This window comes from Aricia agestis, chromosome 14 (genome assembly GCF_905147365.1).
Source record: "Aricia agestis chromosome 14, ilAriAges1.1, whole genome shotgun sequence".
NCBI classification, from domain to species: Eukaryota; Metazoa; Arthropoda; class Insecta; order Lepidoptera; family Lycaenidae; genus Aricia; species Aricia agestis.
The window spans coordinates 98,379-152,086 of NC_056419.1; the positions used below are offsets into that span (position 1 = coordinate 98,379).

General features: G+C 36.4%; 5 protein-coding genes across 7 annotated transcripts in view; 2 read left to right on the forward strand and 3 right to left on the reverse strand.

The window, feature by feature from the left end:
• LOC121733599 (GTP 3',8-cyclase, mitochondrial) overlaps nucleotides 1–10,189 on the forward strand; it is a 15,658-nt gene extending 5,469 nt beyond the window's left edge. The window contains exons 3-8 of one of the 2 annotated variants that reach the window (XM_042123893.1): nucleotides 5,681–5,795; nucleotides 5,999–6,342; nucleotides 6,465–6,537; nucleotides 6,864–6,927; nucleotides 7,144–7,520; nucleotides 9,195–9,313. In XM_042123893.1, the coding sequence (XP_041979827.1) occupies nucleotides 5,681–5,795; nucleotides 5,999–6,342; nucleotides 6,465–6,537; nucleotides 6,864–6,927; nucleotides 7,144–7,520; nucleotides 9,195–9,256 (1,035 nt within the window). In that variant the 3' untranslated portion in view covers nucleotides 9,257–9,313. Of the gene's footprint in view, nucleotides 1–5,680; nucleotides 5,796–5,998; nucleotides 6,343–6,464; nucleotides 6,538–6,863; nucleotides 6,928–7,143; nucleotides 7,521–9,194 lie in introns of both variants that reach the window. The other variant, XM_042123892.1, reaches the window with a different exon arrangement.
• A 683-nt stretch (nucleotides 10,190–10,872) lies between these two features.
• Nucleotides 10,873–12,097, reverse strand: LOC121733600 (prefoldin subunit 2). Its single transcript, XM_042123894.1, has 3 exons — nucleotides 11,886–12,097; nucleotides 11,532–11,673; nucleotides 10,873–11,349 (listed from the first exon to the last, which is right to left on the reverse strand). The coding sequence occupies exons 1-3, from the start codon at nucleotides 12,014–12,016 to the stop codon at nucleotides 11,197–11,199; spliced, it is 426 nt and encodes a 141-aa protein (XP_041979828.1). The 5' UTR covers nucleotides 12,017–12,097; the 3' UTR covers nucleotides 10,873–11,196.
• Nucleotides 12,098–17,372: 5,275 nt separating this feature from the next.
• On the reverse strand, nucleotides 17,373–18,550 carry LOC121733601. The gene is made up of 3 exons (XM_042123896.1): nucleotides 18,388–18,550; nucleotides 17,764–17,921; nucleotides 17,373–17,501 (listed from the first exon to the last, which is right to left on the reverse strand). Exons 1-3 carry the CDS (start codon nucleotides 18,431–18,433, stop codon nucleotides 17,445–17,447), a joined length of 261 nt encoding a protein of 86 aa, XP_041979830.1. The 5' UTR covers nucleotides 18,434–18,550; the 3' UTR covers nucleotides 17,373–17,444.
• Nucleotides 18,551–24,712: 6,162 nt separating this feature from the next.
• Nucleotides 24,713–25,766, forward strand: LOC121733618 (3-oxoacyl-[acyl-carrier-protein] reductase FabG-like). The gene has a single exon (XM_042123918.1). It carries the CDS (start codon nucleotides 24,869–24,871, stop codon nucleotides 25,631–25,633), a length of 765 nt encoding a protein of 254 aa, XP_041979852.1. The 5' UTR covers nucleotides 24,713–24,868; the 3' UTR covers nucleotides 25,634–25,766.
• A 4,534-nt stretch (nucleotides 25,767–30,300) lies between these two features.
• Nucleotides 30,301–42,747, reverse strand: LOC121733619 (circadian clock-controlled protein daywake-like). Of its 2 annotated transcripts, none has more exons than XM_042123920.1 (6): nucleotides 42,661–42,747; nucleotides 38,175–38,403; nucleotides 36,511–36,641; nucleotides 35,891–36,028; nucleotides 33,588–33,740; nucleotides 30,301–31,744 (listed from the first exon to the last, which is right to left on the reverse strand). In XM_042123920.1, exons 1-5 carry the CDS (start codon nucleotides 42,713–42,715, stop codon nucleotides 33,589–33,591), a joined length of 705 nt encoding a protein of 234 aa, XP_041979854.1. In that variant the 5' UTR covers nucleotides 42,716–42,747; the 3' UTR covers nucleotides 30,301–31,744; nucleotide 33,588. The 2 variants fall into 2 exon arrangements, with proteins under 2 accessions (XP_041979854.1, XP_041979855.1); XM_042123921.1 differs by having other exon boundaries at nucleotides 33,553–33,740.
• Between the last annotated feature and the right edge of the window lie 10,961 nt (nucleotides 42,748–53,708).

Genomic DNA, 53,708 nt, shown 5'->3' on the forward strand with positions numbered 1-53,708 from the left:
CCAACTTTTAAAAAAATCTGTTGATTGGCAGTGGACTGCTAATCATGAAGCAGCATTCTGTCATTTGAAGCAATTAATATGTCAAGTTCCAGTATTATCACATTTTAATGTTCATGATCCTATAGTCATACAAAGTGATGCTAGTAACAGAGCTGTTGGAGCAGTGTTGTTACAAAATCAACATCCTGTTTATTATGCTTCAAAAACTTTGACAGATACACAACAAAAAATGGCTCAGATCGAAAAAGAACTTTATTCAATAGTTTTTGCCTGTATAAAGTTCCATCAGTTCATATATGGACAATCTATAACTGTAGAGACAGATCATGCACCTTTAATAACATTGTTTAAAAAATCCCTTGTTGAGGTTCCAACACGTCTCCAACGAATGATGTTAAGAATACAACCCTATAGTTTAAACGTAGTTTACAAAAAAGGTAGTCACATGTACATTGCTGATACCTTATCAAGAGCAGCACTTTCTGATACAAGTTCCGATGAATTGGATGATGATGTTGTTGTTCATGTAAATTTACTGATTAAGTCATTACCTGTATCTTCTGAACGTCTACAGTGGTTAATCACTGGCACAAACCAAGATGAAAGTATGCAAATTTTGAAAAAATACTGTAAAGAAGGATGGCCAACAAGTAAAACACAAATTCACAAAGATTTGCATGAATATTGGCAGCATAGATTTGATTTACATACAGAACATGATTTAATTTTTAGAAGTAGCAGTATTGTCATACCTAAAAAATTAAGGCCAGATATTTTGAAAATAATACACAGCGGCCATTTGGGTATAGAAAGGTCAAAAGCATTTGCTAGAGGACATGTTTTTTGGCCATTTATGTCATCTGATATAAAAAACCTAGTTCAGTCATGTCACATTTGTTTGTCTCATAGAAGTTCGAATGCTCCAGAACCACTTTTGCCTCATGATGTGACATTATTTCCATGGGAAAAAGTTGGTGTTGATTTTATGGATTATAAATCAAAAAAATATATTGTAGTACAAGATTATTACTCCAATTATATTGAAATAATGTCAGTGGCAAGTACTAATGCTAAAACAGTAATTGTCTGTCTCAAGAGCATTTTTAGTAGACATGGTATACCAGTGGAGTTATTCTCTGACAATGGGCCACCATTCAATTCAGCAGAGTTTAGAAAATTTACCTTTGAATGGGGAATAAATCATACTACGTCAAGTCCTTATTTACCTCGATCAAATGGGTTGGTAGAATCTGCAGTAAAGATATGTAAATGTTTTCTTACCAAATCAGAGGAGTCTGGAACTGATCCATATCTTGCTTTGCTTCAATTCAGGAATACACCTAGAGGAAATCTGCCATCTCCAGCACAACTGTTAATGTCACGTTCACTTAGAACACAATTGCCAACAGTCACAAGCAATTTAAAACCAAGAACGGTAAAATTTCACAAATATGTAAAGGCAAAGGAAGAAAATAAACATAAAATGAAAGACTACTATGATAAAAAGACTAAATCATTAACAGAACTACAAGAAGGAGATAAAGTATATTTTAAGAAAATGCCAGACACTCCATGGGTTCCAGGTGCAGTAAAGGCCAAATGCGAGCAGCCGCGATCCTATACTATTGAGGGTTCAGATGGATTTATAGGACGAAGGAACAGACAGCATATACTGAAGCCTCAAACTCAACCTGAAACTGAATTTCAAGAGATATCACAAGAAAGTCCAAATATCAAGACACCTCCAAAATCACCTACTACAACAATATCTACTGAGGAGCATACCACTCCAGTTAATAAGCGCACCAGATGTGGAAGGGTCATAAGGCCACCAAGACGGTTAGACTTATAGGTTTTATGTATTATTTATTGGTTGGTTTGGATAAGTTAATTAGACTAAGTATATAAAATAACTTAAGTACATTGTATAGTTTTATATTCTTCCCTCTCTTTAATAGGGGGGATGTTATGAGTGTGGCACTATTGTCAGGGAACATCACTATTGTCAGGGAACATCACTATTGGGCGACGCGTGCACTGCGAAGATGGCGTCATCAATGTCTTTTGTAAATTAGTGTTAAACATGATTATACATTACATTAAACTACGTTGAGTGTTATTATTTATATTTTATAAACACCTAACAATACAAAAAGTTACTTATTTTGCGTACGCTGCTTAAACTATAAAAGATAGAGGCATAAAATGTTCTAAGTAATTATAGATCTTTTAAATATCTACAAAAAAGTCCGCGACACACTATACCTATCTATGTTGAGTGAGGCACAATAACCATTTTTTTATAAAAAAATCTAGAATTTTTTTTGGACTATATTTAAATGCGTTTATTTAAATCATGCTATTGACCCTTATCAAAATAAATTATTTCATCACTAAGTACAGTTAATGTAGATAATATTTGGTCTTTAAATGATTAAAATTGGACGTTTGGTTTTAATGTTATGGCGAAATTAAAATATTACGATTTCTGCTGCACGTTGCGAATTGGGCGTCAAGGCGCGATGCGCGGGTGTGCGTGCGGTAGGGGAGAGATTTAATTATCAGTGCCACAGACTCGCCCGGAGAGTCCACGTAAATATTACCTCGATCGTGGGAATCGCAGACACAATAGATTTTCAATAGTTATGCGACAGCCGGGTGCTGCTTTATTGATTTGATTTAGACTATCGTGCTTCATTATTATAATCCTAATTTCAAAAAAGCTTTAAAAGTTATGACTACGAAAGTAATATTTTTAGAACTTTTTAAAATAAGTTTTGAATGACTATTATTTTTGATTGCTATTATAATTAATTAATTTCTTTAACTATAAATCTCCAATAGCGGCAGCCGGCTGCCAGCATAACAATTGAAGATCTATTGTGTCTGCGATACCCACGATTCCGATGCACGATGGAAGTATTAATGCATATTTTTTAATCCACACTATTTCTGCTGAATATAGGCTATATTTAATGAGAGAAAAAAGGGAACCGTATTAAGTGTTAATAATTGTGTGAAAAATCTACCAAAATATTCCTTCTTGCTTATCCATACTAATATTATAAATGCGAAAGTATCTCTGTCTGTCTGTCTGTCTGTCTGTCTTGCTTTCACGCCAAAACTACTGAACCGATTGCAATGAAATTTTGTACACAGTTATTCTAGAGTCTGAGAAAGGACATAGGCTACATTTTGATGTGGGAAAATATCTTATTTCCATGAAAATATCGATGAAAATGAATTCGCATTGCGCGTGGCCAGCGCTCATCCCGGGGGTCCTGGGTTCGAGTCCCGCAGGCGGAACAAAAAGTTTTCAATGTTCCTGGGTCTTGGATGTGTATTAAAATAAAATTTCAAAAATCTTAAACATATTTTATGTATAATATTATAAAAAATCCAGAAATATATCGATGCAATGAACATTTTAGTTCTAATACGATTCAGCAGATGGCGTTTTAATTTTTACTTTATTGTAACATAGAACTAATCATACTTATTAGTTAGTATGTTTTTGTTTATCTATACTATAATATTATAAATGCGAAAGTATCTCTGTCTGTCTGTCTGTCTCGCTTTCACGCCAAAACTACTGAACCGATTGTAATGAAATTTTGTACACAGATAGTCTAAAGCCTGAGAAAGGACATAGGCTACTTTTTAACTGGAAAAAGGGGTTGTAAGGGGGTGAAAATTCGTAAATTTGGTCAAATTAAGTTAGTTCCAAAAACTCAAAATAGATGGCGCCAAGAGTCCCCTAGATCGCGCTATCGCTTGCTCATGCGTATTTCTATAAGAGGTGGTACCATGTTGAAATGCGTTTTTCGATTCTTTCGATTGTTATAAGTACACGTTATTAACTAATAACTCACCTACCAACTTAGATATCAAATTCAAAAACAACAGCGCCAAAACTACTGAACCGATTGTAATGAAATTTTGTACACAGATAGTCTAAAGCCTGAGAAAGGACATAGGCTACTTCTTACTGGAAAAAGGGGTTGTAAGGGGGTGTTTATGCGTAAATTTGTTCAAATTAAGTTAGTTCCAAAAACTGGAACAGATGGCGCCAAGAGTCGCCTAGATCGCGCTATCGCTTGCTCATATGTATTTCTATAAGAGGTGGTACCATGTTGAATTAATATTTGCGATTCTTTCGATTGTTGTACATGTTATTAAATAACTCACCTACCAACATAGATATCAGAAACAGTCTACCAATAATAAATAGTTTATGGGCATTGGGCAAAGCTAAGGTTGTGTAATGCATTATGCAGCTAAGTTGTGTAACGCTAAATAAGCTTTAAAATTTGGTATAAAAAAGTTTAATTAAGTAAAAAAAATCATATTATGTGCACACTACACGGCTGTTTTGGGTATTTTGATTTAAGGGGTACCAGGGTTTTAAAAAGCTTTTGACACCAATTTTGTTGACACCGCGCGCTATAAACTGAAGTCCACGCGGACGAAGTCGCGGGCAACAGCTAGTGTATATATAATCTCGGAATTAGCTCCAACGATTTTCATGAAATTTAGTATACTAGAGATCGCCCAATGGTCAAAATTCGACCTTAATTTCAACGATATACAAAATATAGGCAGTAGGCCTATATTTTGTAAAAAATATTGACTTTATCATTTTTTTTTCAACTCTTGTCTCTGGGACTTAGCTGATCTCAGACTGGCCGTGTAAGCATTGTCTAATAGTATCTTAGATTCAATGAAAAAAACTATAATCCATTTTCAATTTGTCAATTTGTTGTCAACAGACTTCAACCATAAATAAAAGCGAATAAATTTGTATACTATACGTATACTTCACATATGTATGTATACTTCAACCATAAATAAGAGTATAAATAAATAAAAGCGTATAAATTCGTATGTATGGGCTTGTCACTCAAAAATCTGTCATTTCTAATGTGTGTAATTCAAATAAATTGAAAAAAAAATGTATGATAAAAGCATAATTTCAAAATAATTCAAGTTCAAGTTTGATGCACTCCTTCACCATATAAACTATAACTGTGCAAAATTTCATGCTAGGTGCATGAAATTTTGCACAGTTATAGTTTATATATTTATTATATAGTTTATATATTTATAGTTTCCCCATTTTTCATAAAAAGGGTTACAAAGTTTTTCATTCGTGTATTAATATTATGATAGGGGGTTTCAGGGGCGATTAATCGATCTAGCTAGGAATCATTTTCAGAAAATGTATTTTTATTTGTGTATTATCGATAATAATAATACTATTTTGTGAGCAACAGCTAATGGCAATGAGTTTCTAAAATACTAGAGTAGCAATGTCTTACCAAAGATTCTCAGAAATGCGTAACCACTTTTTTGTTCAAAAGACAATGTCAAGTCATATATTCCTTATGTCATTATGTATGTGAGATATGCCTGCAGGCATCTTCGAAGTGGCAACGCGTTGCTACCGTAAACTTCCAATCTAGTTACGTTAGTAACATAGAATATCATTGGCTAATGGTATTCCAGCAGATGGTGTTGTTAAGTAGCACAAAGTCAATGAGTGTTTGCTATACCGAGCAAAACTCGGTCATCCAGGTACTTGTCATAAGACATAAAGCATACTTTCTTGGCTAGTGTCACTTAGAGCAATGTTTTTCATACAAAGTCATAAAAAACAATACATTTTTAAATATTTAAACAGAGCAGGGAGTTGGAACCGCCAAATGCAGATGCAACGACGGAAACCCTAATGGACCTGCACGGTCGTCGCCATGACTACTTGCGCATATCTCTCACTGAGCGATGCAACCTGAGGTGTAAGTCCGCTCACTTGTAGTGTTTCCTGTTAGAAATTTTGAAATACCTTCAAAGTACCACCATTTTCCTCCCACATTTCAAAATAGACATTTTGTGATATGTTGCATGCTTCTTTACAAACCATAAATATTAATTAACCAACTGGCATGACACTCGTGTAGTGTATAATAATATGTGAGACGAGAGAGCTTGCGTGTGGCAGGTCAGTACTGCATGCCGGCGGAGGGCGTGTCGCTGAGCCCGCGGGCGCGGCTGCTGTCGTTCGCAGAGCTGATGCGGCTGGCGCGCGTGTTCGCGGCGCTGGGCGTAGGCAAGGTGCGACTAACGGGCGGGGAGCCCACGCTGCGCGCGGACCTCGAGGAGGTGGTGCGGGCGCTGCGGGGGCTGCCGGGCGTGCGCACGGTCGCCATGACCAGCAACGGGCTGGCGCTGGCGCGGCGACTGCCCGCGCTGCAGCGCGCCGGCCTCACACACCTCAACCTGTCGCTGGACACGCTGCGCGCGGACCGCTTCGAGCGCATGACGCGCCGCCCCGGACTCGCCAAGGTGAATAAACTCTATTGCACAGAAACGAACGGAACACAACACAGAAACTAGAATTAAACTATTAATATAATCTAACCTTACTGTATGTTAATACGTACATACTGAAGAATATGAATGCGCAGGTGCTCGCGTGCATCGACGTCGCGCTGCAGATCGGCATACGACCACTCAAGATCAACACTGTGCTCATGAAAGGTAGGATCGTAAAGAATGTTCTGTTTCCACTTTCCTAATTTATGCAAAAAGTTATGAGTTTGAAATCTATATATTTTGGTTTCCACTTTCCTAATTTATGCAAAAAGTTATGAGTTTGAAATCTATATATTTTGTATCCATAATTATTATGGTGTTAACCATTGAGCATTTTTCTGAGGTGTATGTTTATGAGTCACTACTCAATAGTAATGAATCTTTTGGGTAAAAGTATTAAAATTATTCCAACACAAAACGATGTCTCTATGTTGCCGTTACTTGCCACTAGATGGCGTTTTATCGTATTTACAACACGCCGACGGTTTCAGGTTTCAACGACGATGAAGTCGGCGATTTCGTGGAGTTCACGCGCGAGCGGGAGGTGGAAGTGAGGTGAGGAGGGGGGCGGGGGTTGGGGAGCGGCGCGGTGTGTATGCGGGCGTGCTGCCCGAGGAGACGAGCCCACTGTGTATAATGCGACAAGGCTTTAAATGAACGGGGCGAAAAAAGGAACTAACGCCACCACCATACAAAAAAGCCATTTTTGATAGCTCTCCTTTACCAGCAGCGCCCCCGCCCACGTTCATTTAAAGCGTTGTCGCATTGTAGGTTCATCGAGTTCATGCCGTTCGCGGGCAACGAGTGGGCGGCGGCGCGCATGGTGCCTGAGCGGGCGGCGCTGGCAGCGGCGCGGGCGGCGGCGGGGACGGGGCTGCGGCGGGCGGCGAGGGCGGCGCGCGGGGACACAGCCACGCTGTGGGAGGTGGCGGGGCACGCCGGGCGCGTGGGCTTCGTGTCGTCGATGACGCGGCCGTTCTGCGGCGGCTGCAACCGGCTGCGGCTGACGGCGGACGGCAGCCTGAAGGTGTGCCTGTTCGGCGCGGCGGAGGTGTCGCTGCGGGACGCGGTGCGCGCCGGCGCCTCAGACGACGACCTCGCCGCGCTCGTGCGGGCCGCGCTGCGCCGCAAGCACCCCCAGCACGCCGGTCTGTTGTTTGTATAGACTATAGGGCTTCCCCTCCGGCCTCCTTATAATGTCGATTTGATCGACGTGACCTTTCCTGCGACCGCACAATTTTTACTTTGACTTTTTTATTTTTTTTTTTATTTTTTTATTTTACTTTATTATATATTTTTCGTTTTTTACTGCGCATATATAGCGCTTATTCCACTTGTCCTATTTAGAAGTCCTAGCTAGGATCCTACATAGGAGACTAATTAGAAGCTTCTTATTCCACTTGTCCTAATTTAGTGACTAAATCAGTTGTCATTTTGATCAGACGTCTTCTTGATGGCTCCAGTTCTGTCAAAGCAACAAAAAATTGGTCTTCTCATAGGCTTAGCTGTTGGCTTAATGAAAATAAAAATAAATAAAAGGCGAAAAAGATGGTTGAAAGAATTTTTGCTCCACGTAAAGTTATGAATTATGAACTTCCTGAACTACTTGGAACCAGCAGACTTAAGAAATTACCTACGAATGGATTCCAGATCTAATAACATAATATAAATTGACTAATAGATTTAGCAGTTCCCACTACAGATAAAAGGTTGAAACCATCTGGCAACACTGATTTAGTCAGTTAGAAGCCACATTTTTTCCGATTCAGGATCCTAGCTTTCTAAATGTTATCCCACTTGACAATTTTTTTTAGGATCCTAGCTAGGACTTCCTAAATAGGACAAGTGGAATAAGCGCTTTAGCAGCGCTTTGCGCATGCGCAATGGTAAAATTTAGTGTCAGTGTCTGTGCCATGTGTTAAAAAATTTGACAGTATCTGACGTTAACTTCTATTGTTGCGCATGCGCGGAAGCTGCACATGCGCAGTTAAAAACGAAAAGAATACGACTCGTGTTCGTCAAAGTTACATAAACGACTCGAGGTGATCGGTTCCGTGTTCCGGTTACTTTTTCTATGAGTGGCCGGCCCGGCTTCTCATAGAAAACAAGAAATGAAAAGGGCGTAAGCGACAAAATGGTTTTTGACGCGTAATTTAAAAACCATAAATACATTTCATATAAGCTATGGGCAAATTAAAGTGTATGCTTGAACCAATCTATGTACAAATTTTGGAAGCTTAATGCCTGTTTTCACCAACGGTCTCCTACGAATGGATTCACTCTCTGTTGGCAAAATAGGAATCCCTTTTTTTACAGAGGTATTTTTGATTGATTATTCTGTGTTATAAAAGTTGACAAAGACAAAGAGTACAGGCAATGAACTTAAATTTCTTAGCTTTAGTCATTGCTGAGAAAAATCGATATTGCTACAGCCAAATTATCAAGGCATCGCCGTAATGTGTGCTGTTAGCTGTAAGCCTTAATTTCTTTGCTTGTGGAAAAAAAACGAATCGGGAGAAAACTTGTGCATGGTCTCGGTGATAATACGATAAGGAAACTTGACATGATCAATGATGTGGCGCAAGTGAGGTAAAGGGCCTATATTGTAATTTGTATCAGTACTGTATGTAATTATGATTTAAGTATAATATTATTGTTTTTTTTTTTTAATAAAACCTTACACAACAGTTAAACTACAATGTGTTGTCTTCGTAACTGGTCAGAAAACCTTATATCTTTTGGTTGGAAACCTTCTTATCGGTTCTAAATTTATAATTTCCTACTGAGACTATTTTCGTGAACGACTTTTCATTTTGTTTCAGGGATGAAGAGCGGCGACATAGTCCAGGGCTCCAACCGGCCTATGATCCTCATCGGCGGGTAGCGGCGTGCGGGCGGCGCGCGTACTGCACCGCGGCGGGCGGGGGCAGTGACGAGGCGGGGCCGCGGCTGACGCACGTGGACGGGGAGGGCCGCGCGCGCATGGTGGACGTGGGCGGCAAGGCGGAGACGGAGCGCGCGGCGGAGGCGGAGTGCTACGTGCGGGTGAACGCGGCGGTGGCGCGGCTGCTGCGCGCGGGCGGCGGGGGCAAGGGCGACGCGGCGGGCGCGGCGCGGCTGGCGGGCGTGATGGCTGCCAAGCGCACGGCGGACCTCATCCCGCTGTGCCACCAGCTGCCGCTGTCGGCGGTGCGCGTGCGCGTGGAGCTGCCGGGGGAGGAGGGCGGGGCGGTGCGCGTGACGTGCGAGGCGCGGACGCGCGCTCGCACGGGGGTGGAGATGGAGGCGCTGACGGGGTGCGCGGTGGCAGCGCTGACGCTGTACGACATGTGCAAGGCGGCGGACCGGCACATGCGAGTGTCGGGGCTACGCGTCACGCGCAAGTCCGGCGGCAGGAGCGGGGACTGGACCGCGCCCGATCTCGACCCTGACGACGCGTAGCCAATGTAATTTCTTTTGTAGTTCCTCAAAATTATTAAACAGTTTTGTTTATACTATAATTATATTATAGAAAATTGCCAATTTTCGATAAGACTAATGTGAAATTTTACTGACAAGATGACCATGTTGATTATAAAGAAAGCGAAAATGTTACTACACTTACAGAATGAATGACTTAGAAGTCTCATTAACATAATGTAATGCCTCGATTTGTGATATTGCTCTCATTAAGAGATGTATGAATCCAATATATTTTTATAAGCTCATTATTTTACCATAGAATATAGGGAAAAGTGATAATATACACAGGGGTGAAATGAAATTATATATATAAAATGTTATTATAATTTTATTTTTTTGTTAATAAATAACTGTATGCAAAGTATTTCAATTTTATTTATAAATCTTAACTGTTTACTCAAATTTTGGTCTTCTGCCAATGTTAGTTAAAAATGTACTATCAGAGAAGTTGATTCCTATGCAAAAGTTTGCTTGCATTACGTGAAACCCAGCTGACAGATCATAATTAACATTGGCCGTGTTCGTCGGCGTAATTTTTAGCGCATTCGCTGCAAAACCTAGTTATTGCGCATGTCCAAATCATGTCATGCCATGGCAACGACAACTGTTTACGACTTGACATTTAACCCAATTGCAATTTGTTGGTGACGTTGCAATGAACAAACCAGTGGGAGAGCCATGCTTCGGCACGAATGGGCCGGCTCGACCGGAGAAATACCACGCTCTCACAGAAAACCGGCGTGAAACAGCGCTTGCGCTGTGTTTCACCGAGTGAGTGAGTTTACCGGAGGCCCAATCCCCTACCCTATTCCCTTCCCTACCTTCCCCTATTCCCTTCCCTTCCCATCCTTACCCTCCCCTGTTACCCTATTCCCTCTTAAAAGGCCGGCAACGCACCTGCATCTCTTCTGATGCTACGAGTGCCATGGGTGACGGAAGTTGCTTTCCATCAGGTGACCCGTTTGCTCGTTTGCCCTATTATTTTATTAAAAAAGAACAATTAAATTTTTAAATTTTTCAAGTGATCCATATCGCAATAAAAGGTTTGTCTAATAATACGCCAACGAACACGACCATTGAATTGACATATTTGACCAAATAATGTTGGTCTGTCAATTGCATAGGAATCAACTTCCTCGGTGGTACACTCTTTAATAAGCAGTCCCGAGAGCTTCACGTCTAAAACATAATATTGAAGATAATAAACAAAAACCCCGAAGCCCTCAAACACATAATTTTAGATACTCGGATCACATCCTTTTGACACACCACACAGGTGCGAGCTGAGGATACACATTACACATGTTATCTGTGTTAGCTCAGCACCTGCGTAACACCGTGACAGCACTGCTAGTGTGTGAGTTATCCGCTAGCGACGAGTACGTTGGTCTTTGCTGGCTGGTCCTGATCCTGAGCGGGCGGGGCGTCTCGCTCTCCGCGCTGGACGCGAATGTTGTGCTTCTCTATGTACTCATTGATCTCCTGACCTTTCTTTGCCAGCTGCTCTTGCAGAGCCTGCACATACAAAAAACTATTACATAAAGATGTATACCACTACCATAATCAAAAATAATGACCTAATATTTTTATAAAGTGACACTGACATAATATTAAGCTTAATTAATAAGAATTATGATGCTGCTGATTATTTTGAAAGCTTACAAATTGAAATATATGTTAGCGGCGAACATAGTTACCTGCAGGGCTCGCGGAAGGCACTCTCGGTTGCCTTCCAGCTCGGGCAGGACCTCTGCTACGGTTCTCTCAACCAGGACGCTGCCCACCATTCTAAAGCATTTCCGGTCAGCCTCTACCCCTTGAAGTGTCTCAATAACGATTCTGGAAAATCATAACTTTTTAGTGACTACACTTAGATCACACAAAACCGAATTTCTAACATAACCTCATAACCTAGGTTTTTAAGGCTGGTGCTGCATGCTGTAATTTGTAACATTTGTAACTTTCACAAACAGGATTTGATTAGTATTGTTAAATAAGGATAAATGTGAGAAAAAGTGTTTGTATTACATTAAAAAAAAACAGGTGTTTACTTGTGTTCGTTTAGGTCCATTTCTAATTCAGAAATTTTGTTTGCCAGTTGACGTTGCTCGCTGCGTAAATTTTGGAAGCCGGCAAATATTTCTTCATTAGTTTTCTTGCCTTTGCTAGTATTTTTGGACATTTTGTTGGTATTGAATTAAATTATTTACACTAAAGAATAGTATTTTCAACCGAACACTTCAATTCACTTTTTACTATTTTTAAGTTTGATAGGTACCTTATTTAAATAAAAGTAACTAAGTATTTTTTTTTTGGATCTTTTAAATTTTTTATTAAATTAAATTATTTAAGATTTTTATTTTTTGTTCGCAAATCGCAATTTTAGTTTTTCAAAAATCTAAAAATTTTAGGTTATTTCTTGTTGATTTGACAAGTGCTGTCTCTGTCAAAGAGAATGTCATATACTACGTAACAAGAGGTCGGACTTAAAAGAAAAAAAATTAACATTTATTGTTTTCTTAAATTGAAACTAAGGCTAAAATTTTTAAGTGCAAAACCTTTCACTCTAAACATACCAAAAATTAAAAAAAAAAGAAATGAGCTCAAATTAATGTTTTATTTCAATAAAAAATATTGTACATAGCTAAATGAACACAAAACAATAAAACAGATTTAATCCACAAGGTTTAGGCAACAAATCCGTCCGCTGCGTACGCTCCGATTCCGATCCAGTGGACGCACATCTTTATACATACTTACACACATAAATATTATTACTTTGTTTTGTTACATTCTGTACATACGACAGCTGAAATCTATCGCGTGGGCTCAGGCCAGCTGTATACAACCTCACTTGATCAGAGGATTTTCCCTTAGTGGCCGCACCTCTGATAATCCCATACCTTCCTGCTCCTCCTCCTTAAATCTCCTTAACAACCATTGCCTGCAGACTAAAATGTTGCAAACTAGTACAGAGACCTAAAAATCTGAAATTAATGAAAAGTTTTTCATTTACTATTTCCATACATAAATTATTATAGTTAATAAATGCAATTAATTACTACAATAAATCAATAGACACATTTCAACATTTTCGAAATTAACTGCATACATACTGATACATTATAATATTTTCCATGAAATAATAATCTATCTTTTTCATATTATTATAGTTTAAGGCGTGGATAAACCCCAATTTGTTATTCCGTGACTCCCGGTTTACCTAGTTCCAATATTATAATAACGAAGTGTTAAAAAATTGATATAAAGCACAATATTTAAAATACTTTAAACCATAAACATTTTAATAAAACGTAATACTTTGGCTGTAATTAATTTACAAACTCACCTCCGATAAAAATCTATTTCATTGAAATATAAGTATTAATTAGAATCATTATACATTTTATTTGAATAAATTGTCAGTAAATCTATATTAAAATGTCCTTAACCGAACAATTTTGTTCCTAATTAATGTTTATTTCCAAAGATATTTAAAAAAAACATGAAAAATAGAGAAGATCCGCTCGAGTAACTACAGTTTTATGCTAAGCTAAATGAATCTTATAGCGATGCGTATACGCTTGGTTTTTGGTTGTGTGCAAGGTTATCGTTTTGGATTGAGATTAATCCCCGCCTTGAGTTGTAAATTATACAAATATGCAAATAATCACTATGACATACTTTGTATTAGAACACGGTATGACATAGTTATATTTATAATTTATCAATTTACGGTTATATTTTCATTTTACAATGGCTTACCTTTCGTTTTTCAATAATAATTAATCCACTAATTTACAATTTTTGAAAGAGTTGCTATAAAATAATTTTCACTAACTGAAAATCGAACTTTGATTTTTAAACTTCTTCTTCGTCTTTTTTATCAACCAATCACAGTCGATCTTCTTAAAAACTGTACAGATTATCTAACTTAGTTTAGGTGCTACGTTTAAATTTGGAACCCAATTTTTTATGTTCGAAAGTTTCACCCACTTGTCTGAACCATAGATATAGGCTGCGTTCCAGATGCAGGGCTTTATAATGTTATCGGATACCCGAAAAAATATCGTTACGTACCGGTATTTTCATAATGGTAGCCAGATAACGGTATTTTTTATCGATATCTAGTAACATAACCAAAAAATATCGTTATAAAAATACCGGTAAATATAACGATATTTTCCGGTATCAGGTATGGGGTATGCGTAGTGCACCAAATCTCACTCGTAGCTTCCGACTTCCGAGCACCAGTTTTTATAAACGTGGGAGAGCCATGCTTCGGCATGAATGGGCCGGCTTGACCGGAGAAATACCACGTTCTCACAGAAAACCAGCGTGAAACAGCGTTTGCGCTGTGTTTCGCCGAGTGAGTGAGTTTACCAGAGGCCCAATCCCCTCTCTATTCCATTCCCTTCTCTTCCCTACCCTCTCCTATTACCCTATTCTCTCTATATATAACCTCCCACTATCATGAAAATCGTTTGAGCCGTATTCGATACATAATATCCGTGAATACGGGTTAAACGGGGATAAAATAAAAAAAGGATTCTATGTATATTTAATATATTTTATCAATTAAAAAAAAACGTAGTCTGTTTATGCGAAACGCGCCATCTAGCGGAAGGATTTAATAGCTTGACAACCTACACGGTCTACTACCGCTACATTGATTTATAAACAGATGGCGCTTCGTGTCCAAGCAGGCAAGGTCACTATTGGCAGGCCTGTCCCACACACACAAAGTGAGAATTGGCATCGAACTGTAAGTACCACCCGCGGGTGGCCAATCAGTAGGGACTCACAAGCGAGCGGTGACATGGCGGTGACGCACGCGCAAGATTTTTCGTCGCGTATCTACTGTTTACTGATCATAGAGGAATTTTATTCATGATACTGATTTAACCGCTGTGACAAAATCGTTATAAATCTTATAAAAATGAACAATTAAATATGTATTTGAATAAGGTTAAATACAAAAAGTAGATAAAAACTATACAAACATAGCAAATATACCAATTTCATACAAAGAAACACACAAACTACACAGAAATAAACACAAGTTACTATGTTTAAATTGTAAAAGTTTCCTGCACTATAATCGAATAGGTACTTATATAAAACTACTATTAAATATAGGTTGGATTATTAAAATTTTATATTACTACTAGCTGTTGCCCGCGACTTCGTCCACGTGGAATTCAGTTTATAGCGCGCGATGTCAACAAAATTGGTGTCAAAAGCTTTTATAAAAAAACCCTGGTACCCCTTAAATTAAACTTTATATTTTATGCCAAATTTTAAAGCTTATTTAGCCCCCCAATTACACAACTTTACCCATAAACTATTTATCATTGATAGGTTTAAGGTTACGTCACTGTATACATATAATATAAAGTACTGAATTATTAAATAACGTAAAAAAGAAATAACATTAAAAAAAAATCGAAAGTCGGATGTATGATGATACCACCTCTTATAGAAAGATGTTGGGCAAGCATTAGCGCGATATAAGAGACGCACGGCGCCATCTAGTATGAATTTTTGGAACTAACTTAATTTGAACAAATTTTCGTATTTTTACCCCCTTACAACCCTTTTTTCCAGTAAAAAAAGTAGCCTATGTCCTTTCTCAGGCTTTAGACTATCTGTATACAAAATTTCATTACAATCGGTTCGGTAGTTTTGGCGTGAAAGCGAGACAGACAGACAGACAGAGATACTTTCGCGTTTATAATATTAGTATAGATAAAAAGGTTTGCTATTCGTACCAATAGTAATTAAAAAAGATTATTTTGTTTTCTATTAGGCGAAAACCTTGATTTCATCAGAAAAGGTACGAGTAATGCGATAGACAGAGAGCGGACATGTAGGTGAATATAATTGTAGGCACCTAGCAGTAGCACTGCGCGGTCGGAATTTGAACTTTATAGTATCGTAGCATGAGTCGTTATTTTTTTAAACGGGTTTCGCCAGTGGAATTCTGTTGGTACTACTAATATATATTCTGTGCTATTGGTTAGCCATTCCTCTTATAATTAATGCTATAGAAATTTCACTAGAGTACCTACTCGATATATTTGATTTTGTGCTATTGGTTAGCCATTCCTCTTATAATTAATGCTATAGAAATTTCACTAGAGTACTCGATATATTTGATTTTGTGCTATTGGTTAGCCATTCCTCTTATAATTAATGCTATAGAAATTTCACTAGGGTACTTGACATAGGTATTTGGGTAGAAAAAATGGGCATTTCTTTTTGTATGAAATTTTTTGTTGTTGTTAATTTGTCTTTAAATTTTTATCAACAAAATAAACGTATACGTTTGAAATTTATATTTATGTCGCAGCCAAGTGGTTTAAATAGCGGTTCAATTTTCTTTTTCCGTAGCCGTTCAATTAAATCACACGTCTAGCTTTTTAATTGAATATTTAAGTCGCTTACAACGTTCAACACTACAGCTGATTCAAAAGCCGCCGTTTGATTGAATTAGTTCAGCGCTCACCACCGCGGCGCTAGGTGCGTTTTGTTTACAATATGGCGTCAACTAACCGGTGTTTTGTGGTTGTATTAAGATATTTTTTGTAAATATACGTTACAAGTATTATTAAAGAGACAGAAATTATGGGAACACATACAAGTGACCAAAATTAAACTAATATTCGAGGAGAAATTACGGGATTATGAAATGCATCACCAAGGTATTTATTGCGATTGTATTCAAAATGAGTTAGAATACAATTAATCTGCTTGTTATCATTACGATTGTGTAACAATAGCACTAAACTAAGAGTAACAATAGCACTAAACCAGTTGGCTAAGCGTCATCTAGCTGTAGTGTTGAACGTTGCAGTCAACAAGTCGGCGAAACGACGTATAGCCTTGTATATAATAGATTGAGTGGCCATGTTCAGTCAAAGGGCTAGCTGTTTGATTGAATGACTTTTTTAACCAGTCGACTGCGACATTTACATAACTAACTAGTACAGGGGTTCCCAATCTTTTTCAGGCTGCGGCGCACTTACAAGTCAATATTTTGTTACGGCGCGCGGCGCGGCACCCTTCTCTACCTAGCTATTACAAAAATATACATAAAAAACACCTTTAATGATTATAGTTAGGTTAAGCAAGTCAATACCTAATAATACACAAAATATATTCAATCAAGTACCTGCTTTGTATAATTCATAATATTATAATTTGATTTTATAATATTTGTGGATAGCGATAATGATGGAGGATCGACTCATGGCACCCCTCTTGCCTTTCCACGGCGCACAGTCTGGAAACCCCTGAACTAGTAAATACATCAATGTAACAAATTGGAAACAAAAACTCGTCATATTACTCATAATATGGTTTGTTTATCATTAGACGCAAATAAAAATCTAAAAGTGTAATCGCTTTACCCACATAATATTATTAATATGGTTTTATTATTATTAATAAACTCATCTGTGACACTTATGGTAGCATCTTGGTCCATGGACAATAATAATATCAAATATGCATTCTGTTTTAAAGAAAACACCAAATGATTTATATCATATAATATTATATTGAACTAAACAATAATGCACCTAATACTCAATTGATATTGTAACTGTTTAGTCCAGGGACTTGGGTGGGGCGTAGTTGAAGTACAGCAGCCCTGATGACTTGGCCTGTAACAAATGAAGATTCATTGTATTGTATTCTCAGGATAGCTGCACATAGCACATAGACTTTATGCCTCTTACCTATGCACTATGTTTAAAGTAGTGGCTCAAAATGTTATGTAAACGTACAACAAATAACTATGTGTCTGTGGCATGTTTTTTTTAATTATGTGGTAATGGGGAATTGTAATTAACATTAATTAAAAAAAATCTTTAAAATCATGACAAGCAATATTATGGTAATGAGGAAACAAAAAATGTATCTTACTATGGCAAAGGAGCCAACGAAGAAAGAGATGCCGAGCACTAGCACGGCATTGTAGCGGCGGTTTGCAGCATCATAGTCAGCCTGCCACGAGCCGCGCGGCACCGGCAGCTCATCCATGCTTGGAGGCTTGAATCCATGGTCACCGTGGTAGCGACGGACTGAGTATAGATTAATATTACGACATTGTTGATAACAAAAAAATTGAATAGGTAATTAAAAAAAATACAACTAAATATTTTTTACTATCGATTTAGATAAATGATACTATATAACAAAAGGACTATTGCGTTTTAAAGTATTATTATAGTAACAAATGACTTGTGTATATCGTTTTTCACAATTTTCACTTTTTCAATTATTATTTAAAGTACCCTAAGTAAAGAGCTAATTTCTATATTACAGTGTATGAGACACTTCACTCTTCAGTACTGGATCTTTTCTAGGTTATCTTAAAATTATGTAATACTAAATTTTGATAAATCCTCATTGTGTTCGTATCAAATGGGGCAGAAAATATATTTTACAATAAAATATAGTTTATTAAATGTAAAAAAGTTAACAGTAAATAATGATTATGTGTTTTTCACGCAAACAAAAAATCATGTAGCTAATGTTTTTTGTTACCTGTTTGCTGCATCAGTCTTGAAACAATTTGCCGTGAAGGAAACATTTTTTCGGTATTTCTAAATATTAGAAGAAACTAACAATTTGGAATCCCAAATCCAATTTATGAATTGGATGAATTATTACGAATCGATAAAATATTTCTTCGATCTGCTGAGTCCTGACACAGATAACTGCAGACAGCTGACAGATTTATGACAATTGACACTGAAAGGCTTCATGTGACAGTGACATATTGACAGAGTTTTTTTTTTAATGTTGTTATCAAGGCATGAGCCGTGTTCGTTTCATTTTTTCGCAGTTTGGCAGCTGACTGTCAACTTCATAATTATTGAGTGTCATGTTCAATAACATCCAGTTCTGAGTTTCTGACCATTGAGGTACTATAGACTGGAGAGAGCCTTATATCGGTGTTTAAGCGTCAAAAGCGTGTAATGTTATGTCCTACTTACTAGGACATAACAAAGGAGTTGGTCTGCATATATCAAGTAATAAAAGTGTTAATAAAGGTCTTTAGTGAACATTTAATGCTAGATATTGTTGAGTTTTGGGTTCCGCTAAATAATAAACCATAAAAATGGCCAAAGAATGCCTCGATGTGGATTTAACATTAAATACGTAAGTTTTGAACAACATTTTTTGGCCTTGGCAATCGGTATTTTTGTAATCTAAAAAGATAATTCATAAGTTTAATAATCCCTTATTCGTGCTATATAAGGTATTAGTGCTAAAAATGTCACATCAATTAATAATTTGGCTACAAAAATTGCATAGCTTTTTACGTGTGTTTACGGATTCTCATTACTTGAACTATTAGTTTATCGATATCATAAACTAAATGACTTTTTTTCCTGTATCATAATATGCTTCAAAATAATCGACAAATAATTAAAAGAATATTGTATATTAATTAAGACAAGCACACCACTTGTATGAAAATAAGCACAAAATGGCCACGCGATGACGGGCTAAGACTACATCTATACTATATACTTTATCTATGGTTCTGACAGAAATTGTTAGGATTTGATAGTCGTGTTCGTTTCGTTTTTCAATGCACATTGGGCATGCGCAAAGATAAAAATTAGTGTCAATGTGAGTGTCATGTTCTAAAATCTGACAGAAATTATTTGAACATGACACTCAATAATTATGAAGTTGACAGTCAGCTGCCAAACTGCGAAAAAATGAAACGAACACGGTTATGGAGTTTATATTTTGGCTGTGTCATCCATGGAGGTATACTATTGGAGGGAGCCTTATATTTTGACAGTTGATAGTGTTACTCTTTCTAAGTAACGATGCAGTAAGTTGAAGAAAGAAAGAGAAAGCTCATATCGGTGTGTAAACGTCAAAAGCCTGTAATGTTATGTCCTACCTAGTAGAACATAACAAAGAAGTCGGTCTGCATATTTCATGTTTTAAAAGTGCTAATTAAAGTGTTTAGTGAACGTTTAAAATGCAATATCTTGTTGGGTTTTGTGGTTCCGCTAAATAATATACCATTAACACGGCCAAGGAATGCCTTAAACACGTAGATTTAACATAACATACGTAAGTTTTCAACGATTTTTGGCTTATCAATCGGTATTTTTTGTAAGTTAAAAAGAAAATTTATAAGTTTAATAATCGCTTAATCATGCTATGTATGCCATTAGTGATAAAAATGTCACATCAAGTAATAATTAGGCTATAAATATGGCATAGATTTTTACGTGTGCTTTAGGGAAACACCTTGCTTGAAGTATAAATTTATATCGATAAAAATATTGTCATGGACTTAATATTTTTTTTCCGGATTTGAAAATGCTTCAAAATAGACGATGAACAGAAATATTTAGACGCAAGTTTCATGCAAGTTTTTAGTCCTTACTCCCTTATGAAGAGATCACAATATTGGGATTATCATTTCAAACGTAAGTTTGAAACAATGATTTTGTTGAAATAAAAAAGTTCTAACGGAGAGTAAAATGATCAACAGCTCTTACACCTCCCCCTTGGGCCTTGTAAGTACTCAAATCGTTACTTAGATTTACTTTTTGAAATTTTATCCTGGCATTACTCTTTTTTAATAAATACCAGACACAATAGATATTCAGTTGTTATGCGGCACCTGGGTTCCGCTTGGGGCTTGATGGGTTAAGTATGGAAAACTTAAATAAAGCATATTGCCCCGTATACAATATTATAATATGTATATATTTTATAGTATTAAGTACATTTAATGTCACTAAACCAACTATTTTTTTTTGGTTTTTGGAATGCTTCTTAAGAAAAGTTCAATATATAAGTGATGACGGAGATACCTATAATGAAGATAATATTATTTTTAAGTTTAGATTATAACTAAGTAATCTGGTGGTCAGATGGAGTAAGGAGGAATGGTTTAAGTGAGGAAAATCCCCCTTATCACTAACACCCTCTGGAGAACCCCCGTTAAGGAGACTGTTGTCAACTGTTTTCAGTATAATTCTCGAGGCATACTAAGGTTAGCTAAAGTTTATATTTTTATAATATGGATTTAAGTATTTAATACTCGTATGTACTCGCAGTCATTAATTGTGGATCAACCCACATTTTTCATGTTATGGATGTCATTTTAAATGATCTAAAGAACATGACTGCATTCTGAATATCGCAATACGTAATTTTTTGTAGCATGATACACAAATGCAGTCAATAAACAGAGTCCAATAATTATAAAGTAGACAACCTTCCCCGTAAACCATATTTAGAAATTGCTAATTTCATATTTTTTCATTTAAATTTTGACATATCCAAATTTTGTAATGTGCAATAAATGGAATAAATACTTTTTGAATATTGATACTAATAAACAAATTATTTTTAGGTTAAAGAAATGCTCCTAGAGAAGAGATCAATGTGATGATGATGACAATTGGGAACCTATATGGAAGTTAATATTATATTTACTTCAAAAGCTGCGACTAAGAACATATTCAATAAAACCTTATGTTTGAATATTTTTAATTTTCATTTAATTTCTAATTTTTAATATGTGTGTACTGTGTAATATTATACAATGTGTCCTAGCACCGGTGTCCGATCCTTACATGTTATGATGTGTGGCATATTTTATGGACTGAAAATCGGACACTGGTGTTGGGACAGTGGACACATTATATTATTATGTGTCCCGTCACCAGTATCCAATGCTTTAACGTCTTTATTTCTTCGATAATACATAATAATTGTTATTTAACAAATTTTTTGTTTAATAGTAATTAAGTATAATAAAGTATTTTTGTTCTTCTGTTGTTTTCTTATAAAAACTGTTGACTCCGGACAAGCCTTCGTGGCTTATGGAGTATACATATTATGTATATTTTTAACAATTTGTGTAATTATATACTTAAATATTTTATTTATATAAAAGTATTTTCATATTTCATATACTTTTGAACATGCGGGTTGAATTGTAAACCTCCTTTTTTGATGTCGTAAAAATCTATTACGTGATAAAAATCTATAACATATAATTATGGTCGACTATTGGTCGATAGCTGTAGTCTAATTTTATATTTTTATCGATATACAAGCAGATATACGCCCATCCCTACACGCACACTATGGCAAATGCACACAAGCATAAAATGGCCACGCGCTGGCGAGCTAAAGCGCTTATTCCAGTTGTCCTATTTAGAAAGTCCTAGCTAGGATCCTAAAAAATTTAGTCAAGCGGAATAACATTTAGAAAGCTAGGATCTTAGCTAGGATCCTAAATCGGAAAAAATGTGAGTTCTAACTGACTAAATCAATGTTGCCAGATGGTTTCAACCTTTTATCTGTAGTGGGAACTGCTAAATCTGTATTAAAGTCAATTTATATTATGTTATAAGATTTGGAATCCATTCGTTGGCAATTTCTTAAGTCTGCTGGTTCCAAGTTGTTCAGAAAGTTCATAATTCATAATTTTTCGTGGAGCAAAAATTCTTTCAACCATCTTTTTCGCCTTTTATTCATTTTTATTTTCATTGAGTCAACAGCTAAGCCTATGAGAAGACCAATTTTTTGTTGCTTTGATAGAACTGGAGCCATTAAGAAGACGTCTGACCAAAATGACAACTGATTTAATCACTAAATTAGGACAAGTGGAATAAGAAGCTTCTAATTAGTCCCCTATGTAGGATCCTGACTAGGACTTCTAAATAGGACAGGTGAAATAAGCGCTTAAGAATCCATCTACCTATATCCTTAATCTATGGTGTCATCTGGCATGTGTCAAGGCTTTAGTCTTTATTATAAAGGTTCTAAAGCCATCTTGACACAGGACACTTTATACAATGTGTCCCGACACCGGTGTCCAATCCTTTAATGTCATGATCTGTGGCATATTTTATCGACAAATTGGCTCTCAAATTTTTTCTCTCTCTCACGGTTGTAAAATGGCAGCCACTTTAGTTTTTCTCGGGTGATCACACTAATCTGTCCAGTACTTCTCATGTAAATATCCTATGAAGATAAAAAAGGTCTCATTTGATAGCTAAACTTGTGGACTACGCTTGCACAGGCAATATGTTATAAATTTCGTGGAATCAAACATAGAAAAACCAAAGCTTAAGAAAAAAATTGTGCATTTTTTAATTAATGGCTTTTTGTGAAAAATCTAGCACATTAAACTGGTTCTTTTTTATCTTATAAAAATAGAGATGGTGTTCATCTTAAATATTTTTTTTACTTCAATGCTCTAAGTCAGATAGTTTAGAAGTTATAACGATTTTCCTATGAAGTATAGGTCAGATTAGTATGAAAAGATAATTTTTTTTTTAAAAGTCGGAGAAAAAAACTTTCAACTCATGATTTATGGCATATTTAAGTGACAAATTGGCTTTTTAATATTTTTTTCTCCGACTTTTGAAAAAAAAATATTCTCTGGCTAGACTTAGAGAATTGAAATAAAAAAATATGTAAGATGAAAACCTTCTCTATCTTTTTAAAACAAAAAAGAACCAGTTTAATGCGCTAGATTTTTCACAAAAAGCCATTAATTAAAAAAATACACAATTTTTTTTCTTAAACTTTGGTTTTTTTATGTTTGATTTCACGAAATTTATAACATATTGCCTGTGTAAGCGTAGTTCACAAGTTGAGCTATCAAATGAGACCTTATTTATCTTCATAGGATATTTACATGAGAAGTACTGGTCAGATTAGTGTGAAAGCCTGGGAAAAACTAAAATGGCTGCCATTTTACAACCGTGAGAGAGAGAAAAAATTTGAGAGCCAATTTGTCGATAAAGTATGCCATAGATCATGACATTAAAGGATCGGACACCGGTGTCGGGACACATTGTATATAGCAACAAGGCTTTATAGCATGACTCATGAAGATCGAATAGGTACCGTTCACACTGGAGACATTCACGATGTTGCCTTTACTTTTCAAAAGGTGCGGGACGGCCATCATGGTCAAATGGTAAATAGATCGCACGTTCGTGTTCATTAGCCTGTCGTATTGTGCGAGCGACGTGTTCTCGATCGATCCGGTCTCGATGATCCCGGCATTGTTCACGAGCACGTCGATCTGGCCGTAGTGGTCGACGGTACTCTTCCCGGTTACAATGTGTCCCGACACCGGCGTCGGGACACATTGTATATAGCAACAAGGCTTTATAGCATGACTCATGACTTCATGAGTCATGAGGCCATCACCTGTTTGAACTTTGAAGTTTGAACTTTAAGAATTGAGTTGTGACTTGTGAACTTGTGACTAATAGTATTAATGTTCTGTGCTTGTGACTTGTAAGTTGTAACTTGAAGTTGTGACTTGTGGTACAATACATGTCCCATGTGAAAAAATAATGTCCTTGTCATAAATTGTCAGCCATTTGTCATCTTTGTCACTTCAGTCACTTGTCAGTGTCAGTTGTCACCGTATTTCGACTGTATTTTGAATTCTGCCTGCCTTAGATCATATTTTTTTCTGTTGCTCTAGAAATAATCCCTCTCTTTATGACCTTCTTCCTAACGACATCCCCCGCCCTATAAACTTCAAATCAATCCTTTGTTATGTAAATACTCCACTTATTGAAATTTTATGTACATATATCCGTTCTAACAATATAAAACTGTGATGTTTTTCTAACCCTATAAGGGTTAGAAAAACATCACAGTTTGTGTTTGTTTTAGATTATTCAACAGATAATCTACTAAATTAGATTCCGTTTAGGTATGGTATACCTTGTTGTTTCACCAGACCTACAATAATAGAGCAAAGTCAACTCAGCCACTCTGACATTGGCAACTCACTGAGGCCGCCATAAATAAAGAAGAAGAAGAAGAATTCTGCCTGGTTAGTGGTTTATTTTCGTTTTATATATTCGTTTTATTTACATATTTTTGCACCCGACCATTGCGTAATCGTTATTTTGATAAGATAAGTACTGTTTGTTAACGTTTAAGAGTAAACAATTTCGTTCACATCCAATTCGGTCAAGCTAGGACGACATTATTATTCGAAATGAATTTCGCCGGAAAAGTCGTCATCGTGACCGGCGCTAGCTCCGGAATCGGTGCCGCCACAGCCGTATTTCTATCGAGACTAGGCGCTAAACTATCCCTAATCGGAAGGAACGTGGAGAATTTGCAGAAGGTGAACAAGGACTGCGAGAAATCGACCTCGACTTTCACCATCACTGCCGACCTTACCAAGGAGGGCGATATAGAGAATATAGTGAAGAGTACCGTCGACCACTACGGCCAGATCGACGTGCTCGTGAACAATGCCGGGATCATCGAGACCGGATCGATCGAGAACACGTCGCTCGCACAATACGACAGGCTAATGAACACAAACGTTCGATCTATTTACCATTTGACCATGATGGCCGTCCCGCACCTTTTGAAAAGTAAAGGCAACATCGTGAATGTCTCCAGTGTGAACGGTATTCGATCTTTCCCTGGAGTACTAGCCTACAACGTGTCGAAGGCGGCGGTGGATCAGTTCACGAGATGTGTAGCTCTGGAGCTGGCCCCCAAAGGTGTGAGGGTCAACTGTGTAAATCCTGGAGTGATTCTCACGGAGTTGCAGAAGCGAGGTGGACTAAATGATGAGCAGTATCAGGCATTCTTGGAGAGGTCCAAGCAAACTCATGCTCTGGGCCGTCCGGGCAAACCTGAGGAGGTGGCAGCGACCATTGCTTTCTTGGCAAGTGACCTCGCCAGTAACATCACTGGAGCCAGCGTGCCGGTAGACGGTGGTCGCCATGCCATGTGTCCCCGTTAATTTTATCCATGAATCAAAACTGGTGCTATATTCTTACAGAGCATTTATTTTTATATAAAGTGTTTACCTTAAGTCACAATTGTTAATGTTTTTTAAACAATTTTTTTAAAGAAATAAAGTTTGTTGTATTTGAGATTTGACAATTTATATTCAGCAAATATAATATAATATTATGAATGTTAGTTGGATAAGTTGTGAAAATATGAAAATAGATTTAACATATTCTAAATTTATTTTATTTTTATTTTTTATTTTTATTTATTTTAATTATAATAAAACATTAACATAACTTATTGGACATTATTCGTATAATATTCATTAATTAGACAATTTTTTTTTAAGAAATACAGTTAATTATCTATATCTATCTATTTTAATAAATAAAATTCAATGACATGGGAAAATTATAATTAGTAATTACAATGACAATATTTGCAATTACAATGTTAATAGTAGAATATGTCTGAACTCATTAAATGTAATCACTAATCATCTAAGCTGGGAAGTTTCAAAAAAATAATACAACAGCCATTTTGGCATGTCCTTATTTTATAATTATTTTATTAAAAACTTTGACCATTATTGGTATTTATTTATAAAGTAACTGATAGAGTGTCCATTGGTACTTTATTTTGGTTAATTAAAAACTTAATTGAAATAGAAAGAACAAAGAAATTATGGTCATATAATGTATCAACCCTCTCTTTTTCCAGTGTCCCCAGTAACAATTTAAAACTTCCAACTGAATTAAATTAAAATTGTCTGGAACTACTTGACATATTCTATTGTTTTTTTGTTAAATGATCCATGTTCTTTACTTTTAATAAAGGCTCAATTTTAAGCATAAGACTATTTTAATTCATTTAAATTTGCAGTTATCTGTTGTCCCCGGAATATGCTATTTCCGGACATTTCAGTTTTGTTACCATATTTTTTTTATGATAACATTCTACCAACATATGTTTTTTGTGTTCTGATTATGGCGAAACTAATATTCAGTAGGATGGACCATTTTAATACGGAATGGCTGAGTAATTTTTTCGGTGGTGCAAAGAAATGTGCGTCCAGTTGGACTGGACTAAAATTGATGGGTCAGGTTTGTTACGATTGTTTGGTACTTTTTACTATCTTTATTTGCAACTTAATAGTTTGTAAAGATGTACTGATATTTAAACTAAAATTAAGTGTGTGTAGTGTAATTCAGCGTAAAACAGAAAAAGTTTTACTTACATGTCTTTGAATGTAACGTAGACGCATTATGTTACCGTCGGTTTTGTTACTGTCCCTGGAATTTTTAAGGTTTTGACGTAAATTTCTATCTTATGATATATGTCAACAACAAAACAATTAATATTTAGCGTTTTTAATTGCATTCAGATTTTAAACAACTCAATTTTTGAGAAAGTACTATCAAAAATGGATGAAGTTTTGGAACAACAGTAACAAACCCGAATAAAAATTGGAATTGCTAAACTGTTTTAAAATGTGCAGTGTCTTAATATTTTATGTAAGTGACTTAAAAGAACTATATTATTTAAATAAAAGATCAGAGTCTCAAAATATATTATAGTTTTATTTCTATTCAACTTTGATTATGGTAACAAAACGGACTCAAATTTGATGCGGACTCACATATTTTGAAAGAAAGAAAGAAAGAAAAATAAATTTATTTGGTATTTAGCATCTTACAAAAATAATTCTTAACTACTAATACTATCCTATGTAATACCAAATTGGTTCCCATTCAGCAATGTTGCGAACGGATCCGCAACGCTGATTTTCAATGGACACCTTACTTTTACTTAAAAACATAAAAATTATAAAAATCCTTACTAATCATAATGTAACAAAATATTATTGTATTTAAAGCTACTTTAAAAAATAAGTATGTATATAAGTTTATAATAAAACAACTCTTGAAGGCATTGGTGACATTAACATAATTATAAAAGTTATCTAAGTACAGTATACAGCATCTTAGGTATAATAATTTTCGATTTTTTGACTAGAAAATAGTCTCTGAAAGTCGCGAAAAAGTATGATACTTATTTAAAAAATTTAGTAATAAACTATTACTTATAACTCAAACTCAACTCAAATTTTTTTTATTCAGAATAAATTTTTGCAAATGTTCTCTGAAAGTCTACATGATGCCTACCACCGGTTCGGGAACTAACCCGGCGAGAAGAACCGGCGTAAGGGCCGGGACACAAAAACACGGCACGACGTCGTACGACGTCGTACGGCGCTGTGTCGTGAGAATCCACGACGCGCGTCGTAAAAAAACACGGCACGGCGCCGTACGGCGTCGTACGACGTCGTGCGGCGTGCCGTAAAAACTCACGTAGAAATTCAAGATGAGTTTCTAAGACGCGACGTCGTAAGACGCCGTACGGCGCCGTGCCGTGGTTTTTTACGACGCGCATCTTGGATTCTCACGACACGGCGCCGCCGTACGACGTCGTACGACGTCGTGCCGTGTTTTTGTGTCCCGGCCCTATGAAACTCGCACGGGGCCCACTTTTTTACCAAAAAAAGTGAGAAAAAAATTATTATTTTAAAATAAGGTTTACAATGTTGTAACTTGAAATTATACAATGTCAATATACATACATAATTGTAAGTCATAAAATAATGTAGAAATAGCCTTGCAAGCAGCCATCCTACTCCCAAGATGTGCCATCGTTTATGAAATCATTGACCTCATAATAGGCTTTGGCACACAAACGCTCTTTGACTACTTTTTTAAATTTATTAATGGAAAGATTTTGAACGTTTTCTGGGATTTTATTGTAAAGGCGTATACATTGACCTTTAAAAGATTTACTAACTTTACTAAGTCTGATCACCGGTATTTCTAGTTTGTACTTATTTCTAGTGTTTCTTCCGTGACTGTCACTTTTGGTTGTAAATTTACTAAGATTCTTTCTAACATATAATACATTATTCAAAATGTATTGACAAGCAACAGTTAGAATACCAATTTCTTTAAACTTTTCTCTCAGAGATTAAAAAGCTGACATTTTATAAATTGAACGTATAGCTCGCTTCTGCAGCACAAAAATTGTATTAATGTCGGCAGCGTTTCCCCATAAGAGGATTAACTAAAATCTCAAAACCGCATTATTTGAAAGTTAATATTTTTAGCCAAATTTTATCTGTTGTATTATTTTTTTGAAACTGTACCATATTTTTAGCAAATAAATAAATTTTGATTTTGATTTTTTTAATAGTAAATGTATGTCATAACTCATATACAATCTATACTTGTATTCTATCATAATATTATTATCATGTCTCTGTCTGTCTGTCTGTTAATACTTCACGGGCAAACTGCTGAAGCGATTTTGCTGTTTGTAGGGAGATACTCTCGAGTCCCAGGAAAGGACGTAAGATACTTTATATCAGTTATCACGGAAAATTATTATTCCCGCGCGATAAACGACGGTATAAACGACGGCGATAAACACTAGATGGCGCCCGCAACGGAGTCAGTGTTGTCAGATGGTCTCGGCGCCGTACCCCTGAACTAATTTGATTTCCCCCTAGAAATCTCCTAGATTACTTTTTCTTTTAATATTCAATAAAAATATATTACTTAACTTTATTACAGCTCGACAAGGCTTTATATGAACGTGGCGAGAAAAGGAACTAACGCTTCTATCATACAAAAACGTAATTTTTGACAGTTCTCTTTTACCAGCAGCGCCCATTGACATCATTGACAATTTGACATATTCATTTAAAGTCTTGTCGAAGTGTATTCATCTTTTCAACATCTCGAATCTCGACCTCGATTAGTTGTTGTGGCGCTCAAGTAATTTAAAGATGGTAAAAAAATATTAGGAACGGGATATTTGGCAAATAAACTGTATTTGACGTGTATTTTGAATTTCCCCTAAAAATCCCCTAAATATTTTTCCCCCTGTTTTGCCCCTAGCTTGGTCGAAAACCCCCTAAATCTAGGGGGAAATCCCCTGATCTGGCAACACTGCGGAGTTGCGGTCGTCGTCTAGTGTTATTATAAGTCTTTCAAAATGTAGGTACTAAAATTCAAAGATTGAATATTTGTAACATTGACTTTGGTAGGTGGAATAAATAAAAAAAGTTATGAAAATATTTTATTACAAATTTGTTGCTACAATAATATTTTACCTAAGGTAACATGGTTTTCATAGCAATAATTAATTAGGTAATACACCAATAATTTTAAATAAGTACCTACAAATTAAATATTATTTGGTAGGTTTATGATTGAGCCTTAATTTAAGAAATAAGGCTTATAATACGGTTATTAGAGTAATTTTTTTGTTAGACAACTTCCCCTCTTTTATAGCAGCTCGTATGACACAATTTTTTTAATAGACCAGCTAACGAGCATGTCAGATCGCTAATGGTAAGTGATGGAACCTGCATGGTCCATGGACAATCACAATACTGGTGAAGCTAAAAGTGAATTCAGTCCTTACATAGCTTTATTAAGACCTTACCGATATAATTATAGTATACCTACTCTCGAGTCTCGACCAATGGCGAACCCCTAGAGCAGGGGTCACCAAATGGCGGACCGCGGTCCGCATCCGGACCGCCGACCCATTGTGTGCGGACATAATTAGCAACTGACACTTTTCTCATTGATTGATAATTTTGTAATTTCCGTTATTTGTTTAAAAATGTTTTTTTATAAAATGTGTGGACCGCGAAGGTCATTTCAATTCTAAAAATGGACCGCGAGCGAAACTACTCGGTGACCCCTGCCCTAGGGGGTCGCGAGTCGCGACCCACAGGTTGAGAAATACTGGCCTAAAGAATGTGTCAATGATTCTGAAAACAATTCACCAAAAGAATTTGAACTCTAAATGGACTACAAAGTTACCTACTATTAGTATAACACTGTCAGTAGTGTCAGTGAATTATTTTCTGAATTGATATCACGTAACTGCTGCATAAGCAATATAATATTATAATAAGTAATAGGCACAAACAAGGCATGATTCCATATTTACTTATACGTGAAAATAATTTACATTGTAAGTTATGGTTAAAATCAAATTGGATTTGATAATTATTATTGTTATAAAATATAGTATAAAAAGAAGGAGAGATATTAATTACTAAGCCTATGCTATCCTGTTCCTTACTTTCAATTTCTATTGGAAAGAAAACCCTCTCATCTGCAGAATCAATGATTGAAATTTGAAACTTATAGAAAATAGTTAGCTAAACCCTTACTAATAATTTTCTTTTACGGCGAATATTTAATTACTAATAACTATACAACATTTCGTCTCTGTCTGGCACATTTTAAAAGACAACCGTCAGACAACGACAGCGAAGCTCGAAGACGAATACGCTGCATAAATATTATATTTATTAGTAAAGGGGAATATCAGCTGTTGTAAACGGTTTCTATATCACTTTCAGTATTTACAACAAACTGTTTGGAAGTTGCGTTACTGAGTTCGCAACGCTAAGTTGGCGGATAATATGCAACCAGCCTGCAACTACCGCCAATCCTAGGTCGTCCGTTACTAAAACGGGATGTCCTATCCTTATTTAACAAAATGCAGCCAATTGGCGAATAACAATTACCTATGTTAAAAGTTCTAGTCATAGACGTTCGAGAATGTTGACAATTAAACAAGTCTTTAAGTTTGGTAGAAAATCGACATTCTAGACCGTCAACGGAGCAACGTAAGACGGGAGCCAATCAGAAGCGACGGCGATACCTCCCGTCAAAAAGTCTAAACTGGGCATTACGCCTCTAGTACACCGACGCGATGCTGCGAAACGCGAAACAGTGGCGAACCGATTTGCTGTCTCACTCGCCACAATATTATGGCAATGCGTTACATTATGGCAACTCGCTCTATTCCCGTTTCGCAGATATTTCGCATTTCGTAGCGTGTCGGTGTACCTACTAGAGGCCTAGACGTCGCGTTGGTGTTTTGCACGTAGGTCAGTGTAGTAATAACTTGTCAGCGGGCACCGCCGCGAACAGTTTCTTGCACTCGTTGACGCAGGCCGTGATGATGACGTCGAAGGCGGTCGGCGCGATGTCGCGCATCACCGCCTCCCAGTTGTCGTTGATCACGCGGTGCATCAGGTTGCCTGCAAGTTGCAACACACGTCGCTACACTCACCGGTCACCGATTCACCACCGCCACCGACCCAAATTCAAATAAAATGACATTTTAAGAGGCAACATAATATACCTACTTAGTTTTCATTTTATTGTACGCCACTACAAAGCAGCCGCGGCTATACGAATGTCGGTCGCTACTCGCTGTACTAATGCGGATTACGGCCTATAGAAAATTACCCCACGTCCTACAAACAGTACAAAGTGATGTACCTCAAAAGATAATAAAAAATAATTTAAGAATATGGCATACTTCCGAACGCCATCCTTACTGTCTGACATACAAAAAAATGCTATGAAAATTATTTCAGGCGCAATTTTATGTACTTAAATACTAATAAAACTAATAAATAATAATAATAAATAATGACATTAAAATAGGCCATAAAATATGTTCACTAGCCCATAGAAATTACCCTACATTCTAAAAAAAAATGAAGAACCTAAAACATAATAAAAAGAAAAAAATGCTATGAATATTGTTTCAGGTGCAATATAATATACCTTAATACTAATAAAACTAATAATATGAAAAATGACATTTAAAAAGGAAATATAAGATCAATAAAAATATAAATAGAAGTTTTATACTAAGACTGGTCTATTAAATACGTTTTAGGGTTCCGTACTTTTCAGTTCCTTAATACTAGTAATGTATGTGTTTAAAATATGTAATATAGAACCTTTTTATCAAATGTCAGACAGTAAGGATGGCGTTTGGAAGTATGCCATATTTTTATATTATTTTTTTATTATCTTCAGAGGTACATCGCTTTTCTGTAGGACGTGGGGCAATTTTAATCCGTCTTCTTTCTGCGTTAATGTTAAGAAAGTCCTGTTAGGCTAGGAGCCACTGAACAATATATTTCAGGGCTTTTGTAAAAGTTGATACCGACGCGTGAAATAACACTAAAACTCTCAGAATAATTAGTATTTATATTAGTAAAGCATAATATAATTTTATGACATTGTGTGTTAGAAGCAGTATGAAGAGTTAATGTAAGATTTAAGAATAATGATGAGATGATAAGTGGTCACAGAAAGAATTTATTAGTAAAGCTTTGTGTGTCATTGCAGCCATTGCAAAAATGTTAATAACAGCAGCTGCCAGCTGCAGTGTACCCAGTAGTTAGATGCTAGAAGAAGTTGCAGTCTCTACATCTTGGGGCATGATGGTTTATCAACTATCACCATGATTGCTACCACAATTGCACAATTTAGGTACCTACTGTGCACTCTATTCATCGACTCTACATTATGTACTTTTATTAAGGGCTCGCAGATGAAAATACCTTGTCGCATTCGCCTTTTAAAAGAAATCGCCCATCATGTCCCAAATAGTAAACGGTTAGATGCATTGAAGAGAGCTCTTAAGTAAAAACTATTTCTCTCTCTATAATATAGGTAACTCTCAGTCGATTTCCTGACATAAGCCTGGCTAGTAGCTAAACTGCAAGGGTTACACGCGTTCTACTTGTAAGCCATGGTTAGTACTTAGTAGGTACACTGAAAGTAAACTCGCCCTTTAGCCGAGACTTTTTCTTTATCGCTTCTTTATAGAATCGCCGATCAAAATGTAATGTAATCGACATAAGCGTTTGACTAGTCTTATTAAAAGTCTCGGTAAAGGTGCCGGTTGGCAACGGATGACATGTCTGAAGCAACCGCAGACTAGCGACACGAAGCCAGCGACACATTCATAGAAATACATAGAAACGACGTGTCGCGATAACACGTCGTCTGCTGCAACTTCATTTAGCCGGCTTACAACTTGTACCTTTAAAGTGAATGGTAGTGAAGTGTGTAGTGTACCCTAGTGCAGTAGCAGCTGGTCGGCTGGGACGGCGGCGAACAGCTTGCGGACCTCGTCCACGCAGCGCCGGATGATCTGTGTGACGGCTGGAGGAGCGATCTCGTCGATGATGGTGCTCCAGTTGTCGTTCATGAACTGCAGCGTGAGGGACGCTGCAAGTGTAGTCGGGTAAGTGGTATGTCACTTGGGTAAGTATGTGCTTCTTCTTTGGAGATTAAGTACAATGTCACTTGAGTTAGTCTGACCTAATCATTTTTAGGGTTCCGTAGCCAAATGGCAAAAACGTAACCCTTATAGATTTGTCATGTCTGTCTGTCTGTCTGTCCGTCCGTATGTCACAGCCACTTTTCTCCGAAACTATAAGAGCTATACAATTGAAACTTGGTACGTAGATGTAGTCTGTAAACCGCTTTAAGATTTTGATACAAAAATGGAAAAATTATTAAAAATTTTAGGGGTCCCCATAGATACAACTGAAACAAAAAAAAATTTTTTCATCTAACCTATCCGTTTGGGATATTTATGGATAGGTCTTCAAAAATCATATTGAGGTTTCTAATATCATTTTTTTCTAACCTGAATAGTTTGCGAGAGACACTCTTCCAAAGTGGTAAAATGTGTGTCCCCCTCCCCTCTAACTTCTAAAGTAGGGGCATGATAAGTCTAAAAAAAATATATGATGTAAATTACTACAAAAACTACCAACGAAAATTAGTTCGAACGAGATCTAGCCAGTAGTTTTTTTTATACGTCATAAATGGTAAACCTTTATTAAACTTTCATTAAATCAACTGAAATATGAAAATAAATCAAAAACCTCTTAATTTCATAAAAATAAACCTTATTGCTGCTGCGGAACCCTTCATGGGCGAGTCCACCTCGCACTTGGCCGGTTTTATTATAATTGGAATGTCACTTACTAGTAAGTGAGTGTAACACAATAACATAGTTCTGTCTACTCTGATAATAATTATTACTTATTGATAAGTGTAGCTTGTAACTTAGGCTCAGGGTAAGTGTAGACTGTCACTTGAGTAAATTGGAGCAACTTATTTGAATTGGATTGCGTTATGGATATTTTCTTAGATTAGTGTAAGGCTTACACATTTTTCCAAGAGAAAAGCTGACACTGTGAGCTTTTCTCTTGGAAAAATGTGATCGATACTTGGGTTTGAGACTTGAGTTGCATGTCTTCTAGATAAGCGTAAGTAGTAAGTAGTAGGTACGCTTGTCACAGTGTGTGTGATGTGTGTGCTTGTCTTTTGGGTGTATTAGTTTATCACTCGTGAGTCGTGAGTCGTGAGTCGTGTCTAAAGTCTAGACTAAAGTATTATCGGTCAACGAACGTACACGCTAGACGGACTGAATTGGTTGAGGTTTTTAGAAATGTAAGAGGATTAAGTTTGGCTTCAACTGTTATCGGTGGAAACACAACAGAAGTCTGTAGGTACTTAATATTGTATTATCTATGACAGGAGGTAGTTTCGTTTGTATAAGAAGTAGTTTACTCAGGACAAGTAGCTAGTGAGTACATAATGTGTTGTGTTGTAAACAATGTTACGTGGACTCGCTTCACTTCAACTCATGTATTTACTCGTTTAGCAGACCACTGTTTATAGTGTAAAGTCAACATTATTAACTTCATACCGCGGAATAATAATATTATATTTGCAAATTCTACGAGCGCGCAAATATTTGTGTTAGTCTTCTGAACGACCTTGTGGGCAATTGTTTTTAAAAATAATAAGATTTTATTAGAACATTTTCAGAAAAATTTGAATTAATTATGCACCACATTATACGGGCGTTTTTTGCCGCGGACTGTATATCTTGTATATTAGTTATCGAAGCTTGTATCAATATTTTTTCATAATGAGATCTGACAATATATTATTTTGCCCTTAGTGTGACTACTTATTCTGTGCTTAACTGTTTCAAGTTCAGATCTTAAGAGTAATTATCATGCTTTTTTAGACTCTACATTTACTACAGTCTGATAAGGGGCGCAGCTCTTTTTCTGAAACTCGCTTCTATTCTCATATTTAACTTTTTCCAGAATCGATCCAGGAATATGCGCAACCTAGAGCTAAAGTACCATCGAGGAAATTGATTTCTAGGCAGTTGACAGACTAACGTTATTTGGTCGTATAATGCCAATTTAATGATTGTAATCTGTCCGCTGGGTTTGACGTAACGCGACCAAACTACGTAGGTCCCCAATCTGCTTAGGAATCAACTTTTCTGATATTACAAAGGCTCCTGTTATCACCGAGCAGAGCTCTACCATCTCTGTCTCTCTTACCCAGCTCCTTGTTCCCGCCGAAGAGGTTGGTGAACTTGAAGTGCGCGCGGCCCATCTTGTAGCTCTCCTTGTACTCCGGCACCGACCAGTACCCGTCCACAGTTTTGAACTCGTACTTTATCACGATGTTTAGATTCGCTGGAATCAATATAAGCATTTATACGGCCGTGTCACTGATTATTTTCCCTAGGTTAGTAGGTTTCAGTGTAAAAAACGTAGCAGAATTCATCTCATTATTATCTCAAGCGACTTTATTAGCATTTAAACGTAGTATTTAGGTGATTATTTCTATAATATAGACAAAAATGCAAACCGCAGAATTATATTCAAATTATAATTAATTCCATATTGTTCCAAACGGTCCAGGTCTATTTTTTTATAAAATCTAGAAAAATCGGTCGTCCACCGTCGATATCAGTGTCGGTCTCCCCAACACTGATATTGTAAACGATTTCAATGGCGCGTTTCCTCTCTACGTAAAACCTCCTCGATCTGAGATTTCAATCGCGCGTCTGAAGTTTCATAAGTACTATAATAGGTAAAGTTACCTAAGCAGGTGCTGAGGATTTCTGCCATAACGTATAATTATATATTATTATTGTTATTAGATCAATACTGACTGATCTTGATCCTGGCGTCGCCGTCTCCGCGGATGGGCAGGATGAGGACCTGGCCGTCCATCACGTACTGCGACTTCAGCGTCACATTCGCCGTGAAGTCCAGGGTCGCTCGACCCTTAGCTTCCTCCATCCTGGACACGAGGAAAGAACAGAATTGCAGTTGAGGCGTGGAAATGGAACAAACTTACCTAAATCCTAACTGCCCGCACACGTTCCTACTAATTGTACCGATCGCTTTTTTAAGTGCAGATAATGGAACAGAATAGTTGCCTCTATAATAACAAGAAGAATATTATGTTTCATAACAAATACGAAAAATATGTACGATTATTATGATAATAAAAAAAATATATTAAGATTGTATTCAATACAATCTTAATATAATTTTGATTGTATTGAAACATTTTCTTTTGTCCATTGTTCAACAAATCATCGCTGTTGTTTCCTTAATAATAATTAGTTATTAGAGATGATGAGAGATGAGAGATGCTTGTCAGCAATAATATTATTGAACGTGCCAAATCGTCCACAGAATCGTCGACTATCGAGCAACACGTGTACTGTCCCAGCCTAGCCTATTTTGCCAGCACGTGCTGGCAAATATTGTTAACAATCTATATTATTGATATCAAAGTGTGAGCTTACAAAATATAAAATACATCTCTAGCAAGGGCGTCGCCAGGGGGGGGGGGGGGGGGGTAAGGAGGGGCAGCTGCCCCCCCCTAGAGATTCTAAAAAAGTTGCCAAATATAATGCACACAACGACCACTATAATATTAAAAAAAAAACGCTGTACGATGCAGTACACTTATTCAAATTCAAAGCTTTACACATCTCTCTCTCTCGACTCTGTACTGCCACAGAATATATTATATGTATATAGTACTAAGATACTGTTGTTATTACAATCGCTGTAGATCATAGATGTAAGGCTCGTAGTTATACAAGTGAAAAGCTTCATGTGCTATCGACTTTACCTACAATTCTTATCTACTTTTCTCATTTATAGAGAATGAGAAAAGTATGAATTGTAGTAGGTAAAGTCAACTTGCCCCCCCCCTGCGCCATCGGCTGGCGACGCCCTTGATCTCTAGTATAAGTAGTTATAAAGAAACAGAGATTCGAAAAAGTTTATTTAGGGTATGTTCAGAACCAGATGAAAATAATTATGATAAGTCAACGCGCGTTTACAACTACGAGTAGGTACATACTTTGAGATTTTTATCTATTAAGTATATAGGATGGGGCGAATTCGAGTAGAAATTATTTAATTGAACGCAGCAAGATGCGTGTCTCAGCTGCTGGAGGCATCTAGATATGAAGTAAAAGCTGGAGGTTCGACTTCATATTATCTAGACATATTAAGGTTCGACAAGATCGTTTACGTCTTGATCTTGATGCCGCTCAGTCCAGTAAACACAGTATTAGTCAAGGTCACATCGAGCCCGGGTCGACAGGGTTCAAGGACGCCACGCCGAGGTCAGGGTTGCCCTTGGCGAACTTGGATCTGTTTGAGAACTTGTCTAAGATGGAGCGAATTCAACAGAAAATGAATAAAATACTTACCTGATTCCATTGGACGTAGCAAGATGCCTAGATTCTGGAGGCTTGATGTGAGTTTGTGTGCGTTAATTAGTTTTTCTTAGACAAGTTCTGACACTTACTTGAAGGAGTTAATCTTGAAGCCGCTCAGGCCAGTCAGCACAGTATCCGTCAAGGTCACGTTGAGTGCGGGGTTGTCGATGTATATGGTGCCCAGGTTGACGGGGTCCAGCGACGCTATGCCGAGGTCAGGGATGCCCTTGGCGAATCTGGGGCCGGCGGTGGCGATCACATCCTCGATGCACTTGTTCAGCTCGGGGTCGGAAGCCGAGCAGGCTCGCATGTAGTCCGCTGCGGGTAAAATCTCGGGTATATTCCTCTTTTTGTACAGAAAGACATAGTTAGTGCTGTAATTACCGGGACGTCCATACTTCCATATTTAATATAAGTAATGCGAAAGTGTGTCTGTCTGTCTGTTGCCTTTTCATGACCAAACCGCTGAACCGATTTTGATGAAATTTGGTATGGAGATACTTTGAATCCCGGAAATGGACATAATATGGTACTTTTTATTCCGAAAAAATGTACGGTTCCCGCATAATAAACGAATTTTGATGCAACAGCGTCAGCTAGTTATATGAGTACGTATGTTACATAGGACACCTGTGCTATTAGGGTAGGGAACACAATATTAATATAATATTATCTGAGTTAAGAGGATTCCACACCGCCGTTTTTCCATACAAACGCTGTCCCCTGTTTCCTCCCTGGATAATGCCGGTAGAGTTATGATTTTTTTCCTGAATATCTATGGCCACTATTAGCATGTCCGTATGTTTTCTTTTTTTTCATAATTTAATTATTAATAAAGATAGGAACGTCCAAAAACCCAAAAAAATGGCCAGATTTTCCTCTGTGTTCAAACACCCAGAAAACAAAACTGGCTAGAAACTACAAAAAAATAAAACATAGGAACACAGCTCAAGCCTTGCTTTAATTCTTAATGAAAAAATTACTTAAATCGGTTAAGTTTTGGAGAAGGAATCAGCGGATAACGAATCGAAGATTTTCTGTTCTTTTATTAGAACTTTTGTCGTGTTGTCTCTATCGCGCTCTGCGGCGGGAGACTTGAGATTGGTGAGACAGCAATACATTTTCAAATACCTATTTTCAATTTCTCTCGCCCCTGGTGTATCTTCTTAAGTTATAGCTTTAAAAATCACGTCTCCAATTTCAACAAACTACGAAATATAAAAAATGGGAGAGCCATCATTCTTTCTACAGGATACAAAATTATTGTAAATAATTCAAAACATTAAATCAGATTTAATTCCAATTTCCAGCATTGAATGCCAATTCAGCTGATATCCGCAATCGAGGAATTTAATTTTTGTTTTTATTTTGAAATACATTTTTATGTTATTGTACTGATAACACATTGAGAATATTAATAGGTACCTACGATTGTCTATAATTTTAAGGAAAAGTCAAGAAAAACGTTATTCAAATTGAAATAATTTATGTTATTTTAAACCTTTTACTGCGAAATTTTATAATATTATGCCGATGACGAAATTGTGTACGAAATGTACCTACTTATTACGCCTAAAGCGATATTATTTCACAAAATATGATAAAAATATTATATCAACATTTGCCTGCAAAATACTAACATAGTTGCTGAAAATTTCCGAAGGGTCAAAATTATTAAACCTTGACCCAATAGCTGGGGGCACGGCAGTGCCCCCTACAAGTTGAGCAAAAAAGCGGCACGGCCGTACCATCCTTTTCTCGAACCAATTCAGGCTCTTTTTGACCCCCTATTAACTTCATTGTGGATAAATCAACAAGCCTGAATTTTCATCATTATTTCTTTTATTAAGTATTACAAAGTCCAAACTGCAAGTACAGAAGGAGAAAACGTTTTATTATGTTGAACACAACTATTTAATAATAATTATTAGTATTGACCTAGAGACTATGAGATCCAGTCTACTGTCCGACAAGGTGATCTGACATTGATTGCAGCTCGATCAAACTTGGAAAATATACGGAAATGGCGAGCACCCACATTAACATGTTTTATAGGTATATGCCTTTATCTATCTATATATATATAAAACTCAAAGGTGACTGACTGACTGATTGACATAGTGATCTATCAACGCACAGGCCAAACCACTGCACGGATCGGGCTGAAATTTGGCATGCAAGGTACATGTTATGACGAAGGCATCCGCTAAGAAAGGATTTTCATAAATTCCAACCCCAAGGGGTTCAAATAGGGGATGAAAGTTTGTATATTATAATAATACTTCTTAACGCGAGCGAAGCCGCGGGCAAAAGCTGGTTTGGTTTATAAAATCGTAATTAGAAATAGATCAAAAGATCGTCTGAGTTACTACTCGCGATGTCAAAATAAAAAAAATACATGTGGCACTCGGGGACTGCCGCGGTAATGCTAAATTACTTAGCATTTTTTATCAACTTATGCAATTCCAATTCCCATGCGTACCACGCACACAAACACCGTGCCGAAGTCTGCCGAACCGAAACGACGAAACGTAGCACGGCAACGCCGCGCCGCCCGGCACCGACCGGTCGGAGTGGCCGGTGTTAGATTTATTTTCGTTACGGAATTTCTTGATTCGGTTGCCGCGCTCAGAGCCCGCGATAAAACCTATGCAATAGCAAATGGAGAAAGAAACAATAATAATTATTATTGTCAAAACTCAAAACCACTTACGGCCTCAGTAAAGACTAAAGATGTATAATATTAGAATAGAAAGCGAGACAGTTTTATTATATAGAGCTTTATTATAATAATATTATACATTTTTGTCAATTATATAATATGCTATAATAAGCATAACATCTTTAGGATCGGGATGATGGTTTACATGACTGGTTAAAATCTCTTAAAGTAAAATTTTTACGAGTAGAGTTACCTTGTCAAAACACAATTTTATTTCTTATTGTTTTGTTATGGACAGATTAATAATGGTATTGTTGTTTCAGAAATGAGACAGAGTTTTTATGTTGCTAATATTTATAGCATAGCAGCCGAAATAAGAATATCATAAATATTTGATATTATTTTTATTGCCAACCTGAACAGTGACGGTTTTAGCACTACCAGCGCCCTGGGTGCTGGTAGTGCTGAAAAAATTAGCACCCCTTTTGTGCGGCCTTTGGCGCGACTTTTAATTATCCGGCGCCCTGGGTGGTCACCCAGCGTCGCCCTTCCCCTAACGCCGGTACTGAACCTGAGGCTGCTTTTATCTCGACATAGATGCTGCGTCTATACTATAACTATCTAGTGTGAAGAGAAATAGAGTAGGTACCTATTATGCATATTAGTAGACAAGATATACAGGATGTAGCAGAGCAAAGTGATAATAACTCGACTAAAAACTGCTTTATGTGTTCTACATAATATAGAGTTCATTGTAAAAGTAGCAGCGCCGAAAGAGATTTTTGTTGTGATTTGTTTGGGCACGCTTTGGCGTCATGAATTTCCCCCCTACAGAAGTAAAAAAAAGCTCTTTCAGTGGTTCTACTTTCACAGTAAACTCATGAACTACACAGGGGACACATACACACCCTAAAATATTATCACTTTGAGTATTGTTAAAGACAACTAACGAAGATGACGTTAGATTTTAAATTACACCTTGCATTATCTACATACAACGGTAATTTGTAAGAGTCTAATGTCCAAGAATCGATACTTTAGAATTTAGTGAACGTGATTCGTTTTAATTAATCAAAAATGTATTGGTGATACATAATATGTTTAAAATTACACCTTTAAGGCTTCAGCCTCAACCCAAAAAAACCCAAAACCCTAAAACAACGTGAATACTTTAGGCTATGTAACTATGTGTCCCTTATAATTATATTTAATATAGAGTTCACAATGAAAGTAGCAGCGCTAAAAGAGTTCGTTTTGACTTCTACGATTTTAATATGGAAAAATGCCCTAGCATGCCTAGCATGCCATAGATGTTGCCTATAAAAAAAGTTAAATTTTTAGTTTCACAGTGACCTTTATACATATATGATATAAGAGACATGTCATATTAGATACACCCTAAACCTGCCTAAAGTATGACTTTGTAATACATCCTGTATGAAGCTGTGGTATTCATAGCAAAACTGGAAGACATTGGACTGCTGATCTCAATACTAAATTAATATAATTGCTGTTATTAATACTAGTTAATATTCTCTTACTTTATAAAAATAGTCGCTATGAGCAAACTGCATAATTTTAACTACTTACGAGTAATTTGTATAATATTATAATTTTTATACCACATGACGGTCGGAGCTCCGTTCCGCCGAAATTCGCAACGAAAGCAATCCTATATTCGTTCGAGTATCTTCATACCAAAGCTTATCTAAAGTGGCCTGGCCGTTTGAGCTTGAAGAGGTAGCAGACAGTTAAACCTCTCACACTTTCGCATAATTATTATAATATTAGTTTAAAAAATATTTTATATTTTAACCGTGGCATACTTAATTTTCCGATAATCTAATTTCCAAATTCTCTGATTTTTCGAAATTCCTATCCAATTCATAATCAAAATCATGATGGAAACTCACGTAGCGATCCGGCGTATGCGCGTGAGCACAACAACAACACAAGTATAGCACGCATGTCCGACAACTGTGTCGGCGGCGCACGCGCACCGCTATTATATATCGCACACCGCCCGTACAAAAAACTGGACGATTGTCCTCGCGCATCCTGCAATAAGAAAAAATAATGATAAGATTATTAGATCATCGTGTAAAATTGCTTTCTGATGATATGATATGATGATCTAATGATAAGATGGTCCTGAATATAGATTAAAGTAAAATTATGATCTACCTCAATTTAGTCAGTCGATAGATAGATGTTAGACGTTGTGAACAAAGTTGCAAACACTACCGGCTCCAAAATTAGTGTCTTCCGAATGATAGGCGGTGGCTTATTTTGTCGTGAAATATGGTGTTATGCAACAGCTAGTAAGTCAATATTTTCCATAAGGAGCGAGAAAAGCCCACGTCCTGTGTCTCTTATGAAGATTGAAGCCGCGATAAGCGCCCGAGTCACAGATTAACTAAAATAGTCACTACGTTAACTATCAAGCCTAGCAGATGCGTAAGCGCGAACACAGTCCCTGATGATGGAGTAGAGTCTGTAGTATCTAGCGAAGTCCGAACTCAGAAATGCTAAGGATACAGATTATACCGAATCCTCGAGTTTGCGTATAAAATGCTCGTTCAACAGTTTTACCGCGCACGGTAAAACGATAACGGCCTTAGCCCCAATTTCACCAACGACTGTTAAAGTAAACGCTCGAATTAGTATCACGTTACCTCTTTCGTTTTTCTTATGAATGAAAGAGAAGACTTGACATTTTAACAAGCTGTTAGCACTAACAGACGTTGGTGAAATTGGGGCTTAATCAGCAATAATTACTTTGGTACACTGTTAAGTGCATCCCCCATCATAGGTTAAAATGAACTCCATCGTTTCTTACTTATCTTAGAAGTACCTATACTAGACTAGAACAATTGGCTACTAGACAACTCAGCAATCTAGTTTCTTATTTCACTCTTCGCGTTGCTGCTTCGAATTCAGCATTTGTAGCACTTTCATATATTATATAATATTATATTGTGATTTGCTACCCTATCCTTAAAACAGCATCTTTAGACAATTTAAAGTTATAAAAGTACGTGCTTATATTGCTTGTTACAGTTGGTACTACTAATATAATATATTCTGTGATTACAGTGAAAACTTAATATTTAAATTTTAAAGGTAATACTTATATATATATTTATTTATTTACTTATCTAATTGGAATCTCGGAATCGGCTCCAACAATTTTCATGAAGTTTTCGGGGGCGATAAATCGATCTAGCTAGGAATCATTTTTAGAAAATGTTATTTTCGTGTTTTATCGAATACCGAGCAAAGCTCGGTCAAATCGCTAGTTCATAAATTAAGCCGGCTCTTCTCTCTACTTTTATGTTCGGGCCACACTAACGAGAAACGCATTTAAATATTGCGTTAATTCTAAAACATGTTATAGCATTATCGCGTTTACATGCCACTAATTAAGAGGATACACCAGGGGCAAGAGAAATTGAAAATAGGTATTTGAAAATGTATTGCTGTCTCACCAATCTCAAGTTTCCTACCGCAGAGCGCGATAAAGACAACACGACAAAAGTTCTAATAAAAGAACAGAAAATCTTCGATTCGTTGTCCGCTGATTCCTTCTCCAAAACTTAACCGATTTAAGTACTTTTTTCATTGAGAATTAAAGCAAGGCTTGAGCGGTGTTCCTATGTTTTATTTTTTTTGTATATTTTAGCCAGTTTTGTTTTATGGGTGTTTGAACACAGCGGAAAATCTGGCCATTTTTTTGGGTTTTTGGACGTTCTTATCTTTTTTAATAATAAAATTATCAAAAAAAAGAAAACATAGGGACATGCTAATAGCGGCCATAGATATTCAGGAAAAAAATCATAACTTTACCGGCATTATCCAGGGAGGAAACAGGGGACAACGTTTGTATGGAAAAACGGCGGTGTGGAATCCTGCTAAAGGCGATAATGCTTTAACAAGTTTTAGCATTATCGCGATAATTAACGGCATTTCTCTTTAGTGTGGCCCGAACATTATACATGTAGGAACTAGGTAGTGCAAAAATCATTAGCCCCTACTGAATTTTCAGTCGATGAGTAAAAAAAATATGTTAGCTGCTTAATTACCATAATAATATTATTAGATTAATATTAACGGTTGGAAATTCTAACATGAGATAAATGAGGAAGGACAAACTCTACTCATATCCATAACGTGATAATAATAAGTAATATCACAAGATGGTAAATATATGGATTAATGTACCGTACCTAACTATAACTATTATTGTAAAATGATCTTTTGAAATAATAATTGATTGATTTAAAACAATATAATATATGTAATAAGTATACTTCATAGCTAAGCGATCAAAAAGTCGTAATAAATGTACTTACTTCTATTGTTTGCATTATGCTAATAAAATCTATTTATTACATTTAATTGTGCTATTTAGTTTTTTATTATATCTAAAAGAAAAAAAAATGTCGCACTAATGTTTATAAGCACGTGAGAGTTTAAGTTATTTTATTTATGACGATAATATAATATTAATATGTATTTTTTGGTTTTCTTTTTTTTTCATATTAAGTCGTTTTCTGTATTGAGAGTGTTGTTTTTGAAAAGTTGATGTCATGACGTAGACACGCGAATATTTTAATTAAAAATGATTAAATAATTAAATTAAGTTATTACAATGTATTCTGAGAATCTCGTAGCGGAGAGCAAAAAAAAAAAAACAATTTTGGAAATACTATGTGTAAGAAGAAACCTTATATAATAAGAACATAAAAAACTGCTTAAATAGGGATATTAGTATTACGCAAAGTTCGGAGCAGAGGGCGCCAGTAGCTAACACAGTAGGTAAATAATCCGAAAAAAAAAACTTTTTTGTTTAGTGTCTATGCTAGTGTTGCTTCTAGCTTAAAACATTGCAGTAATCAGCTAATATCCTATTAAATATATTATTACTATGAAATTATATCACCGTAAAGAAGAGCCGCGAACTCTACAACCAACGATTACCTATTATAATATTATAACCAATGCGTGATTTAGATACCTGTAATTGGTCACAATCAAAACTGTCATCCCATTAGGTATATGTATCACTGGTATATGTATAGGGTGACTGCGTATATTAAATCCTTGATTTTAACAAGTGGTTTTTATATCGAACAAGTAATATAAACTGAACACAGTATAAAACTGTAAACTGTAAACTGTTGAACACAGTAAAAAATACTGAAAATAGCATTTGTTGTAAATCACATTTTTAATCGACTTCAAAAAAAGGAGGTTATCAATTCACCCCGTATGTATGTAATATTTCCAGACTGCCCAGTTTTCGTATATATCAGCGTCTAAGCTTTCAAAAGTGTATGTACTATAATGTATGTATGTTTCTATGTTTGTCTTTGCATATCTTTGAAACTGCAAGTCCGATTTAAGTAATTCTTTTTTATTGTACTAGGTATTGTTCAACTTAGGGAATATTGCAAGTTTCATCAAAAACGGTTCATTCATTTTTGGGATAGGAAATTTTTAATTCTTTCTTTCTTTCTTCTTCTTCGTACGTACAATTTTGAAGTCGGTTTTACCTTTTTTAAATACTATTATTATGCTAAGTAAAAAATTATGTAACTTAAGTAAACGGTACTTAATTAATTATCTAAATCATAATTTTGTACATCAAGATATTAGATTTCAAAGTTCACACCACACGGGGTCTTATAATTGTATAATAATATGTATATTTATGATAATGTATTTAAGGTATCCCTGTAAGGGATTCCGTAGATAAATTGGATATAGAGTTGGATATAGACCTAGTACTCTAGTTAACAAGCGCCATTTTCCTCGAAACCTGATCTCATGCACCGACAATTATAATTTTGGTCTCATTCGATTCGAAATACCATTTAGAAAATTCTATAAAAAATTCCAAGAGGGGCTGAAAAAATTGCAAAAGCTATAAACAATAAAGTAAACAAAAAAAGAAGGGTTTACTTTTTTAAATATTTGATAAACTATTTGAGATAGTCAAAATTTGAAAATAGATCCTTTAAGAGTAGGAAATTTCCTAAAACAAATCTTAACTTTTGGAACTTTATCAATAATCCTTATAACTTTAATTAAGCGGCGAAAGTAACGGTAAAACCGCATAGTTCGCGTTTCACGTGATTTGCCGCCATCTGCCACGTGAACTAAAAATATATTTTAACTGATTAATTATTAATATTAAGGAATAAAAAAAGGGAACTAAGTAGTTTATACGTGGGAGAGAGTGGGGACGGAAGAGGAGGCTTCGGCACGAATGGGCCGGCTCGACCGGAGAAATACCACGTTCTCACAGAAAACCGGCGTGAAACAGCGCTTGCGCTGTGTTTCGCCGAGTGAGTGAGTTTACCGGAGGCCCAATCCCCTACCCTTTTCCCTTCCCTAATCTCCCCTATTACCCAATTCCCTCTTAAAAGGCCGGCAACGCACCTGCAGCTCTTCTGATGCTGCGACTGTCCATGGCCGAAGGAAGTTGCTTTCCATCAGGTGACCCGTTTGCTCGTTTGCCCCCTTATTTCATAATAAAAAAAAAAGTAGACATATCAATAAACCAGAATCCGTCAACAAAAATTAATTATTACCATTTGTTTAATTGTTATGTTTTTCTTAATTTGTCAATAGTCACCATTTTAATGTTAACATAAAAACGCGGGTTTTTTTTAAAACAAGAAATCTAATTTTTAACCGACTTCCAAAAAACGAGGAGGTTATATATTCGGCTGTGGATTTTTTTTTAAATTCTTTTGAGCTAATCTTAAAAGGGCTCAGAAGGGATCCCCGTTGGAAAAATTGAAAAACTTTGATTTTTTACTTTTTTATGAACAATCAAAGGCATTCAAGAATTTTTCATGTAAGTAAATAGAGTAATTAGGGTTTTTTCATCAATAAAAAATATTATTTAATGGACTATGCCCAAAAAAAACCCATAGTCGATTAAAATAATTTATATACAGCAAAGTAGAGTATAAACAGTAGATTGAAAATATGCAATTAATTTTTTTCCAAACCATAACCGAAACCGATAATTTGAAAAAATAAATCTGAGATACACAGTATGGTATCTACTTCGAATCAACTAGTTATTTCCTTTGTTTTTGTGATCTTTCTCGTGAAAGCAATGTTGATAGACAATAATGTACAATTAAATAGAAAAAAAAATCAGCCAAGTGCGAGTCGGACTCGCGCACGAAGGATTCCGTACCGTTATAGAGCGAAAGTAGGGAAAAATTGTTTTTTGTATGGGAGCCCCCCTTAATTATTTATTTTATTTTAATTTTGCGATTAAATAATAAAGTACACACATAGTTTAGGATTTCGTAAAAAAAAAACAATGTGTCTACATAATATAGCCATTATAGATTATGAGCCAAAAAGGGCAAAAAATCACGTTTGTTGTATGGGAGCCTCCCTTGAATCTTAATTTTATTTAGTTTTTAGTATCTGTTGTTACAGCGGCATCAGATATACACAATCTGTGAAGATTTCAGAAGTCTAGCTATAGCGGTTCTTGAGTAAGAGTCTGGAGACAGACAGACGGACAGACATCGAAGTCTCAGTAATAGTGTCCCGTTTTTACCCTTTGGGTACGGAACCCTAAAAAAGTATGTCAAATATAATATATTTTAAGAATAAACTAAATCACAAGTGGCTTCACTCTACATCCTCTATCGGTTGTATCACGGAGAGTGCTCTATGAATTTGTTCGGAATCATACCTCCTGCAACTTTTCGCCATCGCTCCACGCAAAAAATATATCATCCTGATCACTTTGATGAGTGGCAGTCTTCCACCGTGCATTTTTTGCGTAACTTTCTGCTGCGCACTGTAAAACTCTGAAATAAACTGTCACTATATTGTCAATACGACCTGCAAACCTTCAAAGGCCGGCAACGTACTTGCAGCTCTTCTAATGTTGCGAGTGTCCATGGGCGACGGAAGTTGCTTTCCATCGCGTGACCCGTTTGCTCGTTTGCCCCCTTATTTCATAAAAAAAAACCTAACTCTAGTCTCTACTGAATTGCGGTGTGTTTTATCGTTCCCGCAACTTTTCCTAAGCGGAAAGTGGAGTACCATGGCCCATGGGGTTTTAGTGGGTGAGTCATCTACGTCTGGTGAGTCCACATATCCCGACCGATGTGACCGACCTGCCGGGGTTGCAGAAAGTATTTCCCCATGATAAAAAAAAGTTTGTAGGCCACCGAGATTCGACTGAAGCCCTGAAGCCCGACAATCCTGGGGTGAGACCGGACAGTGAGTATTAGTGTACAATAATACCCCCCACACCGGTTTCGGTGACGGTGGCCGGTTCCATTGATAATAGGCCTGTTACACTGAATAAATTTCATAGTGCCCAAGTGTGTGCGTAATAATCAGAGCACTCTCTATTCATACTCTCATAACCCAGTGGGACGGAAGACCGACACGATTGGCGAGAGATCAGGCGCAGGACCGATTTTTTACATGCCCATCCGACGCATGGATCATCTTACTTGTCAAAAAATCAGGTAAGCAGCCTGCATTGTCTTAGCCAAAAATGGAAATAACGTTTTCAACGCAGGAATCGAACCCACGACCTCCGAGGCATTTTACCTAACTTAATACCTACTTGGAAGCAGGTAGCACTGGTAGGTAGGAACTTCTACCTACTACTACTACCTAGTACCTAGTACCTAGTACTACTCCTACCTAATACCTGAGTCACGAGTTCACACTCCGCTGGCTGTAATTACGGAATCACAATAATTTTATTTATATAATTTTCTGCAGATCATGTGATTTTCTGTCTGTCTGTAATGCAAGTGTCAGTAATAATAAATTATGTACTTACCTGCTTTATATAATCGATAGCCTATGATCCTTCACGTGGTCTACTTCTTATCTCTGCCAAATAACATAAAAATTACTTCAGTAGTTCGCGAGATTTCAAAATAGTCGTATCGGTCGCCTCACACTAAAGGAAGGGAGCTCTTGTGTACTGTGCACACACTTGGGCAATTGGGTAATTTCACTCTTGCGTAGCTGGCTTTTTTCAATGAAACCGTCACTGAAACCGGTGTGGGGGTATTATTGTAGGTATACGAATTATGAATTTCGAAATTGGAGGTGTGCCTGATCGAAATAACGATGTACCAACTGCATCATTTTCATGTGCTTCGTTTCGCCGATTTTATATCAGACTAGCTGTCCCGGCAAACTTTGTTTGCCATATAAAGTATTTCGCCCATATTATTATTTTATTGAAGTGATTAAATCGATGGCCCCAACGAATAAACGTGCAATCGAAAAAAGACAACTTTTCAGGAAGACAAAAAAACGTTTGGAGCCACATAACTTTGACTACATAATAAATAGACAAATATAATGTACAATCAAATTAAAGGTAAAAAAAATATCTTTCAGCTCATAATATAAGTATGGCACCATGGCAATGTCCATCGCTATCCCGTCGCACAAACAATGGTCACCGTCAGTCTCTAGTTGTAATAATTTACTATTATTTATTTAACAAATGCACTTATCAATATGAAAAGTAGCCAGTAACCGATTTTTAGACCTACTGAATATGCATATAAAATTTGGTAAAAAATCAGCAAAACGGCTTTGCTTTGCGGAGGAGTACGGTAACTAACGTTGTGACACGAGAATTTTATTTATTAAAAGATAATGTAATGCCTTCCACAATTATTACAGACTAGACAGTTTCGGGGACGGTGGCCAGTTTAATTATAACCAGGCTAAGGGTGAACTTCTAACACTGTTGCATTAGCAACAAAAACCAACATGCGATAACGCCATCACATTATGTTAATTATTTATTGTTTATCACTCAGCCGCGGTGGGCGGGGCAGGTGTTAAACATTGATACTGTAGTAGCATCCGCAGTACTATAAGACACTTAACTGCGTTTAAATCCCTATTAGCCCACATCATTTACATAGGGAATCCAATCGATTCACACTGTTCGCAGGAAAACCTGACATTCGTTTTCAGGCTTCCGCATTCACATTCGAAATTGAAATTCATTTATTTAGCTTATGTGTGTTATATTAATAGGTCTCATATTATTAAATATTAGATTCAGCACATAGTCCTCTTTGGGTGTGCAAAATTAAGACTAATTATAGTTTCCAACAATTATTAAATTAAAAATCATCACACTGTAAGCCATATACCTATGACAAAATTTCAAAACAGGACTCCTGTACACTATACCTACGGAAAATTGAAAAATAGCCTGATAGCCTCAAATCCGTCTGCTAGGCTCTACTAGATACGATCCCCTCCCAGGGTGTGGTGTTATAATTCGCCGACCCATTCGTGCGGAGGCTCGGCAGTCTCGATTTTTTTCTTTTAAGATCAAACTGTATAAGACTTTTTGCTCTAAAGTACTAGCCTATGAAACATAGATACAGGTGTGAGTATAACACTTTGTACATTTTTTCTGATCAACTTATAGCTCGTACTAATTATGTAGTGTCGATCGGACAATAGATCTTAGCAGTTTCCGTGTCACCACGCTCGTGACACGACGGTGTCGCAAAAACTATACCAATTAAACTATAGTTTTTTAGGGTTCCGTACCCAAAGGGTAAAAACGGGACCCTATTACTGAGACTTCGTTGTCTGTCCATCTGTCTGTCCGTCTATCCGTCCGTCTGTCTGTCTGTCCGTCTGTCTGTCCCCAGGCTGTAACTCAAGAACGGTAATAGCTAGAGAGTTGAATTTTTTTTGCTCTATATCAGTAATGGTAACAAGTAGGCACTTGAAATTTTCACAAAATCCTTAATTATATGTGTACTTTAATAACTAATAATAAAATAAAATTTAAATAAATATTTAGGGGGGGGGGGGGGGGGGTTCCATACAAAAACACATGTTTTTACCTACTTTCGCGGTACGGAACCCTTCGTGTGCGAATCCGACTCGCACTTGGCCGATTATTGTTAAATATTCTTTGCGAATCCTCTTTGTCGAATTATTGTTTACAAAAACTTCAATTAGAGCCAAATGGTATCAGAATGTTTATAATGGCAACAATATAACTCTACTTCTAAGTTGTTAATAGTTGTCATGTGAATTTGGCTCCACCATAATTGTTCCAATCACATGATATTTCAATATTAAAAAGTTTATGAGTGTGTAAGTTTGTTACTTCTTTGTGCGAAGACAACTTTAAGATTTTGGTCAATGACACGCTATACTCTATAGTATTTAAGGTTCTGAATTTTTAATACAGCACCTTTTATCCCAAAAATTTGTGTTTTCGATTTACAAAAGGCAAACGAACAAACGTATCGCCTGGTAAAAAGTAATTAAATTTTAAATTCCTCTATTCTGGGATTTTCCTCAAAAACACAAGCACTTTATCAGTAGTGCTAATAATTTATTAATAAATTCTATCACCGAAGTATTTATGCCATCAGCAGTTCTCAGAACAGCCGCTGGTATACCACAGAGGTCTGACGTCAATGGAACTCTTCCTCTAAGACCATTGTGAATAACATGCGCCTGATTATTCCTATTACGTCATGTGAAGACCAGACTGCGCCATCCATAGCCATACTGATATTCTAAATGCGAAAGTGTGTTTGTCTGTTACCTCTTCACGCCCAAACCACTCAACCGATTTTGCTGAAATTTGGCATGGAGATACTTTGAGTCTCGGTAAAGGACATAGGGTACTTGTTGTCCCGGAAACATGTACGGTTCCCGCGCGATAAACGAGTTTTGGCGCAACGGAGTTACGGGCGTCACCTAGTAGATAATAAAAATATGAATAATGACGACCTCTGTAATGCTCAGTTGGTGGGCTGTTGGTAGCTCAAGCCGGGGGTCGCGGGTTCGAATCCCGCCGACGGAACAAAAAATTGCCAAAAAGTTCCTGGGTCATGGATGTGTTTTGAATATAATATGTGTATGATATAATAAAAATCTGAAATATATGTATAGTATAAAGTATTAAATAAATTTGCGTTCTCTGGTACCCGTAACACCTAAGCTAAGTCCTTCAGGTACTTACCACGAGGCCAGACTGACGTGGTGTGAAGCGTCTATAGATATTATATTATTATTTTAAATATAGAGAAGTTTGCCGGTCTGTCTATTAATTGTTTTCATGTCAGTTACTTTAACGCTTAAATCAGCGAATATTATAATTATGAAGCTTTTACCAAATATATGGGTAAATAAAATATGTTTACAAGCTTTATTTACTTACAGGATTTTTTATTATTAGATTTACCAAGACCCCAGGATCCATCAAAAGTGACCAGATTTTTTAGCGCTCAGCAGATTTTTTATGATATTATATTATTTTTTATGATATTATTAGGTATAGATAATACTTAGCTTTTAAAAATCAATTTTAGATATTATTCAGCATAATATTAAAAAGGAGGCTGTTAAAATATGCTTAAGTAATAATCAAAATATTCAAACGAGCTCTTCTATTTTCTACAGACATGATATTATTTTGGTCACTTTGCGTTAATATTATTATATTGAAAATATACAAAATACAAAATATTTTATGTCAAATATAAATAAATGTATTTATAATAACAGCAAATATTACCGGTCTTCGCTATTAAAGGAAAGTTTTGTTTGTAAAATATACAAAGTGTCTGACCTGACAACTCATACTGGTGACGTCCGCGCATATAAACTATGACATTAAGAGGAGTCCACACCGCCGTTTTTCCATACAAACGTTGTCCGCTGTTTCCTCCCTGGATAATGCCGGTAGAGTTATGATTTTTTTCCTGAATATCTATGGCCACTATTAGCATGTCCCTATGTTTTCTTCTTTTTGATAATTTTATTATTAAAAAAGATAAGAACATCCAAAAACCCAAAAAAATGGCCAGATTTTCCTCTGTGTTCAAACACTCAGAAAACAAAACTGGCTAAAATATACAAAAAAAAAAAAACATAGGAACACAGTTCA

What these genes read in the sequence shown, in the direction of transcription:
- LOC121733600 (XM_042123894.1), bottom strand. Translation starts at nt 12,016, where the DNA reads ATGTCCAAAAATACTAGCAAAGGCAAGAAAACTAATGAAGAAATATTT. An exon ending in ATGGACCTAAACGAACACAA is followed by an intron (nt 11,674 to 11,885) that starts GTAAACACCTGT and finishes ATGATTTTCCAG; the next exon opens with AATCGTTATTGAGACACTTC. An exon ending in GCCTTCCGCGAGCCCTGCAG is followed by an intron (nt 11,350 to 11,531) that starts GTAACTATGTTC and finishes TTGTATGTGCAG; the next exon opens with GCTCTGCAAGAGCAGCTGGC.
- LOC121733601 (XM_042123896.1), bottom strand. Translation starts at nt 18,433, where the DNA reads ATGTTTCCTTCACGGCAAATTGTTTCAAGACTGATGCAGCAAACAG. An exon ending in AAGACTGATGCAGCAAACAG is followed by an intron (nt 17,922 to 18,387) that starts GTAACAAAAAAC and finishes ATCTATACTCAG; the next exon opens with TCCGTCGCTACCACGGTGAC. An exon ending in TCGTTGGCTCCTTTGCCATA is followed by an intron (nt 17,502 to 17,763) that starts GTAAGATACATT and finishes CATTTGTTACAG; the next exon opens with GCCAAGTCATCAGGGCTGCT.
- LOC121733618 (XM_042123918.1), top strand. Translation starts at nt 24,869, where the DNA reads ATGAATTTCGCCGGAAAAGTCGTCATCGTGACCGGCGCTAGCTCCGGA.
- LOC121733619 (XM_042123920.1), bottom strand. Translation starts at nt 42,715, where the DNA reads ATGCGTGCTATACTTGTGTTGTTGTTGTGCTCACGCGCATACGCCGGA. An exon ending in CGACGCCAGGATCAAGATCA is followed by an intron (nt 36,029 to 36,510) that starts GTCAGTATTGAT and finishes TATTGATTCCAG; the next exon opens with CGAATCTAAACATCGTGATA. An exon ending in CGGCGGGAACAAGGAGCTGG is followed by an intron (nt 33,741 to 35,890) that starts GTAAGAGAGACA and finishes CTACACTTGCAG; the next exon opens with CGTCCCTCACGCTGCAGTTC.